General features: G+C 45.5%; 1 protein-coding gene across 1 annotated transcript; it reads right to left on the bottom strand.

Moving 5' to 3' along the window:
• Positions 1 to 44,744: 44,744 nt before the first annotated feature.
• Positions 44,745 to 47,385, bottom strand: LOC148138454 (putative G protein-coupled receptor 139). Its single transcript, XM_087981720.1, has 2 exons — positions 47,319 to 47,385; positions 44,745 to 45,646 (listed from the first exon to the last, which is right to left on the bottom strand). Exons 1-2 carry the CDS (start codon positions 47,383 to 47,385, stop codon positions 44,745 to 44,747), a joined length of 969 nt encoding a protein of 322 aa, XP_087837846.1.
• Positions 47,386 to 72,089: the final 24,704 nt, after the last annotated feature.

The following is a 72,089-nucleotide window of genomic DNA, read 5'->3' as shown; positions in this document are numbered from 1 at the left end:
TGTGTATAGGCCTTCACTGTGCATCAGGATTCTGCCAGTTGTGTACAGGTTATCACAGTGTATCAGGATCCTGCCAGCTATGTGCTGGGTTTCACAGTGTATCAGGATCCTGCCTGGTGTGTATAGGCCTTCACTGTGCATCAGGATCCTGCCAGTTGTGTACAAGGTTTCACAGTGTATCAGGATCCTGCCAGCTATGTGCTGCGTTTCACAGTGTATCAGGACCATGCCAGGTGTGTATCGGTTTTCACAGTGTATCCGGGTCCTGCCAGGTATGCTCAGGGTTTCACATTGTAACAGGATCCTGTTACACGGTTTCACTGTGGATCAGGACTCTGCCAGGGGTGTACAGGATTTCAGTGTGTGTCAGGATCCTGCCAGGGGTGTACAAGGAATCACAGTGGAACAGGATCCTGCCACGTTCGTACAGGGTTTCACAGTGCATCATGATCCTGCCAGGTGTATACGGGGCTTCACAGTCCATCAGGATCCTGCCAGGTGTATACGGGGTTTCACAGTGCATCAGGATCCTACCAGGTGTATACAGGGTTTCACAGTGCATCATGATCCTGCCAGGTGTATGCCGGTGTTCACAGTGTATCAGGATCCGGCCAGGTGTGCTCAAAGTTTCAGTGTGTATCAGGATCCTGCCAGGTTTGCACAGGGTTTCAGTGTGTATCCATAACTTGCCAGATGTGTACAGGGTATCACAGTCTATCAGAATCCGACTGGGTGCATACAGAGTTTGAGCGTGTATCAGCATTGTGATATGTCTGTACAGGTTTTGAGAGTGTATCAGGTTCCTGGCATGTGCGGAGTGTTTTACAATGTATCAGGTACGTGAAACATGTATACAGGGTTTCACAGTGTATCAGTTTCCTGCCAGGTGTGTACAAGATTTCACAGTGTATCAGAAATATGCCAGGTGTGTACAGGGTTTCACAGTGAATCAGGGCCCTGCCAGGAGTGTTCAGGGTTTCAGTGGCATCAGGATCCTGCCAGGTGTATACAGGGTTTCACAGTGTATCAGTATTCGGCCAGGTATGTACAGGATTTCACAGTGTATCAGGATCCTGCCAGATATATACATGGTTTCACAGTGTACCAGCATCCTGCCAGGTGTATACAGGGTTTCACAGTGTGTCAGGTCCCTGCGAGGTGTGTGCAGGGTTTCACAGTGTATCAGGATCATAGAACATAGAACATAGAAGAATACACCGCAGTACAGACCCTTCGGCCCTCGATGTTGCGCCGATCCAAGCCCACCTAACCTACACTAGCCCACTATCCTCCAAATCCCTATCCAATGCCCGCTTAAATGCCCATAATGAGGGAAAATCCACCACTGCTACTGGCAGGGCATTCCATGAACTCACGACTCGCTGAGTAAAGAACCTACCCCTAACATCTGTCCTATACCTACCCCCCCTTAATTTAAAACTATGCCCCCTTGTAATAGCTGACTCCATACGTGGAAAAATATTCTCACTGTCGACCCTATCTAAACCCCTAATCATCTTGTACACCTCTATCAAGTCACCCCTAAACCTTCTTTTCTCCAAAGAAAACAACCCCAAGTGCCTCAGCCTTTCCTCATACGATCTTTCTACCAAACCAGGCAACATCCTGGTAAACCTCCTCTGCACCCGTTCCAGTGCCTCCACATCCTTCTTGTAATATGGCAACCAAAACTGCACACAATACTCCAGATGCGGCCGCACCAGAGTCTTATACAACTGCAACATGACCTCAGTACTCAGGAACTCAATTCCTCTACCAATAAAAGCCAGTACGCCATATGCCTTCTTCACCGCACTATTTACTTGGGTGGCAACTTTCAAAGATCTGTGTACATGGACACCAAGATCCCTCTGCTCATCCACACTACCAAGTATCCGACCATTAGCCCAGTACCCCATCTTTTTATTACTCTTATCAAAGTGAATCACCTCACACTTAGCTACATTGATCCTGCCAGGTGTATACAGGGTTTTGCAGTGTATCAGTATCTGGCCAGGTGGGTACAGGGCTTCACAGTGTATCAGAATCCTACCAGGTGTATACAGGGTTTCTTAGCGTATCAATATCCGGCCAGGTGTGTACAGGATTTCACATTGTATCAGGATGCTGCCAGGTGTATACAGGGTTTCACGGTGCATTATTATCCTGCCAGGGTTTCACAGTGCATCAGGGCCCTGCCATGTGTATACAGTATTTCCCAGTGTATCAGCATCCTGTTAGGTGTGTGCAGGGTTTCACAGTGTATCAGGACCCTGCCAGGTATGTATAGGGTTTCACAGTGCATCAGGATCCTGCCAGTTGTGTTCAGGGTTTCACAGCGTACCAGGATCCTGCCTGTTATGTACGGGGTTTAACAGTGTATCAGAACCGTGCTCGGTGTATACAGAGTTTCACAGCGTTTCAGGATCCTGCTAGGTGTGTACAGGGTTTCATTGTGCATCAGGACTCTGACAGGGTGTACAAGATTTCCGAGTGTATCAGCATCCTGCCAGGGGTGTACAAGGAATCACAGTGGAACAAAATAGTGCCACGTGTGTACAGGGTTTCACAGCGCATCAGTATCAGGAATCTGCCAGGTGTGTATAGGCCTTCACAGTGCATCAGGATCCTTCCAGTTGTGTACAGGGTTTCACAGTGCATCAGGATCCTGCCAGTTGTGTATAGGGCTTCACAGTGTATCAGGACCCTGCCAGGTGTATATCGGGTTTCACAGTGTATCAGGACGCTGCCAGGTGTGTATAGGCTTTTACAGTGTATCCGGGTCCTGCCAAGTATGTACAGGGTTTCACATTGTATCAGGATCCTGCCAGGTGTGTACACGGTTTCACATTGTATCAGGATCCTGCCAGGTGTGTACACGTTTTCACAGTGGATCTGGACTCTGCCAAGGGTGGACAGGATTTCAGTGTGTATCAGCATCCTGCCAGGGGTGTACAAGGAATCACAGTGGAACAGGATCCTGCCATGTTCGTACAGGGTTTCACAGTGCATCATGATTCTGCCAGGTGTATACGGGGTTTCGCAGTGCATCAGGATCCTGCCAGGTGTATGCCAGGATTCACAGTGTAGCAGGAGCCTGCCAGGTGTGTTCAGGGGTGGGTATCAGGATCCTGCCAGGTGGTGTATAGGATTTCACACTGTATTGGGACCTTGCCAGGTGAGTACCAGTTTTCTCAATGTCTCAGGATTCTGCCAGGTGTGTACAGAGTTTCAGTGTGTATCAGGACCCTGCCAGATGTGTACAGAGTTTCACAATGTATGGGGACCATCCCCAGGTGTGTACAAGGTGTCACAGTGTCTCAGGATCCGGCCAGGAGTGTGCAGCGTTTAACAGTGTGTCAGGATCCTGCCAGGTGTATACCGGGTTTCACGGTGTATCAGGATCTTGCCAGGTGTCAATGGGGTTTCACAGTGTATCAGGATCCTTCCAGGTGTGTACAGAGTTTCACAGTGTATCAGGATAATGCCAGGTGTGTATAGGGTTTCACAGTGTATCAGCATCCTGCCAGGTGTGTTCAAGGTTTCACAGTGCAACAGGATCCTGCCAGGTGTGTATAGGGTTTCACAGTATATCAGCATCCTGCCAGGTGTGTATAGGGTTTCACAGTGTATCAGCATCCTGCCAGGTGTGTTCAAGGTTTCACAGTGTAACAGGATCCTGCCAGGTGTGTATTGGGTTTCACAGTGTATCGGGATCCTGCCAGGTGTGTATAGGGTTTCACAATGTATCAGGATCCTGCCAGATGTGTAAACGTTTTCACAGTGTATCAGGATCCTCTGGGGGTGTACAGGGTTTCAGAGTGTATCAATGACCTGCCATGTGCATACAGGGTTTCACAGTATGCCAGGATTCTGCCATTTGTGTACAGGGTTTCAGATTGCATCACAATCGTGCCAGTTGTGTACTGGTTTTCAGAGTGTATCAGCATACTGCTGTACGGGTAAAGAGTTTCACAGTGTATCAGGACCCTGCCAGGTTTGTGCAACATTTCACGGTGCATCTGGATCCTGCCCGGTGTGCACAGGGTTTCACGGTGCATCCGGATCCTGCCCGGTGTGCACAGGGTTTCACGGTGCATCCGGATCCTGCCAGGTGTGTCCAGCATTTCACAGTGCATCAGAATCCTGCTGGGTGTGTACAGGGTTTCACATTACATGTGGATACTGCCAGGCATGTACAGGGTTTCACAGTGTATCAGGACACTGCCAGCTGTGTACAGGGTTTCACAGTGTGTCAGGATTCTGCCAGTGTGTACAGGGTTTCATGTTGTATCAGGACCCTGCTAGGGGTGTACAGGATTCTCAGTGTATCAGCATGCTGCCAGGTGTTTACAGATTTTCAGTGTACCAGGACCCTGACAGGCGTGTACAGGGTTTCACAATGTATCAGGACCCTGTCAGGTGTATACAGGGTTTCACAATGTATCAGCACCCTGCCAGGTATGTACAGGGTTTCACAGTGCATCAGGACCCTGCCAGGTGTGCACAGGGCTTCACATTGTATCTGGACCCTGCCAGGTATGTACAGGGTTTCACATTGTATCTGGACCCTGCCAGGTGGGTACAGGGCTTCACATTGTATCTGGACCCTGCCAGGTATGTACAGGGTTTCACATTGTATCTGGACCCTGCCAGGTGGGTACAGGGTTTCACATTGTATCTGGACCCTGCCAGGTGTGTACAGGGTTTCACATTGTATCAAAATACTATCAGGTGAGTACATGGTTTCAGAGTGTCTCAGGATCCTTCCAGGTATGTACAGGGTTTCACAGTGCATCAGGGCCCTGCCAGGTGTGTCCAGGCTTTCACAATATATCAGGACCCTGCCAGGGGCGTACGGAGTTTCACAGTGTATCAGGACACTGCCAGGTGTATACAGGGTTACACAGTGTATCATGACCCTGCCAGGGGCATACGGAGTTTCACAGTGTATCAGGATCCTGTCAGGTGTGTACAGGGTTTCACAGCGTATCAAAATCCTACCAGGTGTGTACAGGATTTCAGAGTGTATCAGGATCCTTCAAGGTATTTACTAGGTTTTCCAGTGCATCAGGACGCTGCCAGGCATGTACAGGGACTTACAGTGTGTCAGGACTGTGTCAGGTATGTACAAGGTTTCAAACTGTATCACAATCGTGCCATGTTTCTACAGTCTTTCAGTATGTATCAGGATCCTGCCAGGTGTGTACGGAGTATCACAGTGAATCGGTATCCTGCCAAGTGTGTCCAGGGATTTCACGTGCATCTGGATCCTGCCAGCTGTGTACAACATTTCACAGTATATCACGATGCTGCCAGGTGTGTACAGGGTTTGAGTGTATCTGGATCCTGCCAGGTGTGTACAGGGTTTCACAGTGGAGCATGACGCTGCCATTTGTATACAGGGATTCATACAGCATCACAATCGTCCCAGGTGTGTACTGGGTTACAGTGTCGTTCAGTGTACTGCTGTATTTGTACAGCATTTCACTGTGTATCAGGATCCTGCAGGTATGTACAGGGCTTCACTGTGTACAAGCATCCTGCCAGGTGTGTACAGGGTTTAACAGCGTATCAGGACTCTGCCAGGTGTGTACAGGGTTTCTCAGTGTATCAACATCCTACCACGTGTGCACAGGGTTTCAGAGTCTATCAGGATCCTTCACGGTATGTACAAGGTTTCACAGTGCATCAGGACCCTGACAGGCGTGTATAGAGTTTTACAGTATGTCAGAACCGTGTCAGGTGTGTACATGGTTTCAAACTGTATCACAATCGTGCCATGTTTGTACAGTGTTTCAGTATGTATCAGGATCCTGCCAGGTGTGCACAGGGTTTCACAGTTTATCAGGATCCTGCCAGGTGTGTGCAGGGTTTCACAGTGTATCAGGACCCTGCCAGGTGTGTATAGGGTGTCACAGTGTATCCAGATCCTGCCAGGTGCACACAGGGTTTCACAGTGTATCAGGATACTGCCAGGTGTGTACAGGGTTTCACAGTGTATAAGGAGCCTGCCAGGTGTATGCAGGATTTCACAGTGTATCAGGATACTGCCAGGTGTGTACAGGGTTTCACAATGTATCAGGAGCCTGCCAGGTGTATCCAGGTTTTCACAGTGTATCAGGATCCTGCCAGGTGTGTACAGGTTTTCACAGTGCATCAGGATCCTGCCAGGTGTGTACAGGGTTTGAGTGTATCTGGATCCTGCCTGTTGAGTTCAAAATTTCACACTATAACAGGATTCTGCCAGGTGTGTTCAGGGTTTCAAAGTGTATCAGAGCCTGCCAGAGGCGTACAGGGTTTCACAGTGTATCAGGATCCTGCCCGGTGTGTGCAGGGTTTCACAGTGTATCAGGATCCTGCCCGGTGTGTGCAGGGTTTCACAGTGTATCAGGATACTGGTAGGTGTGTATATGGTTTCACAGTGTGTCAGGACCCTGTCAGGTGTGTACATGGTTTCAAACTGTATCACAATCGTGCCATGTTTGTACAGTGTTTCAGTATGTATCAGGATCCTGTCACGTGTGTACAGGGTTTCACAGTGTATCAAGACACTGCCAGATGTGTGTAGGGTTTCACATTGTATCTGGACACTGCCAGGTAGGTACAGGGTTTCACATTGAATCAGGATCCTTCCAGGGTTTGAGTGTATCTGGATCCTTCCTGTTGAGTTCAAAATTTCACACTGTAACAGGATCCTGCCAGGTATGTTCAGGGTTTAACAGTATATCAGAGCCTGCCCGGTGTGTGCAGGGTTTCACAGTGTATCAGGATCCTGCTAGGTGTGTATATGATTTCACAGTGTGTCAGGACCGTGTCAGGTGTGTACATGGTTTCAAACTGTATCACAATCGTGCCATGTTTGTACAGTGTTTCAGTATGTATCAGGATCCTGCCAGGTGTTTATAGGGTGTCACAGCGTATCCAGATACTGCCAGGTGTATACAGGGTTTTACAGTGTATCAGGATACTGCCAGGTGTGTACAGGGTTTCACAGTGTATCATGTCCCTGCCATTTGTGTACAGGGTTTCTGACTGCATCACAATCGTCCCAGGTGTCTACTGGGCTTCAGTATCGATCAGTGTACTACTGTATTTGTACAGAGTTGCAAAGTGCAGAAGAATCTGGCCAGATGTTTACAGGGTTTCAGAGTGTATCAGGATCCTGCCAGGTGTGTATAGGGTTTCACAGTGTATTAGGTTCCTGCCAGATATATACAGGGTTTGGCAGTGTATCAAGATCCTGCCAGTTGTGTATAGGGTTTCAGAGTGTATCAGGATCCTGTCAGGTGTGTACAGGGTTTCACAGTGTATCAGGACACTGCCAGATGTGTATAGGGTTTCACATTGTATCTGGACACTGCTAGGTGGGTACAGGGTTTCACATTGAATCAGGAGCCTGCCAGGTGTGTACAGGGTTTCAGAGTGTCTCAGGATCCTTCCAGGTATGTATAGGGTTTCACAGTGCATAAGGATCCTTCCTGGTATGTATAGGGTTTCACAGTGCATCAGGATCCTGCCAGGTGTGTACAGGGTTTCCTAGTGTGTCAGAACCGTGTCAGGTGTGTTCAGGGTTTCACAGTGTATCAGGATCCTGTCAGGTATGTACAAGGTGTCACGGTGTATCATCATCCTGCCAGGTTTATACAGTGTTTGACAGTGTAACAGGATCCTGTCAGGTGTGTACAGGGTTTCACAGTGTATTAAGACCCTGACAGGGGTGTACAGTGTTTCAGAGTGTCCCAGCGTCCTGCCAGGTGTGTGTAGGGTTCACATTTTATCAAGACACTGCCAGGGGCGGACAGGGTTTCAAGTGTATCAGGATTCTGCCCGGTGTGTACAGGGTGTCACAGTGTATCAGGATCCTGCCAGGTGTGTACATGGTTTCACAATATATCAGGGACCTGCCAGGTTGGTACAGGTTTTCACAGTGCATCAGGATCCTGCCAGGTGTATACAGGGTTTCACAGTATGTCAGGATTCTGCCATTTGTGTACAAGGTTTCAGACTGCATCACAATCGTGCCAGGTGCATACTGGTTTACAGAGTGTATCAGCATACTGCATTATGGGTGCAGTGCTTCACAGTGTATCAAGGCCCTGCCAGAGGCGTTTTGGGTTCCACAGTGTATTAGGAAACTGCCAGGTTTGTACACTGTTTCGCAGTGCACCAGGATCCTGACAGGTGTGTACAGGGTTTCACAGAGAATCAGGCCCCTGCCACGTATATACAGGTTTTCACAATGTAACTAACCCCTGCCAGCTGCCCCGTATTTATAGAAGAATACAGCGCAGTACAGGCCCTTGGGCCCTCGATGTTGCGCCGATCCAAGCCCACCTAAACTACACTAACCCACTATCCTCCATATACCTATCCAATGCCCTCTTAAATGCCCATAAAGAGGGAGAGTCCACCACTGTTACTGGCAGGGCATTCCATGAACTAACAACTCGCTGAGTGAAGAGAACACTGTATCAGGACATACCAGCTGTACAGAGTAGCACAATGAATCAGGTGTGCACAGCGTTTCACAGTATATCAGGATCCTGCCAGGACTGTACTGCGTTTGAGTGTATCTGGATCCTGCCAGTTGAGTTTAAAATTTCACACTGTTACAGGCACCTGCAAGGTGAGTACAGAGCTTAACAGTGTATCAGGATGCTGCCAGGTGTGTACAGGGTTTCACAGTTTATCATGTCCCTGCCATTTATGTACAGGGTTTCTGACTGCATCACAATCGTCCCAGGTTTGTACTGGGTTTCAGTATCGATCAGTGTACTACTGTATTTATACAGAGTTGCGCATTGTGGCAGAACCCTGCCAGATGTTTACAGGGTTTCAGAGTGTATCAGAATCCTGACAGGTGTGTACAGTGTTTCACATTGTATCAGAACCCTGCCAGGTGGGTACAGGGTTTTGCAGTGTATCAAAATCCTGCCAGGTGTGTACAGGGTTTCAGAGTGTATCCGGATCCTTCCAAGTATGTACAGGGTTTCACAGTGCATCAGGACACTTCCATTTGTGTACAGGGTTTCAGACTGCATCACAATTGTGCCATGTGCGTACTGGTTTACAGAGTGTATCAACATACTGCATTATGGGTACAGAATTTCACAGTGCATCAGGACCCTGCCAGGGGCGAACAAGGTTCCACAGTGTATCAGGATCAAGCCAGGTGTGCATTGGGTTTTTCAGTTTATCAGGACCGGCCAGGAGAGTACACGGTTTCATAGTGCATCAGGATTCTGCCAGGTGTGTACAGGGTTTCATAGAGAATCAGGCCCCAGCCAGGTGTGTACAGGGTTTCACAGTGTATCAGGATAATGCCAAATGTGTACACGTTTTCACAGTGTATCAGGTCACTGCAAGGTGTGTACAGGGTTTCACATTGTATCAGGACCCTACCAGGTGTGTGCAGGGTTTCACAGTGTAACAACATCCTACCAGGTGTGTATAGGGTTTCAAAGTGTATCAGGATCCTTCCAGGTAAGTACAGGGTTTCACAGTGCATCAGGACCCTGCGAGGTGTGTACCGGGTTTCATAGAGTATCAGGACTCTGCCAGGTGAGTACAGGGTTTCACGGTGTATTAGTACACTGCTTTGTGTTTACAGAGTTTCACAGTGTATCTGGATCCTGCCAGGTATGTACAGGCTTTCACAGTGTAATAGATCCTGCCAGTTGTACCCCGTATTTAACACTGTATCAGGACATACCAGGTGTGTACAGAGTATCACACTGAATCAGGTATGCACAGCGTTTCACAATATATCAGGATCCTGCCAGGAATGTATAGGGTTTGAGTGCATCTAAATTCAGCCAGTTAAGTTCAAAATTTCACACTGTAACAGGATCCTGCCAGGTGTGTACAGGGTTTCACAGTGTATCATGTCCCTGCCATTTGTGTGCAGGGTTTCTGACTGCATCACAATCGCCCCAGGTGTGTACTGGGTTTCAGTATCGATCAGTGTACTACTGTATTTGTTCAGAGCTGCGCAATGTAGCAAAATCCTGCCAGATGTTTACAGGGTTTCAGAGTGTATCAGTATCCTGTCAGGTGTATACAGGGTTTCACATTGTATCAGGATCCTGCCAGGTGTGTACAGGTTTTCACAGTGCATCAGGACCCTGCCAGGTGCGTATCGGGTTTCACAGTGTATCGGGATCCTTGCAGGTATGTACAGGGTTTCACAGTGTATCAGGATCCTGCCAGGTGTGTATAGGATTTCACAGTGTATCAGGATACTGCGAGGTATGTACACGGTTTCACAGTGTATCAGAATCCTGCCAGGTGTGTATAGGGTTTCACAGTGTATCAGGTCCCTGCCAGATATATACAGGGTTTGACAGTGTATCAGGACCCTGTCAGGAAAAAAATGCTTTTCACAGTGCATCAGGATCCTGCCAGTTGAGTTTAGGGTTTCACAGTGTATCAGGATCCTGCCAGGTGTACAGGGTTTCATAATGTATCATGATCCTGCGAGGTATACAGGGTTTCACAGTTTATCAGGATGCTGCTAGGTGTGTATAGGGTTTCACAGTGTATCAGGTCCCTGCCAGATATATACAGGGTTTGGCAGTGTATCAGGGCCCTGCCAGGTGTGTATCACTTTTCACAATGTATCTGGATCCTGCCAGATGTGTACAGGGTTTCACAGTGTATCAGGATCCTGCGAGGTGTGTACAGGGTTTCACAGTGTATCAGGACACTGCCAGATGTGTATAGCGTTTCACATTGTATCAGGACCTTGCCAGGTGTGTGTGGAGTTTCACAGTGTATCAAAATCCTACCAGGTGTGTACAGGGTTTCAGAGTGTCTCAGGATCCTTCCAGGTATGTATAGGGTTTCACAGTGCATCAGGACCCTGCCAGGTGTGTACAGGGTTTCCCAGTGTATCAGGACCGTGTCAAGTGTTGGAGGAAGAGCGCCTCATCTTCCGCCTTGGAACCTTCCAACCACAAGGGATGAACTCGGATTTCACCAGTTTCCTCATTTCCCCTACCCCCACCTTCTCTCAGTTAAATCCATAGAACTCAGCACCGCCTTCCTAACCTGCAATCTTCTTCCTGACCTCTCCGCCCACACCCCAGTCTGACCTATCACCCTCACCTTGACCTCTTTCCACCTATCGCATTTCCGACGCCCCTCCCCCAAGTCCCTCCTCCCTACCTTTTATCTTAGCCTGCTGGACAAACTTTCCTCATTCCTGAAGAAGGGCTTATGCCAGAAACGTCGATTCTCCTGTTCCCTGGGTGCTGCCTGACCTGCTGCGCTTTTCCAGCAACACATTTTCAGCTCTGATCTCCAGCATCTGCAGACCTCACTTTCTCCTGAGAGAAGGTGAGTCAGACGCAAAGTTAGCAATAAAGAGGTGATAATGACAGTGCCTTGAGAGATTATAGGGAGATTAGCAGCTGTGAATGACCAAGGCTAAAGCCAGTGCTATGTGACAAAATATGTGGAGGATGGGTGAAGAGGAGACAAAATGGAAAACAGGGGAGAAGGATAGCGAAGGGGGAAGAGGAGAGGAAAAAGGTGATGAGAGAGTGGGGAGCAAGAGAAAGAGAGACAATCAAGACATAAAAAATACAGAACATTTAAAAAATATTTTAAAAAGATAAATACAATAAAATAAAATTACGGAGAAGAATGAAAACAGAGGGGTCGAGATGGGATAATCATCTGAAGTTGTTGAATTCAATGTTGAGACCGGCAGGCTGTAACATGCCTAGTCAGAAGATGAAATGCTGTTCCTCCAGTTTGCGTTGAGCTTCACTGGAACATTGCGGCAGGTCAAGGACAGACATGTGGGCATGGGAGCAGGATTGTGTGTTGAAGTGGCAAACCACGGGAAGATCCGGGACCTGACTGTGTGCAGACCGAAGGTGCTCAGTAAAGCGATCACCCAGTCGGCATTTTGTCTCGCCGATATGGAGGAGACCACAATGGGAGCAACGAATGCAACAGACCAGATTGAAAGAGGTACAAGTGAAACGCTGCTTAATCTGAAATGAGTGTTTGGGTCCTTGGATGGTGAGCATGGAAGAGGTAAAGGGGCAGATGTTGCACCTTGTGCAATTGCATGGAGAGGTGCCGTGTGTGATGGGAGAGGTGTTAGGTGTGATGGAGGAGTGGACGAGGTTGACCCGGAGGGAATGATCTCTGCGGAATGCAGACACGGGGAGGGAAGGGAAGATGTGTTTAGTGGTGGTATCGTGTTGGATTTGGCAAAAATGGCGCAGGATTAGTCTTCACATGTGAAGGCTGGTGGGGTAAAAGGTGAGAACAAGAGGGACCTTATCCTTGTTCTGGGGGGGGGGGGGAGGGAGGGGGGGTGAGGGTCGTGGACTGCATGCTGTCGAGAGCCCTGTCAAGAACTGGAGGTGGGAAGCCATGGTTGGAGAACAATGAGCACATATTAAGAACACCACTTTGGAAAGTGGCCTCATTGTAACAAATGTGGTGTCGGCGAAGGAGCTGAGAGAAATGGATAGAGTCCTTACAGGATGTAGGGTGAGAAGAGCTGTAGTCCAGATAGCTGTGAGAGTCAGTGGGCTTGTAATGTATATTAGTGGATAGTCTATTGCCAGAAATGGATACAGAAAGGTCAAGGAAAGGAAGACAAGTGGACCAGATGAAGGTGATGGAGGAATGGAAACCACATACCCCAGACCCCAGGCACGATCGGTTAGCATGTCCGGCTGTTAATCGCAAGGTTGGTGTTTCGAGCCCACCCACGGTCGGGTTTTTCTCTTGTTGAATGCCCCACAGCGCCACTTTGTCGTGGACACTTTAATCATAATATGATCACTCTCATGCGGTATTTAAACTCCAAATCAAAGGTATAGCAATAGGTGCCCGCATGGGTCCCAGCTGTGCCTGCATTTTAGAGTCATAGAGATGTACAGCATGGAAACAGACCCTTTGGTCCAAACCGTCCATGCTGACCAGATATCCAAACCTAATCTAGTCCCACTGCCAACGCCCGGCCCATATCCCTCCTATCCATATACCCATTCAAATGCCTCTTAAATGATGCACATGTACCAGCCTCCACGACTTCCTCTGGCAGCTCATTCCATACACGTACCACCCTCTGCGTGAAAACGTTGCCCCTTAGGTCTTTTTTATATCTTTTCCCTCTCACCCTCTAGTTCTGAACTCCCCGACCCCATAGAAAAGACTTTGTCTATTTACCCTATCCACGCCCCTCATAATTTTGTAAACCTCTATAAGGTCACCCCTCAGCCTCCGACGCTCCAGGGAAAACAGCCCCAGCCTGTTCAGCCTCTCCCTATAGCTCAGATCCTCCAACCCTGACAACATCCTTGTAAATCTTTTCTGAATCCTTTCAAGTTTCACAACATCTTTCCGATAGGAGGGAGACCAGAAATGCACGCAATATTCCAACAGTGGCCTAGCCAATGTCCTGTACAGCCGCAACATGACCTCTCAACTCCTGTACTCAATACTCTTACCAATAAAGGAAAGCATACCAAACGACTTCTTCACTGTCCTATCTGCCTGCGACTCCACTCGCAAGGAGCTATGAACCTGCACTCCAAGATCTCTTTGTTCAGCATCAATCCCTCGGACCTTCCCATTATGTGTATAAGTCCTGCAAGGATTTGCTTTCCCAAAATGCAGCACTTCGCATTTATTTGAATTAAATTCCATCTGCCACTTCTCATCCCATTGGCCCATCTGGTCAAGATCCTGTTGAAATCTGAGGTAACCCTCTTCGCTGTCCACGACCCCTCCAATTTTGGTGTCATCTGCAAACTTACTAACTGTGCCTCGTTTGCTCACATCCAAATCATTTATGTAAATGACCAAAAGTAGAGGGCCCAGCACCAATCCTTGTGGCACTCCACTGGTCACAGGCCTCCAGTCTGAAAAGCAACCCTCCACCACCACCCTTTGTCTTCTGCCATTGAGCCAGTTCTGTATCCAAATGGCTAGTTCTCCCTGTATTCCATGAGATGTAACTTTGCTAATCAGTCTCCCATGGGGAACCTTGTCAAACGCCTTACTGAAGTCCATATAGATCACCTCTACCACTCTGCCCTCATCAATCTTCTTTGTTACTTCTTCAAAAATCTCAATCAAGTTTGTGAGACGTGATTTCCCATGCACAAAACCATGTTCACCATCCCTAATCAGTCCTTGTATTTCCAAATACATGTACATACTATCCCTCAAGATGCCCTCCAACAACTTGCCCACCACTGAGGTTAGGCTCACTGGTCTATAGTTCCCTGGCTTGTCTTTACCGCCCTTCTTAAACAGTGGCACCACGTTTGCCAACCTTCTTTCTTCAGGCACCTCACCTGTGACTATCGATGATACAATATCTAAGCGAGAGGGCCAGCAATCACTTCTCTAGCTTCCCACAGAGTTCTCGGGTACACCTGATCATGTCCTGGGGATTTATCCACTTTTAACCGTTTCAAGACATCCAGCAGTTCCTCCTCTGTTATCTGGACATTTTGCAAGATGTCACTATCTATTTCCCTACAGTCTATGCCTTTCATATACTTTTCCACAGTAAAAACTGATGCAAAATATTCATTCAGTATCTCCCCCATTTCTGTGGATCCGCACAAAGTCCGCCTTGCTGATCTTTCAGGGTCCCTATTCTCTCCCGAGTTACCCTTTTGTCCTTAATACTTTTGTAAAACAACTTTGGATTCTCCTTAATTCTATTTGCCAAAGCTATCTCATGTCTTGGGTTATGTGGAACAATATGTGATCCTTCTTCGACAACCGTGGCTTCCCACCTACAGTGGTTAGCAGGGCTCTCGACAGCATGCAGTTCATCTCCCGTGCCACGACCCTCACCCCTCCCTCCCCTCCCAGAACAAGGATAGGGTTCCTCTTGTTCTCACCTTTTACCCCACCAGCCTTCACATGCGAAGAATAATCCTCCGCCATTTTCGCCAAATCCAACACGATGCCACCACTAAACACATCTTCCCTTCCCTCCCCGTGTCTGCATTCTGCAGAGATCATTCCCTCCGGGTCAACCTCGTCCACTCCTCCATCATACCTAACACCTCTCCCATCACACACGGCACCTCTCCATCCAATTGCACAAGGTGCAACACCTGCCCCTTTACCTCTTCCATGCTCACCATCCAAGGACCCAAACACTCATTTCAGATTAAGCAGCGTTTCACTTGTACCTCTTTCAACCTGGTCTGTTGCATTTATTGCTCCCAGTGTGGTCTTCTCTATATTGGAGAGGTAAAACTCCGACTGGGAGATCACTTTGCTGAGCACCTTCGGGCTGCACACAGTCAGGTCCAGGATTTTCCCGTGGCTTGCCACTTCAACACACAATCCTGCTCCCATGCCCACATGTCTGTCCTGGGCCTGCTGCAATGTTCCAATGAAGCTCTATTCAAACTGAAGGAACAGCATCTCATCTTCCGACTAGGCACGTTACAGCCTGCCAGTCTCAACATTGAATTCAACAACTTCAGATGATTATCCCATCTCCACCCTCCTGTTTTCATTCTTCTCCGTAATTTTATTTTATTGTATTTATCTTTTTAAATATTATTTGTTCACTGTTCTGTATCTCGTATTTTTTGATTGTCTCCCTTTCTCTCGCTTCCCACTCTTTCATCACCTTTTTCCTCACCTCTTCCCCCTTTGCTACCTCCTCTCCTGTTTTCCATTTTGCCTCTGCTTCGCCCATCCCCCCCAACCCCCCACTTATTTTGTCACATAGCACTGCCTTTAGCCTTGGTCATCACAACTCCTAATCTCCCTATAATCTCTCTATGCGCTGCCATTATCACCTCTTTATTGCTACGTTTGCTTCTGGAACCATGACTCACCTTCTCTCTGCCTCGTATAAATTCCTCCCGATTGCTCGTTTTTTTTAGCTTTGACAAAGGGTCATAGAACATAGAACATAGAAAATTACAGCGCAGTACAGGCCCTTTGGCCCTCGATGTTGCGCCGATCCAAGCCCACCTAACCTACACTTGCCCACTATCCTCCATATGCCTATCCAATGCCCGTTTAAATGCCCATAAAGAGGGAGAGTCCACCACTGTTACTGGCAGGGCATTCCGTGAACTCACGACTCGCTGAGTAAAGAATCTACCCCTAACATCTGTCCTATACCTACCACCCCTTAATTTAAAACTATGCCCCCTCGTAATAGCTGACTCCATACGTGGAAAAAGGTTCTCATGGTCAACCCTATCTAAACCCCTAATCATCTTGTACAAGTCAGTTAGACTCGAAACGTCAGCTCTTTTCTCTCCTTACAGATGCTGCCAGATTTGCTGAGATTTTCCAGCATTTTCTCTTTTTTGGTTTCAGATTCCAGCATCCGCAGTAATTTGCTTTTATCCAGTGTTTAACTCGCTGCCACCTCTCTTCCAGGAATTCCTACCCTGAAGAAGTACTGATCTTCTCTCCGACAGGATTTTCGTTTGTCTCTCTCCCCCTGTCCACATTCACTGCCTTCCTTTTCTCTCTCAATGTTAGACAAGGTATTTACTACGACATAGCTTCCACAGCCATATTTCCTTCCTCAGTGGCTGTCTTCTCCTCGGACTTACTCCACGTGGATTTCAACACAAATTTTACCCTGATTGCAGCCTCCAGGATTACAGGTACTTGCACGATGTACAACATTTTTCCAACTGCTGTTCTCTCCGCATCCTAAAAGCCACACTCAGGGCCATGCGCGGCCATATCAAAGCACTCGACACCTCTCTCCAACAGCACTGACTTCCTCTCTCTCAAAGCTGCCCTGGTCTACAGTTTCATAGAACATAGAACATAGAACATAGAAGAATACAGCGCAGTACAGGCCCTTGGGCCCTCGATGTTGCGCCGATCCAAGCCCACCTAAACTACACTAACCCACTATCCTCCATATACCTATCCAATGCCCTCTTAAATGCCCATAAAGAGGGAGAGTCCACCACTGTTACTGGCAGGGCATTCCATGAACTAACGACTCGCTGAGTGAAGAACCTACCCCTAACATCAGTCCTATATCTACTCCCCCTTAATTTAAAGCTATGCCCCCTTGTAATACCCGACTCAATACGCGGGAAAAGGTTCATACTGTCGACCCTATCTAACCCCCTAATCATCTTGTACACCTCAATCAAGTCACCCCTAAACCTTCTTTTCTCTAGTGAAAACAGCCCCAAGTGCCTCAGTCTTTCCTCATACGATTTTCCTTCCATACCAGGCAACATCCTGGTAAACCTCCTCTGCACCCGTTCCAATGCCTCCACATCCTTCCTATAGTATGGCGACCAAAACTGCACACAATATTCCAGATGCGGCCGTACCAGAGTCTTATACAACTGCATCATGACCTCAGGACTCCGGAACTCAATTCCTCTACCAATAAAAGCCAGTACGCCATATGCCTTCCTCACCGCACTATTTACCTGGGTGGCAACTTTCAGAGATCTGTGTACATGGACACCAAGATCCCTCTGCTCATCCACACTACCAAGTATCCGACCATTAGCCCAGTACCCCATCTTTTTGTTATTCTTCCCAAAGTGAATCACCTCGCACTTAGCTACATTGAATTCCATCTGCCACCTTTCTGCCCAGCTCTGCAGCTTCTCTATATCCTGCTGTAACCTGCCACATGCTTCCTCACTGTCAACAACTCCTCCGACTTTCGTGTCATCCGCAAACTTGCTCACCCAACCTTCTAACCCCTCTTCCAGGTCATTTATAAAAATGACAAACAGCAATGGTCCCAAAACAGATCCTTGCGGAACACCGCTAGTGACGGCACTCCATGAAGAAACTTTGCCATCAACTACTACCCTCTGTCTTCTTCCATCCAGCCAATTCCTAATCCAAACCTCCAACTCACCCTCAATGCCATATCTCCGTATTTTCTGCAGTAGCCTACCATGGGGAACCTTATCAAACGCCTTACTAAAATCCATATATACCACATCTACCGCTTTCCCCTCATCAACCTCCTTCGTCACCTTTTCAAAGAATTCAATAAGGTTTGTGAGGCACGACTTGCCCTTCACAAAACCATGCTGACTATCCTTGATCACATTATTCCTATCTAGATGTGCATAAATCCTATCCCTTACAATTCTCTCTAAGACTTTGCCCACAACAGAAGTGAGACTCACCGGCCTATAGTTACTAGGGCTATCCCTACTCCCCTTTTTGAACAAGGGAACCACATTTGCTATCCTCCAGTCTTCTGGGACTACTCCTGTAGACAAAGAGGACATAAAAATCAAGGCCAATGGCTCTGCAATCTCCTCCCTTGCTTCCCAGAGAATCCTAGGATAAATGCCATCAGGCCCAGGGGACTTATCTATTTTCACCTTTTCCAGGATTTCCAACACCTCTTCTCTACATACCTCAAAGCCATCCATTCTACTTATTTGTGCCTCAGTATTCTCATCGACAACAATGCCCTGTTCCTGAGTGAATACTGAAGAAAAGTATTCATTCAGTGTCTCCCCAATCTCTTCCGCCTCCACACGCAACTTCCCCCTACTATCCTTGACTGGACCTATTCCTACCCTAGTCATTCTTTTATTCCTAACATACCTATAGAAAGCCTTAGGGTTTTCCCTAATCCTATCTACTAAGGACCTTTCATGTCCCCTCCTTGCTGCTTTTAGCTCTCTCTTCAGGTCCTTCCTGGCTACCCTATAACTCTCAATCGCCCCAATTGAACCTTCACGTCTCATCTTGAGATAGGCCGCCCTCTTCCATTTAACAAGGGATTCCAATTCCTTATTAAACCACGGCTCCCTCGCACGACCCTTTCCTACCTGCCTGACCGGTACATAATTATCAAGGACACTCAATAGTTGCCCCTTGAACAAGTTCCACATATCATTTACACTCTTGCCTTGGAGTCTACTTTTCCAAGCCACACATCCTAAGTCATGCCTCACCGCATCATAATTTCCCTTACCCCAGCTATAATTCTTGCCCTGTAGTACACACTTATCCCTCTCCATCACGAGTGTAAAAATCACCGAATTATGGTCACTATCCCCAAAGTGCTCACCTACCTCTAATTCTAACACCTGGCCTGGTTCGTTACCCAGAACCAAATCCAGTATGGCCTCACCTCTTGTTGGCCTGTCTACATATTGTGTCAGGAAACTCTCCTGCACACATTGAACAAACACTGACCCATCTAACGAACTTGAGCTATAGCTTTCCCAATCAATATCAGGAAAGTTAAAGTCCCCCATAACAACCACCCTATTACTGTCACTCATCTCCTGAATCACCTTCCCAATCCTTTCTTCAATGATTCTAGGACTATTAGGAGGCCTGTAAAAGACTCCTAACAGGGTGACCTCGCCTTTCCTATTCCTAACCTCAGCCCAAACTACCTCAGATGGCAAGTCCTCATCCATCGTCCTTTCCACCGCTGTAATACTATCTTTGACAAGCAATGCCACACCTCCCCCTCTTTTACCCCCACCTCTAAACCTACTAAAACATTTAAATCCCGGAACCTGCAACAGCCAATCCTGTCCCTGTTCTAGCCATGTCTCCGTAATAGCCACAACATCGAAGTCCCAGGTACCAACCAACGCTGCAAGTTCACCTACCTTATTTCGTATACTTCTTGCATTGAAGTATACACACTTCAAGCCACTTCCCTGTTTACAGGCACCCTCCTTGGAAATTGATGCCATGTTCCTCACCTCCCTACACTCCAGGCCCTGCACCCTGAAGCTACAATCTGGGTTCCCATGCCCCTGCCGAGTTAGTTTAAACCCCCCCCAAGAGCACTAGCAAACCTCCCCCCAAGGATACTGGTTCCCCTCAGGTTCAGGTGTAGAACATCCTGTTTATAGAGGTCCCACCGTCCCCAGAAAGAACCCCAGTTATCCAAAAACTGGAACCCCTCCCTCCTGCACCATCCCTGAAGCCACGCATTTAATTGTTCTCTCTCCCTATTCCTCGAATCTCTATCACGTGGCACGGGTAACAAACCAGAGACAACAACTCTGTTTGTTCTAACTCCAAGCTTCCAACCTAGCTCCCTGAAAGCCTGTCTAACATCCTCAGCACTCCTCCTACCTATGTCGTTGGTGCCAATGTGGACCACGACTTCGGGTTGCTCCCCCTCCCCCTCCAGGACCCGGAAAACACGATCAGAGACATCACGTACCCTTGCACCTGGGAGGCAACATACCAAACGTGAGTCTCTCTCGTTCCCACAAAACCGCCTATCTGTGCCACGAACTATCGAGTCCCCAATTACTACTGCTCTGCTCTTCTTCACCCTTCCCTTCTGAGTAACGGGGACAGGCTCCGTGCCAGAGACCTGAGCCCCGTTACTTACCCCTGGTAAGTCATCCCCCCCACAAGTATCCAAAACGGTATACTTGTTCTTGAGGGGAATGGCCGCAGGAGGTCCCTGCACTGGCTGCTTCCTCCCAGTCCCCCTCACTGTAACCCATCTATCTGCCATCTTTGGAGTTACTACTTCCCTATAACTCTGATCTATGACCCCCTCTGCCTCCCGAATGATCCGAAGTTCATCCAACTCCAGCTCCAGTTCCCTAACACGGTCTTGGAGGAGCTGGAGATGGGTGCACTTCCTGCAAGTGTAATCGGCAGGGACGTCGATGGCATCCCTCACCTCATACATGTTGCAGGAGGAACATTGCACTGCCTTCACTGCCATCCCTCTAAAGCTAACTGTTTAAACAAAAACTGTGTCTAAATAATACAAGCAAAATTCAGCACTTACCTGCTTGCCACGCTTACCTCCTTCACGCTTTTAAAGGGGGAAAAAACTAACCCAGCTAAGCTTACACTAACTGCTTCCGGGTCTCGGCTGCCCCTCTGCTTGCCGTCACTTCCTCTGCTGCTCCCGCTCTTTCTGTGAAGGAGAGAGAAAACAAAACACCGATGCCCGCTACAGGTAAGTAATTTTGAAAAAAACTCTTACCTTAGCTGTAGTCTCCCGGGTTCACCTCAACTCGGCCGCTGCTCCCACTCAAAAAAAAAAAAAAAAAAAAAAAAAAAAAAAAAAAAAAAAAAAAAAAAAAAAAAAAAAAAAAAAAAAATGAAATACCCCTTGAAAAGCAGGCATAGCTAGGACCCATCCGGGTAACCATTGCTATACCTTTGATTTGGAGAAAATGGGATGAGTTGAATGTGATGTTGTTGAGAGGGATAACAAGTTAAGCCAGGCGAAGTAGAGTGGTGGTGGATAGAGATTTCATTTCATCCTTCGATGCCTTAACTCCAAACTTTTGCTGTTTCTTGCAGATGTTAAGGAACGCAAGTTTCAATTTCTCATCCACGCCCCTGCCCACCCTCCACCTTCCAACAGTCCCAATCCATCGAACTCCATCTCTTCCCTTGCCGTGTGTTCACAATAGCCTCTGACCTTCTCCTCTCTGAGGCTGAGTGTGCTGCTCACAGCAAAGGACTCAACTTTGTAGCCTTACGTCCCCACCTCAGTAAATTCCGGGCTCGACATGATGCTTGAAAGCTCTTCGCTTCTGTCTTGAAAACAGGCCCGAACAATCTCTATCCACCACCACTCTACTTCGCCTGGCTTAACTTGTTATCCCTCTCAACAACATCACATTCAACTCATCCCATTTTCTCCAAATCAAAGGTATAGCAATGGTTACCCGGATGGGTCCTAGCTATGCCTGCTTTTCAAGGGGTATGTGGAACATTTCTTGTTCCAGGCCTACCCGATTCCCCTCCCACAACTGTTTTATTGGTACATCGATGACTATTTCGGTGCGGCTTCATGCTCTCATCCTGACCTGGAAAAATTCCTTTATGCACGCCCAGACTCTCTCCAGCACTGCACGCTGCCCGCGAAGGGGGAACGAGACTGTCACGCATCTCCTTCTGGAATATGCCGACGCAGAAGAAGTCTGGAGAGGAACATAATGGTGTTTGTTGAGGTTTGACCTGAGCTGCGCCGTGACGTGAGACTCTGTTCTCTACGGTCTGTTCCCTGGGACGCATACCAAGATGAACATCAACTGTGCCTGGAGGATCATCAACTCAGTAAAGGACAGTCTCTATGCGGTCCGAAACCTGTTGATCTTCCAGCTGAAGGTCTTGACCCCGACTGAGTGTTGCAGACTGGCACATTCCAAGATCCAGGACTATGTGTTGAGGGACGCACTGAAGCTTGGGGCAGCTGCCACCAAGGCGCGGTGGGGAAAGACTACCGTGTAACATCTGCCTGTCTAAGAAGAACAGGGGAGAAAGTGAGGACTGCAGATGCTGGAGATCAGAGCTGAAAATGTGGTGCTGGAAAAGCGCAGCAGGTCAGGCAGCATCCAAGGAGCAGGAGAATCGACGTTTCGGGCACAAGCCCTTCTTCAGGAAACGTCGATTCTCCTGTTCCTTGGATGCTGCCTGGCTGCTGCGCTTTTCCAGCAACACATTTTCAGCTAAGAAGAACAGGGGGCCCACCCAGTCATTTGGGCTGCGCTGATGCCTCAGCAGAACACCTGGACAGTAAATGTACAGACTTGTATATCGGAAAAATACATTTCAATGTCTGTATGTAGAGCAATGTAATGTTTGCACAAGAATGGCATGACCAATTGTAAAGAGATCCAAATTATTTTATGAATAAAGTATATTTTTGAAAAAAAAAGTGCCTTAGAGTCCAGCCCCTTGACTGATCACTGTTGGAAGAATGATAAACTGCCTGGCTTATGTCTGCAATAAATAATCAGGCAAGACAGGACCACTGTGAAACATTAGGTTCTGGTTGAAGCATCAAAGTGCAAAACTGCCAAGGTAAAGCAGAGATATTGCGCCAGTCCCTGAGCAGGAAATGTGTCAGGCACTAGAAAGTCTATGTTTCGAGTCTGACTGATCCTTTGTCAAAGCTAAAAAAAAAGGCTGACAGTTTCATGATAGCTGCCTAGTCGTTTCCAGATTTTCTAATCAGAGTAAACGATCCGTTTATCCAGGTGGCTTCATCTCATCTTTTCTGTGACCATGTTTGATAGTGAATGTAGATGACCAGCAATTTATCAATCAGATGTGCTGGGGCTGAGTGTACATACCTAACAAACCGGTAGTTTGTCTCTGTCAGTGTCAATGAGATTGCAACTGTACACAGAGAATGGTGCAGCACAGAGGGAGGCACAGCAGCCTCTCATTGTCTGCATCAGCTGTCTGCCTGTATGGGCTCCTTCCCTCGTCCCACTCGCCATGCTTTTCCCCACACATGCCCTGCAAATCTCTCTGCAGATAATTATTTGATTCTCTCCTGAAAACAAACTGAATGTTAACAATGCTAACAATTCCGCCTCTCCACAAGGCAAACCAAGACAAACAATTGAAACAGGTTCTAATTCTGATCGAGTACTATCACTGTCTGGAAATATTAGGTGACTGTTCTGAATAGAAATCCTTAGACTAATCCATCCGTCTTGTATTATGTGAACTCTGATCTCCAAACCATTAAACTCTGCCAACCCCGCCAACTGAAATGAACAGAACCATGGTCGACCTGACGTTCGATCAAGTGAACAGCCACAAATGATTTGGCTTTGACTCCAAATATTCTAATTGCAATTTGGTACCTTAGAATTCCAAATCAAGATTCATAGAGTCATGGAGTTGTACAACACGAAAATAGACTCTTTGTTTAAGTGGCTGGCATCCATCAGATAACTTCGATAAATCTAGTCCCACTTGCCAACATTTGGCCAATATCCCTCTGAGGTAAAAACAATTACTGCAGATGCTGGAAACCAGACTCTGGATTAGTGGTGCTGGAAGAGCACAGCAGTTCAGGCAGCATCCAAGGAGCTTCGAAATCGACGTTTCGGGCAAAAGCCCTTCATCATTCCTGATGAAGGGCTTTTGCCCGAAACGTCAATTTCGAAGCTCCTTGGATGCTGCCTGAACTGCTGTGCTCTTCCAGCACCACGAATCCAATATCCATTTGAATCCTTCCTATTCATATGCCCATCCAGATGCTTTTCAAATGTTGTAATTGTACCCTCCTCCACCACCTCCTCTGGCAACTCATTCCATACACACACCATCTTCTGCATGAAACAAAGTTGCCCCTCAGGTCCCTTATAAATCTATCCTCTCTCAAATTAAACCTGTGGCCTTTTCTTTTGGACTCCCCGACCCTGGGGAAAAATGCCCCTTATGATTTTATAAACGGCTATAATGTCACCCCTCAGCCTCCAACAACCCATACGGAACATTGTCACCCACCTTGCTGAAGTCCATGTAGACAACGTCTGCTGCTCTGCCTTCGTCAATCCTCTTTGCCACCTCTTCAAAAAACCTCAATCAAGTTAATGAGAGATGATTTCCCACACAAAAAGCGATGTTAACTATTCCTAATCAGTCCTTGCTTTTCCAAGTGCACGTGAATCATGATCCTCAACATACCATCCAATAGCTTACTTATCACTGACATCAGGCTCACCAGAACTATATTGTTCTTATAGTGCAGACAGCACATTACTAAAAAAAAGTTTAGCATTATCTTTGCAATTAGAATGCAAAATCTAAAATGCAAAATAAATCAAAGAACTTCCAAGCTTGCTCTACTCCTCATAGTATTAATGAAAATTGTCCAGTTCAGTTTATGGTCAAGTCTTGCTTCATTGATATTGATGGCAGTGGGTTAATGGGAATGCACCTGTATAGCAAGTGGGATCATTTGGATTATTTCTTACTGGGGATGCTCACTGCCAGGCAGAGTTATGTCTTTTATACCCCTTGCCACTTTTCACCCCAAGCCTGAACTTCTTTGAATGTTGTCATGGATTGCTTCAGTGTCTGAGTAGCTGAAAATTATGTTTCACGTGAAGCAACCGATTAGGTACACCCACACTTCAGGTCTCATGGTAAATAGAAAATGATTGACCAAACCAAGCGTTGGCCGTAGTGAGGTGTTCGAGATGATTGTGAGAATCCCCATGGAAAAGTTATACTGCTGAGATGATAGGCTTGTGGTCACTAGAAACATTTCCCTTTGTGGTATGGATAGCTCTAACCAGTGGAGAATGTATTCCTTGATTCACAGGCGCTCACTCAGCTATATTAGACCAAATGCTGCAAAGAGCTTTCACTCTCTCTCGCCTTTCCTGTTCAGTTTCTTTGTCCATGCTCTGATTACAGTTGAGTAGAGTAGAATAGAGTAAATTTTATTTGTCATTTCTACCATATACAACTGTTCCAGTGTTCCTCCAGTACAAAGGGTGCTGCATGGACAGCACAAACTACACAAACTACACGGCACAAGTAATGCAAAACACACAAGTTACTGTGTAACAGAAGAATTATGGATAATAGACATTTTTCTAGCATCAATATGTAAGCATTTCAGACTGGAAAGAGTCCAATCATTAAGGAGCCTAATGGCTTGGGGAAGGAAACTGCTGCACAGTCTGGCTGTGAGAGATCATACGTCTAGGTATATTCTGTCAGATGGCAGGTGGGAGAAGAGCTTGAATGAGGGGTGTGTGAGGTCTTCCACAGTGCTCTTACCCTTTCAGATGCAGCTTGTGGTGTAAATGTCTGTAATGAGGGAAGAGAGACGCCAATGATCCTTTCAGACTTCATTGAGTTCTGGACCTCTGTTGATACAGTGGACTCGAACTGAGGATGTATTTAGTCAGTTCTTGCGAAATATTTACCTCTTGATATTTACTTCTTAACTCTCCCAATGTTGCAGCAAACTTGGAACAGCTTGATTCGCCTCTGGCCTGATTTTGCAGGACAAACAGTTCTTGATTTTCGGAAGCGTCTCTGACATTAACATAGGTTTTGAATTGATTGTTATTGATTTTATTGTCAAAACAATCCAAAACCCACTTTATGTTTGTAATGGTGTAGGAAATCAAGACACTCGGTTCACTGTGCTTACGAAATCATTCATTCCTGTTATGACTGAATACAGAAAGACAAATCCAAACGAAGTAGTGCAAGAAAGAGAGGAAAGGCAGACAGGCTCCCGAATCATTTTATATCGTTACTAGTTGAGCAGAACAACCTAAATAGGGAGGGACAGGTAAATGAGTGAAATAGCTATCAGAGTTTTAAAATTAATTTGTACTATACTTTATTACATACAAATGTATACAATAAACGAATATTAATTTATATAAAAGCCGACTCTCAGTTCTTTTACTGAATATAAGGACTTAAATACATTGTGTGACAGGCACATCAATGGAGACATGGCTGAAAGGAGATCAGCACTGGGAGCGAAATATCCAGGGATATCCAACCTATCAAAAAGGCAGATGGGCAGAAGGAATGGGGTTGCTTTGTTAGTAAACAATGAAATTAAGTCAATAGTGGTAAACGAAGTACAGTTGGATGATGTAGAATCTGTGTGGACAGAGTTGAGGAAACACAAATGTTAAAAAAAATATAACGGGAGTTACCGACACGCATCCAAACAGTAATCAGGATTTGGGACATAAGATACACCAAGAGATAGAAAACGCGTGTAAGAAAGGTGAGGTTACAGTGATCATAGGCAATTTCAATATGCAGATGGATTAGAAAAAAAACAGGTGGTCATGGATTGCAAGAAAAGGAATTTATGGAAAACGTACGAGATGGCTTCCTGGAGCAGCTTGTGGTGGAGCACACGAGGGGACAATTAATATTGGATTTAGTGTTGTGCAATGAGGAAGACTTGATAAGGGAGCTTACGGAGAAGGGACTCTGAGGAGGCATTGACCATAATATGATTGGATTTACTCTGCAGTTTAAGAGGGAGAAGTCGGAATCAAATGTAACTGCATTACAGTTGAATAAAGACAACTATAGAGGCATGAGGGAGAAGCTGACCGGAATGGACTGGGAGAGGAGCCTAGCAGGACACACAGTGGAACAGCAATGGCAGGAGTTTCTGAGAGTCATTTGAGAAACACAGCAACAATTCATGCCAAGGAAAAAGAAGCATACTGAAAGGAAGATGACGTAACCTGGCTGACCAGGGAAGTCAGCGACAGGAGAAAAGCAAAAGAGAAAACATGAAATGTGGCAAATGGTAATAGGAAGCCAGAGGGCAACAGACCAACAGAGGGCAATGCAGAAAGAAATAAGGAGGGACAAGATTAAATATGAGGGTAAGCCAGCCGGTAATATTACAAAAGATTGCAAGGATTTCTTCAGATATATAAAGGGCAGAAGAGAGACATAGAACATAGAGCATTACAGTGCAATACAGGCCCTATGGCCCTCGATGTTGTGCCGACCTGTCATACCAATCTGAAGCCCATCTAACCTAAAGTATTCCATGTACGACCATATGCCTGTCCAATGACGACTTAAATGTACTTAAAGTTGGCGAATCTACTACCGTTGCAGGCAAAGCAATCCATACCCTTACTACTCTCTGACTAAAGAAACTACCTCTGACATCTATCCTACATCTATCACCACTCAATTTAAAGTTATGCCCCCTTGTGCTCGCCGTCACCATTCCTGGAAAAAGGCTCTCTCTCTACACCATATCTAACCCTCTGATAATTTTATATGTCTCTATTAAGTCACCTCTCAACCTTCAAACGAAAACAGCCTCATGTCCCTCAGCCTTTCCTCGTAAGGCCTTCCCTCCATACCAGACAACATCCTAGTAAGTCTCCTCTGCGCCCTTTCCAAAGCTTCCAAATCCTTCTTATAATGCGGTGACCAGAACTGTACACAATACTCCAAGTGCGGCCACACTAGAGTTTTGTACAGCTGTAGCATAAACTTATGGTCCCAGAACTCGATCCCTCTATTAATAAAGGCCAAAAACACTGTATGCCTTCTTAACAACCCTGTCAACCTGGGTGGCAACTTTCAAGGATCTGGACACCGAACTCTCTCTGCTCATCTACACTAACAAGAATCTTACCATTAGCCCTGTACTTTGCATTCTGGTTACTCAGACCAAGTGAATCACCTCACACTTGTCTGCATTAAACTCCATTTGCCAAGTCTCTGTCCAGCTCTGCAACCTATCTATGTCTCTCTGTAACCTGCATCATCCTTCGTCGCTTTCCACAACTCCACCGACATTAGTGTTGTCTGAAAATTTACTAACCCACCCTTCTACGCCCTCATCCAGGTCGTTTATAAAAATGACGAACAGTAGTGGACCCAACACCGACCCTTGTGGTACACCATTGGTAACTGGACTCCAGGGTGAACATTTCCCATCAACCACCACCCTCTGTCTTCTTTCAGCAAGCCAATTACTGATCCAAACTGCTACATCTCCCACAATCCCATTCCTCCGCATTTTGTATAATAGCCTGCCGTGGGGAATCTTATCGAATGCCTTGCTGAAATCCAAATACACCACATCAACCGGTTTACTCTCATCTACCTGTTTGGTCACCTTCTCAAAGAACTCAATAAAGTTTGTGAGGCACGACCTAACCTTCACAAAACCGTGCTGTCTATCCCTAATCAAATTATTATTTTCTAGATGATTATAAATTCTATCTCTTATAACTTTTTCCAATAGTTTACCAACAACTGAAGTAAGGCTGTCTGGTCTATAATTACCAGGATTGTCTCTGCTTCCCTTCCTGAACAGGGGAACCACATTTGCTCTCCTCCAGTCTTCTGGCACTATTCCTGTAGACAATGATGATTTAAAGCTCAATGCGAAAGTCTCGACAATTTCCTCTCTGGCTTCCCAGAGGATCTTAGGATAAATCCCATCCGGCCCAGGGGACTTATCTATTTTCACACTCGGCAGGATTTCTAATACCTCTTCCTTTTGAACCTCAACCACACCTAGTCTAGTAGCCTGTATCTCAGCAATCTCCTCCACAACATTGACGTTTTTTAGATTGAATAATGTTGAAAAATATTCATTTAGTGCTTCCCCTATCTCCTCTGACTCCACACACAACTTCCCACTACTATCCTTGATTGGCCCTAATCTTACTCTTGTCATTCTTTTATTCCTTAAATACCTATAGAAAGCCTTGGGGTTTACCCTGATCCTATCCACCAACAACTTCTCATGTCTCCTTCGGGCTTTTTGGAGCTCTCGCTTTAGGTCTTTCCTGGCTACCTTGTAACCCTCAAGCGTCCTAACTGAGCCTTCACATCTCATCCTAACACAAGCCTTCTTCTTCCTCTTGACCAGTGATTCCACTTCCTTCGTAAACCACGGCTCTCGCGCTCTACAGCTTCCTCTCTTCCTGACAGGTACATACTTATCTAGGACACACAGTAGCTTTTCCTTGAATAAGCTCCACATTTCTCATGTGCCTATCCCCTGCAGTCTCCTTCTCCTTCCCATGCTTCCTAAATCTTGCCTAATCGCATCATAAATTACCTTTCCCACAGCTGTAACTCTTGCCCAGTGGTATACACCTATCCCTTTCTATCACTAAAGTAAACATAACAGAATTGTGTTCGCTATGACCAAAGTGTTCACCTACTTCCAAGTCTAACACCTGGCCGGGCTCATTACCCAGTACCAAATCTAATGTGGCTTCGGCCCTTGTTGACCTGTCTCCATACTGTGTCAGGAAGCACTCCTGCACACACTGGACAAAAACTGACCTATCCATAGTACTCGTACTATCGTGTTCCCGGTCAATATTTGAAAAATTGAAGTTCCCCATGACAACTAATCTGTCTCTCTCACTCCTATCGAGAATCATCTTTGCTGTCCTTTCCTCTACATCTCTGGAACTAATTGGATGCCTATAGAAAACTCCCAACAGGGTGACCTCTCCTTTCCTGTTTCTAACTTCAGCCCATACTACCTCAGCTGACGAGTTCCCAAACGTCCTTTCTGCAACTGTAATACTGCCCTTGACCAATAATACCACACACCCCCTCTTTTATCATCTTCTCTGTTCTTACTGAAACATCTAAATCCTGGAACCTGCAACAACCATTCCTGTCCCTGCTCTAACCATGTCTCCGAAATGGCCACAAAATCGAAGTCACAAGTGGACACTGGGCCCCTGGCAAAATTACCTGGAGAAATTGTAGTGGGGAACACGGAAATGGCAGTGGAACGGAATAAGTACTTTGTGTCAGTCTTCATGGGGAAGACACGAATCATATCCCAAAAATTCAAGAGAGTCAGGGGAAGAGATGAATATGGGAATCATCACCAAGGAGAAGTTGCTGGAAAGATTGAAAGTTCTGAATGTCGATAAATCACCAGTACCAGAGGGGCTACAGCCCAGAGTTCTGAAAGAGGAAGCTGAAGTGCTAATAGAGGTTTTAGCAGTGATCTTTCAGGTATCACTGAACTCAGGGAGGATCTCGAGGGACTGGAAAATTCCTTACTTTGAAACAGCAGGTGGTATATTATGAACGGGTTCTGTATGTGAGAGAGTGATGCAGAGTGAGAAGAGGAGAGGGGAGAGTATTAAATATTTATGTTTGAGCGATAGAGAGTAAGTGCAGCAGAGGGTACATTGCTAAAGATTTGTGTGTATGAGTGCAGCACAGGGGAAATTAGTAAAATGCCTGTGTGAGAGAGACAACACGATACACAGTACATCGAGGGATGGGGAGACACAGTTAAGTTAAGATTTATGTGTGACACAGAGAACGTATAGCAGAGGGCACTTCATTAAAGATTTGTGAGAGTGAGACAGTGAGACGGGCAAAGTCCAGCAGGGGAGACATAATGAAATATTATTGTCTGAACGAGTGTGTGATAGAGAGAAAATGAAGCAGAGAGGATATTATTATACATTTGTGTGTGTGTGTGCGTGTGAGTGAGAGAGAGAGAGAGAGAGAGTGGGAGAGACAATAAAATACTGACAGAGTGCAGAGGAGGGTTGCACTTTGTTCAAGATTTGTATGTCATCCATGTATGGGGAGGCTTTGACCTGCAGGCCCTTGCTGCCTGGAAAGGTTCCCCTCTCGGACCCACATCCTTCCTCAATGACTCAGCAAAAGGCTCGAGAGAGCACAAAGACAAGGCAGAAGAGAGTGGGCAGTGCTGCCTGACTCTGGATCTGATCGGGAAAGCTTTCTGATTCCCACCCTTTGATTTAGACTGCGCTAACGATGTTGGTGGAGAGCAGTCGGATCTAATTACAAATTCCTTCCCCCCAACCTATTTAGAGATCACACCCCACATGGAGGAGTGCAATATCCTGTCATAGACATTCCCCTGGCTCAGGCTGATGAGGCCATCTCTCAGGTCCTGCCTGGTACAGGTTTGATTTGGGTGAATCACCAATCGAAGAGCAGTTCGCCAGTTGGTGATAATATATGAATATCTCTCTTGTATAACAAAAAGTTGCCCCCCATGATTTAACAAAGCATAAATGTAGGCATGTGTCAGATGCTACAGGTTGAATGCCAGTATCTACAAACATGGGGTGCAGTGGCATACCCTGAGATGTTAATGCCATGTGTCCAAGATACATGTGTGGAAGAGCAAGCATTGAGCTGATGTCGCTGATACTCACTTATTTTTGTGTTGAAAGTTCTCAGCCCTTCATTGCTTTTTGGCAGGGGGTAGAATAGGAACATATACATTAAATGAGGTGAGATAAATAATAATGAGTCTGAATGAGCACCTTGCCATTTACTCATAACAATCTCATCTGAGCCTGCAGGATTTGCTAGGTGAATTTGACCTGTAGATCTCAACGACAAGAAAGGCCTCATTTGACATCTAACAATTCTTCCACATTATTCACTATCATTGACGTATTTTGCCAGTGTACTGTTGTGAGGAGGAAGAGAGTTCCTTTGGCTAGGGAGATGTTAAAAAAAAAGCAGTCAACAATGCCCAAATAATTTTCTCATGGTTTATTGAGTTTGCAAAGAAGCATCAGTTTAGGCATGTCACATCAGTTAATTAGATAAACAAAGTATACAACAGTGATATTTGGTATCAGTGACTGATACCAGAGGACACACAGACAGACGGCACAAAATGTTTTAATCTTTTTAAAGTGGTGAGGTTGCATTCTGCTCTCTCATGGAGATGATAGCGAACTCTTCCCGTGATCTTCCTCCTCTTCTTCTGGTCCATCTTTCATCTGCCTGATGAGGACTGCTCAATGACGACTGCTCTCTGGGGACAGACTAATGAGATCTGCTATCGACGAGATCTGCTTGCTGAGAAGTACCCTCAGAACTTCTCTCAGCCCCAACACATTATTCAATCATATTTCCAGGGGCATGTCGTTTATACTATGTCAACCAATTGTCTGAATTCTTTTGGCCAGTGGTCATGGGGCAGCTGCATTGGAACTACTGGAAATAGCAGTTTATAATCCTTGGGATGCAGGTGTTTGTGGGATGGAAAGCGAGGAACAAAGGGATCTTGTCAGCGTTGTGGGAGGGAAGAGAATGGATGGTGAAGGCAGAGGTGTGGGAAATGGGTGGGACATGGCTAAGGACCATGTCTATCCCAGTAAGTGCCTGAAATGTTTTGTCTCAAGTGAGAATTCCACCAGTCTTCACTTTCTACCCACCAGCATCTTTGATTTGATTATTGTCACATATACCTAGATACAGTGAAAAGTTCTATTTTCCTGCAGTACAGGCAGATTATAGTCTACAACGTGCATTAGGTAATTCAACAAAGCAAACAATACAATGTTACAGCTGCAGAGAGAAGGTGCACAGAGAGCGAGATCCATATTAAAATTAATTTCAATGGTCCATTCAGAAGTATAATAATACATCTAATAATCTTCAGATCATTCAGGTGGGTGGAGGGGGTTATTGAGGCTTTACATGGAGGTAGTCACACCGCAGGTACAACAAAGAGGCAGGTGGATTAGTCAGGGGATGGAAAGGGAACCAGCAGACAGTGCAGGGATCCCCTGCAGCAATTCCCATCAAAGGGTATATTGTTCTGGATAGTGTTGGGGTCGGGGGAGGGTGGTGAAAGGACTTACCAGGGGTACGTCATGGAGTACAGGTCTCTGGCACAGAGTCTGTCCTTGTTGCTCAGAAAGGAAGTTTTGGGGGAGATGATGAGCAGAGAATTAGTCACCAGGGACACCCGAGTTAGGGGATCATAAAGGAGGTTCTGTGGGAGTGAGAGAGACTCACAGTTTGGGTGTTGCCTCCCAGGTGCCAAAGTTCGTGATGTCTCAGGTCATGTTTCAGGATCCTTGGATGGAGGTAGCAGCTCCAAGTTGTGGTCCACTTAGGCACTAATGACATAGTTAGGAAAAGGGATTTGGATTTAACACAGAAATTCAGGGAACTAGGTTGGAAGCTTAGAGCAAGAACAAACAGTTGTTATATCTGCTTTGTTACCCATGCCACATGCTGGCGAGGCGAGGAATAGGGAGAGACAGGAGTTGAACACGTGGCTGCACGGATGGTGCAGTGGTTAAGAGTTTCGGATAACTGGAGAACTGGGGCTCGTTGTGGGTTAGGTGGGACCTCTACAAACAGGATGGTCTACACGTGAACCAGAGGGCCCCAATATCCTGGAGCGGGTGCTCTTTGGGCGGGTTTAAACTAATTCAACAGGGGGATGGGAACCTAAATTGTCGTTCCAGTGTCCAGGATATTGAGGTCAGAAATATGGTTTCAAGGTTGCGAGAGTGCACCAGCAAGCAGGAAGTTGGTATGAAATGTGTTTACTTCTGGAGCTTCTGGAATAAAGCGAATGAACTTGCAGCATGGATTGGTACCTGGGACTTCAATGTTGTGGCTATTTCAGAGACATGGATAGAGCAGGGACAGGAATAGTTTTTGCAGGTTCCAGGATTTAGATGTTTCAGTAAGAACAGAGAAGATGGCAAAAAAGGGGGAGGTGTGGCATTGTTAGTCAAGGGCGGTATTACTGTGACAGAAAGGATGTTTGAAGACTCGTCTACTGAGGTAGTATGGACTGAGATTAGAAATAGGAAAGGAGAAGTAACCCTTTTGGAAGTTTTCAATCGGCCTCTGGGTTAGTTCCAGAGGGAGAGGAAAGGATTGCAAATCTTATTCTGGAACTGAGCAAAAGTAACAGGGGAAGTTTTATGGGTTGAAAAACGGCGCTTGAGGGTTACAATCTAGCCAGGAAACACCTCAAAAGAGAACTAAGAAGAGCCATGAGGGGACATGAGAAGTTGTTGGCTGATAGGATCAAGGAAAATCCTAAAGCTTTTGATAGGTATAATCAAGAATAAATTACTAGAGATAGATTAAAGTCAAACAAGAACGGTCATGGGAAGTTATGCGTGGAATCTGAGGAGATAGGAAAAGTGCTAAACGAATATCTTTTGTCAGTATTCACACTGGAAAGAGACAATGTTGTCAAGGGAAATACTGAGATGTAGGCTATTGGACGAGACAGGATTGAGGTTCACAAGGAGGAGGTGTTAGCAATTCTGGAAAGTGTGAAAATAGATAAGTCCCCTCGGCCAGATGGGATTTATCCTAGGATTCTCTGGGACGCAAGGGAGGATATTGCAGAGCCTTTGACTTTGATCGTTATGTCGTCATAATCTACAGGAATAGCGCCAGAAGACTGGGCGATAGCAAATGTTGTCCCCTTGTCAAGAAGGGGAGTAGAGACAACCCTGGTAATTAAGGAGAAGTGAGCCTTACTTCAATTGTGGGTAAAATGTTGGGAAGGGTTATAAAGAGATAAAATTTATAATCATCTAGAAAGAAATACGTTGATTAGGGGTAGTCACACGGTTTTGTGAAGGGTGCATCGTGCCTCACAAACCTTACTGAGGTCTTTGAAATGGTGTCTAGATTAGAATGGTGCTGGAAAAGCACAGCAGGTCAGCCAGCATCCGAGGAGCAAGATAATTGATGTTTCAGGCAAACACCCTTCATCAGGAACCTGCTCCTCGAATGCTGCCTGACCTGTTGTGCTTTTCTAGCATCACTCTAATCTAGACTCTGGTTTCCAGCATCTGCAGACCTCGTTTTTACCTCTTTGAAATGCTGACCAAACAGGTGGATGCGGGTAAAGCGGTTGATGCGATGTACATGGAGTTCAGTAACGTGTCTGATAAGGTTCACCACAGTAGTCTATTGCACAAAGTACAAAGACATGGGATTGAGGGTGATTTAGCAGTTTGGATCAGAAATTGGCTCGCTGAAAGAGACAGAGAGTGATGGTTGTTGGGAATGTTCATCCTGGAGTTCAGTTGCTGGTGGTGTACCGCAAGGATCTGTTTTGGGTCCACTGACGTTTGTCATTTCATAAATGAACGAGATGAGGGCGTAGAAGGATGGGTTAATAAGTTTACAGATGACAGTAAGGTCGGTGGAGTTGTGAATAGTGCCGAAGGATGTTGCAGGTTACAGAGGGACATAGACAAGCTGCAGAGCTGGGCTGAGAGGTGGCAAATAGAGTTTAATGTGGAAAGGTGTGAGATGATTCACTTTGGAATGAGCAACAGGAATAAAGAGTACTGGGCTAATGGTAAGTTTTTGGCAATGTAGATGAGCCAAGAGACCTCAGTGTTCAGGTATATAGATCCCTGAAAGTTGTCACCCAGGTGGATAGGGTTGTTAAGGCATACGGTGTGTTAGCCTTTATTGATAGAGGGATTGAGTTTCTGAGCCACGAGGTTATGCTGCAGAGGTACAAAATTCTGGTGCAGCCTCTCTTGAGTATTGCGTACACTTATGGTCACCACATTATAGGAAGGATGTGGAAACTTTGGAAAGTGTTCAGAGGAATTTACTAGGATGTTGCCTGGTATGGAGGGAAGGTCTTGTGAGGAAAGACCAATTCGTCCATGCCACCCAGATATTCTAGATTAATCTTGATCCATTTGTCAGCGCTTGGCTCATATCCCTCTAAACGCTTCCTATTCGTTTAGCCACCTAAATGCCTTTTACTTGTTGTAATTATACCAGCCTTCCTCTGGCAGCTCAATCCATACATGTACCACCTTTTGCATGAAAACACTGCCCCTTAGGACCCCATTAAATATTTATCCTCTCACCCTAAACCTACATCCTCTGGTTCCAGACTCTCCACCCAAGGGAAAAGCCCTTTTCTATCCATGCCAGTCATGATTTTATAAATCTTATAAAGGTCACCTTTCAGCCACTGCCACTGCAGGGGAAACAGCCCCAGCCTATTCAGTGCCTACAGGTGAACCTCTCCAACCCTGGCAACAGCCTTATAAATGTCTTTTCTGAACTCTTCCAAGTTCACAACATTCCTCCTTTAGGAGGGAGGCAACAATTGCCCACAATATACCAATGCCCTGTACAGCTGCAACATGCAACCTATAACCTCTGACAATCGATGCTCTGACCAATATAATAAAGCATACCAAATGCCTTCTTCACTAACCTATCTACCTGTGACGAGAAAGTGAGGTCTGCAGATGCTGGAGATCAGAGCTGAAAATGTGTTGCTTGAACAGTGCAGCAGGTCAGGCAGCATCCAAGAAACAGGAGAATCGACGTTTCGGGCATAAGCCCTTCCTGATGAAGGGCTTATGCCCGAAACGTCGATTCTCCTGTTTCTTGGATGCTGCCTGACCTGCTGCGCTGTTCAAGCAACACATTTTCAGTATCTACCTGTGACTCCAATTTCAAGGAACTATGAACTTGGACTCCAAGGTCTCTGTTCAGCAACTTTTCCCAAGACCGGGCTATTAAGTAATGCGCCACCACCTACTCTTCCGGCAGTCAGCCCTGCCCCAGCTCAGGGCAACACTCTCCAAGACCTTCAAAGAACCTCTGTTGTTCTTCATACTGAGAATAGATCCACACACTCCCACACCTGTGTGGATGACACCTCCTACTAGTCCTCCTGCAAAAACGTGATCCGTATTCCCAATTGCTCAACCTCAGCCATATCTGTTCCCAGGAAATAACAGTTACACTCTAGGACATCCCAGATGGCCTCCTATGTCAATGACTGCAATTTCCCCTCCCACATGATCAACAATGCCCTCCAGCACATCTACTCCACTTCCTGCACCTCCACCCTTGAACACCACCCATCCAATAAGGACTTAAATCCACCCCCGTCCTTACTTTCCACCCCAATAATCTCCAGGTCCAGTGCATTATCCTCCGCCACCTACAATCAGACCCCAACACCAGAGATATATCTCCCTCCTATCCCTATCTGTGTTCTGCAGAAACCATTCCCTCCATGACTCCCTCATTAGGTCCACGCACCCGCCTCCTCCTCCCCACTCCCCCAAACACACCTGGCACCACCTTCCCTTGCCATTGCAAACACCATAAAATCTGCACTCAAACGTCCCCCCTCGTCTCTGTCCAAGGCCGTAATGGACCTTTTCAGAACCGGCAGAGATTTTCCTGCACATCCAAACACCTCATCTACTGTGTCCGTTACTCTTGATGAGGTCCCCTCTACATCGAACAAAGAATGAATAAAATTTACAGCCCAGGAACAGGCCCTTCGGCCCTACAAGCCCGAGCCGATCCAAATGTACGGTCTAAACCTCAGTCAATTCCTAAGCATCTGTATCCCTCTGTTCCCCACCTACTCATGCATTTGTTCAGAAGCATCTTAAATGAATCTACCGTGCCTGCCTCTACCACCTCTGCTGGCAACGCGTTCCAAATTCCCTCCACCCTCTGTATGAAGCACTTTCCACATGTATCCCCCTTAAATTTTCCACCTCTCACCTTGAAAGCGTGACCTCGCGTCATTGTATCCTTCACCCTGGGAAAACGCTTGTCTCTCTCTCTCCCCTGTCTATACCCTTCATGATTTTGTAAACCTCAACCAGGTCCCCCCTCAATCTCGTTTATCAGAATGAAAATAAATCTAACCTACTCAACTTTTCTTCATAGCTAGCACCTTCCATACCAGGCAACATCCTCGTAAACCTTCTCTGCACCCTCTCCAAATCGTCCACCTTCTTTTGGTAATGTGGCGACCAGAAGTGTACACAGTATTCTAAATGCGGACGAACCAATGTCTTGTACAATTTTAACATGACTTGCCAGCTATTTTTCTCAATACTCCGTCCAATGAAGACAAGAATACTATATACCACTCTATCCACCTGTGCAGCAATCTTCAGGGTACGATGGACCTGCACTCCCAGATCTCTGTGGCCATCAACATTTCCCAAGGCTCTTCCGTTCATTGTATAATTGGCTCTCGAATTAATCTTGCCGAAATGCATCACCTCACATTTGTGTGGATTGAAAACCATTTGCCACTTTTCCACCCAACTCTCCAGTCTATCTATATTGTCCTGTATTCTCTGGCAGTCCCTTATGCTTTCTGCTACTCCACCAATCTTCGAGTCATCTGCAAACTTGCTGATCATACCAAAAGTGCCCGCTTCATGATCATTTATGTATATTACAAACAACAGTGGCCCCAACACTGACTGCTCTGGAACACCACTGGTCACCTTTGTCCATTTCGAGAAACGCCCTTCAACTACTACAGTCTCCTGTTGCACAATCAGTTCTTTATCCACCTAGCTAGAACACCCTGCACACTACGTGACTTCACATTCTCCATTAGTCTACCATGTGGAACCTTATCAAATGCCTTACTAAAGTCCATGTGTATGACAACAACAGCCCTTCCTTCATCTATCAACTTGGTCACTTCCTTGAAGAATTCTATTAAGTTGGTAAGGCACGATCTTCCCCGCACAAAACCATGTTGCCTATCATTGATAAGCCCATTCTTTTCTAAATATAAATAGATCCTATCCCTTCGTATGTTCTCTAGCAACTTTCCCATCCCTAACGTCAAGCTAACTGGTCTGTAGTTACCTAGAGTATCCCTACTACCCTTCTTGGACATGTATAAACATGAGCAACCCTCCAGTCCTCCGGCACCTCACCTGTATTTAAGGATGCCACAAAGATATCTGTCAGGACACCAGCTATTTCCTCTCTCGCCTACCTCAGCAACCTGGGATACATTCCATCCAGTCCTGGGACTAATCAAATTTATATTTCTAATCCCAACATTCATCATATTGGGGAGATGGGACGCCAATTCGTGGAACATTTCAGGGAATATCTCTGGGACATGCACCAAATAACTCCCTCCTCCCATGCTGCCAAGGACATGCAAGTTCAGGGCCTCCTCCACTGTCAAATCAAAGCCATCCAATGGCTGAAGGAAGAAAGCCTCATCTTCTGTCTTTGGACCCTTCAAACACAAAGCGTCAATGCCAATTTAATGAGTTATCTTATCTCCCCTCCTCCCAATGCATCCCCGATCCAGCCCTTGGTACTGCCCTCTTAAAATGTCCTACTTGTCCATCTTCCTTCCCACCTATCCACTCCTATCTCTAATCAAAATATGGCATTCTAAGTAATTATAAATCCTGTCTCTCAGAATCCTCTCCAATAATTTGCCCACCACAAAGTAATCTGGTCTGTAATTCCCAGTAGTATTCCCATTACCTATGTCAAACAAGGAAATAACATTTGCCACCTTAAAACCATGTCCTTACAAACTTGTTTGTCATTCTCCCACTGACGACTGCAAGGTCAAAAGTACAATCACAATAAGGGTGATCATCCCTTTCTTGTTTCTCAGTTCCATCCAAATAACCTCCATAGATGTGTTTCCAGTAATATCCTCCCAAAGTACAGCCGTAATGGTGTCCCTTATCAAAAACACCACTGCCCCTCCTTTCTTCCCGCCCCCTTTCTATTCCTTAATTTAGCATTTGTATCCTGGAACATTAAGCTGCCAATCCTGTCCAGCCCTGATCCATGTTTCTGTAATTGCTATGATGCCCCAGTCCTATGTTTATAACCATGTCCTGAGTTCATCTGCCTTTCCCATTAGGCCTCTTGCATTGAAATACATGCAGGTAAATTCATAAGTCCTACCTCATTCTCTGCTTTGTTTCTGCCTTCCCTGACTGTTTGACTTTTACCTTTTCCAAACTGCACCAGTCTCAGACAGATCCCTATCCCCAGTCTCACCTTCACCTTACTAGTTTAAATCCTCCTGAGCAGCTCTAACAAATCCCCCTGCCTGTATATTAGTCTCCTTCCAATGCAGGTGCAACCCCTCCTTCTTCTACATGTCACTCCTACCCCAGAAGAGATTCCAATGATCTAAAAATGTGAATCCTTCTCCCCTGCACCAGTTCCTCAGCCACATATTCATCTACTGTATTCTCCTATTCATTCCCTCACTAGCTCATCACACTGGGAGTAATCCAGATATTACTACCATTAAGGACCTCCTTTTTAAATTCCTGCCAAACTTTCTATATCCTCCCTTCAGAATATCATCCTTTTTTCCTTCCTATGCCATTAGCTCCAACGTGTACAATGTCCTCCTGCTGTTCCAATTCCATTTTGGGAATATTCTGTACTCAGATATCCTTGATCATGGCATCAGGGAGGCAGTATGAAGCTCAACAATGTTAAAGACTCAGCATCTTATGCAATGTCCTTACCCCAGAGCCCAGGCCCTTGCCATGACACGGGCTGCTTCAGGTACAGCCTTCTCCACGATCAGTTTTTCTTTCTCCCTGCCTCCAGTTCTTTCTCTGTCTGACTGCTCTTCTCTCTCTTCCTGAGCTCCAGCTCCACCTACTGCAGGAGTGACAGCCCTCACCCCACTATCTATACCTTTTCTAGTTACTATCAATTCTGATGAAGGAGCACTGGGTCGGAAAAAGTAACTCCACAGATCCCACTAAACCGGCCGCCGAGTTTCTCCAGCGATTTCTCTTTGCGTCCACATTCACCACTAAATGACCTTCCCTGGCAGGGTCCTCATTCCTTATTGGCTGGGACCGTGTGATTGTCAGACTCTTTGCTGAAGCCCGCCCTGAGGTTTCACGTGGAGCCGCAACACGTGGCCGTTTAACCGCCTCTGCGCGAGCTCGCGGGGGGGGGGGGGGGAGGGGGCGGGGCGGTGAGCAGCTTGTAATTGCGTCATCGTTTAAATTGGTCACCGCGAGGCGTGACCATGGCGCTATCTCTGTGGAACACAGTGAGAGGGTTTTCTTAAAATCCTTCCAGTGAAGCTGAGAAAATAGTTTCGGTATGAGTCATTAAACAGTTAACGTGCAGATATACTGAAGAGGAAGTCACGTATGTTTGACCTGGGGAAGGACAGAGAGAGCGCAATCAAAACGAATGAGAGATGAATCACACAGCGTGGAAACAGCCCCTTTGACCCAACCCCATTCGGACTGACCGGATTACCGAAACTGAACCAGGACCATTTGGCTGTGTTTGGTCCATATCCCTCCAAACTTTTTTCTGTGAATCACCCCGTCCAAGTGGTATTGGCAATCGGGTTAGCGGGAACCCAGGACAGGATGAGACACACACGAGGATTCTGAGTGAAGTGAGAGCAGAAAGTGTGGGGTCCATTGGCCCGAAAATTACAATCTCCCCTGGACTGGGAGGAGATGTCAGGAGACTGGAGGATTGACATTACAATCTCCCCTGGACTGGGAGGAGGTGCCAGTAGACTGGAGGATTGACATTACAGTCTCCCCTGGACTGGGAGGAGGTGTCAGTAGACTGGAGAATTGACATTATAGTCTCCCCTGGACAGGGAGGAGGTGCCAGTAGACTGGAGGATTGACATTATAGTCTCCCCTGGACTGGGAGGAGGTGTCAGGAGACTGGAGGATTGACATTATAGTATCCCCTGGACTGGGAGGAGGTGTCAGGAGACTGGAGGATTGACATTACAGTCTTCCCTGGACTGAGAGGAGGTGTCAGTAGACTGGAGAATTGACATTATAGTCTCCCCTGGACTGGGAGGAGGTGCCAGTAGACTGGAGGATTGACATTATAGTCTCCCCTGGACTGGGAGGAGGTGTCAGGAGACTGGAGGATTGACATTATAGTATCCCCTGGACTAGGAGGAGGTGTCAGGAGACTGGAGGATTGACATTACAGTCTTTCCTGGACTGAGAGGAGGTCTCAGGAGACTGGAGGATTGACACTACAGTCTTCCCTGGACTGAGAGGAGGTGTCAGTAGACTAGAGGATTGACATTATAGTCTCCCCTGGACTGGGAGGAGGTGTCAAGAGACTGGAGGATTGACATTACAGTTTCCCCTGGACTGGAAGGAGGTGTCAGGAGACTGAAGGATTGACCGAGATCGATTCAAGCATGGCCCGGTTTGACGAATCGATCATCTCTCGGAGTTTCACGAACTCCGTGATCAGGCTCTGCTCTGTCGGTGCATCCCCCAGGGTGGTCGCCGAGGCCGATGACATGGCCATAGGTGTGTCTGTTGATGTAGGGTGTGTCCCTTCCTGATGCGATCCTCGTGGTCCTTTTCCCTTAGTCATCTCTTAAACTGCACCAAACTGCTCAGAACTGTTACTAAATGATTCTAAGGTTTGGGAGATAATTATTTCCAACAAATTAAAGAGTGAATGGAGGGTGAGTGCTCCACGTTGTCTGGGTTCTGATGCAGAGCTCAACAAACCAGACTTAGTCAGTCACCGCCATCTTGATACCCCCTCGAGCTATTTTATTTTAATGCATTGGATGAGGGCATCACTCACTCGGCCAGCATTGTTTGCTCTTCCTGTGCGCAGTTATGAGCCAACAACATTCCTGTGGGTCTGGAGATACGTGTAGGTCAGTCCAGGTAAAGATGGCAGTTTCTGTCCCTAAATGACATGAACAAACGAATGAAGAACAGAGAGCGAGAAAAGGAGAGCGAGGGGGAGAGATAAAAGGACAGAGAGAGAGAGAGAAAGGGAAAGACTTGGAGAGAGAGAGAGGGGGAGACAGAAAAGGCCACTGTGCGTGTTTGTGTATGTGAGAGAGAGAAAGAGGGAGAGAGAGAGAGGAAGAGACAGAGGACAGAGAGAGAGAGGGAAGGTCAAAAAGGAAGGGGGGGAGAGAGGGAAGAACAGAGAGTGAGGGATTGGCAGGGAGATAAAATGAGGCAGAGACAGGAGTTAAGACATGGAGAGACAGAAGTGGTAATACTGCTGCACTCCCCACACCACTGCACAAGCCGGAGAGTTTTTTTTTTTGGTGAAAATATATGTCTGGAAGTCGCTCACATTGCACATATATTTCACTCTTCAAAGAATGTCTTTGGAGAGACAAAACAATTTTGTCCAATCACTTGTGTTATTGTACCTGACAAATGAGCAGAAGGAGATGAACATGCCTAGTGCTGATTCTATCCTCTTTGAAGCTTTTTTTCAATTAAAAATGTGAGAGTATGTCAGAAAACATAGTAAGCTGCAGAAAGTACAATTAAATTCACACTGTCTCCTCATGAAATGGTCCAATCAGAGATGTCTGAATGCAGCTGTAGTGGAAATACTCCACTTACTGCATATAATGTCGGAATACTGCTCAAAGATGCATTATTTCCAAATTACGGAGGGACCATGGCATTTATCCACTGAGCCTGTTCCACACTGAAGGGTCTCAGTTCAATTGCAAGCCTCATCACAGCAGCCGTGTGTGTGTGTGTGTCCGTCCGTCCTTATATGTGTGTTTCTGTGTTTGTGTTTCTCCGAGGGAGTGTAAGTTTCTGTGTCTGTGTTTCTGTGTGTGTACGGGTATATTTCTGTGTGTGTGTGCATGTATGTGTTTCTCTGAGTGTGCATATGTTTTGTGTCTGTGTCTGTGTGTCAGTTTCTGTCTGCGTGCGTGTGCGTTTTTGTGTCTATGCGTCTGTGTCTGTATTTCTATGTCTCTGCGTCAGTTTGCGTGTGTGTTTCTGTGTCTGTGTTTCTCTGAGTGCGTGTTTCTGTGTATGTGTCTCTCTGTGTCTGTGTTTCTGTATGTCTTGATAGTGCTGTCAGTTTTTAATGCTGCTGTGAGCTCCTATCCTCCGTCTCTCCCCCTCGGACTAAATCTTGTTAGTACACAGTATCCTGAGACAGGGAATTCCAGGATTTTGACTAATCGCCAGTGAATGACCAGTGACATATTTCCAAGGCAGGACAGTGAGTGGCTTGGAGGGGAACATGTATCTGCTGCCCTTGTCCTATTAGATGCAAGTGGTCACTGGTTTAGATGGTGGCGTGGAAGAAGTTGGCCATTTGTCACATTAGCATGGGGACTGTTGAATTGTTACTGAGCAGTGAAACCATACTTAATGGTCATTTTCTGATTAACTGTTCAATTTAATTTCCTGAGAGCCCTGTGAGGGATATCATTTTGATTGGTACTTACAGAAGGTTGCAAGCTGATAGGAACTACCCGATAGGAAATACTATTTCCATGGACAATTGATTTGGATTGTGCTATGATGGGGTATCCAAAGGTTCCAAGCTCAGTTCTCTCCCTTCACAGGGATAAAGACTCTCTGTCAGGGGTGTGATGGAATACTCCCAAGTTGGTTGGATGAAGGGGCAGCTCCATCAACATTCAAGAAACTGGACACCATCCAGGACAATGCAGTCACTTGATTGGCCACACATCAACAAGAGTACACTTCTATCATCAGCGACGCTCGGTCGCAATAATGTGTACCATGTGATATACAAGATGCACTGCAGACATTTCACCAAAGATCTCCAGACCAACAACTATGTCCATCTGAAAGGACAAGGACAGCAGATACATGGGAACACCAGCCCCTGCACGTTCCCCTCCAAGCCACTCACCATCCTGACTTGGAAATATGTCACTGATCATTCACTGTCGCTGGGTCAGATTCCTGGAATTCCCTTCTGAAGGACAATGTGTGTCAACCAAAAGCACGGGGACTGCAGCAGTTCAAGAAGGCAGCTCACCATCACATTCTCAATGCGCAACATGGACATGTAATAAATACTGACCCAGCCAGCGACACCCACATTGAAAATCATTTCAAGGTCTGGAAATAATCAGACCCTCCTGTCGGCTTCATTGAGGAGTTTCATTTATTCATAACGCAAGGAGATCGTGTAACCAGATACTTTACTGTGTAACTGATCTTCGCTCTGAACCCAGACAATGTTGCTGTATAAATAAATGTGTTTGTGCAACAACTTAAGAGCTGTAGCATGTAACCAACTTTCCTGAAGTGATACTGAAAAGGTGAGTAATCGACAGTATTGATTCCTTGAATGACATAATATAAGAAATCTACAACAGCGATTAACCACAGAAGGATGAAGCTCCCAGAGATGGTGAAGAGCAAAATCACAGCCTTCCTTCTGCTCTCCATCTCAGTGTCTCTGTGAATCTCTCCTTTGCTCTCACCCTTCAGCCTCTTCCGGACTCGGCTGGTCACTAAAATGTGTCTGACTGTCAGAGCATTGAGCAACAGAATTAAAGTGAATGGCAGTAAAGGGGTCAAAACTGTATCAAACCAATCTAATGCCACCCACCAAGTCTCTGTATGGTAACTTAATTTTGTTATACAGTGGAATGGAACATTGTTGATTATCCTCACAGGCTCATATTGAAAATAGAAGGGGATGTTTTTCAAACAGAGCAGGGTGCAGGTTGTTGTTAGAACCACAGTTGCAGTTTTCTCAGTGCAATATTTTGTTTTCAACTTCTGACAACAAATGGTCACAAATCGATCAAAGGAGAAAGTTATGGTGAACCAGACAGAGCAATCTGTGGCTGCATGTATCAGGACTGCAGTAACACTACACACTGGAGTGATGTCCAAGAAACATAGTGGGTAATAAGAGAAGCGAAATCTCCACAATATGACATCAGTAAAAATGACCATCAGATCGGCAGCTGCCATAACCACCAGGTAGCGAGTAGTGCAAGGGGAAACGCCACAGTTTCTCTGGTAAAGGATTGCAATTGCCATCAAATTAACTGTGAAAGGCAAATGAGAAAAGATGCAGCAAATTAGATCAGATTCCCTCTAGTGTGGAAACAGGTCATTTGGCCCAACAAGTCCACACTGACCCTCCAAAGTGTAACCCACCCAGACCCATTTCCCTCTGACTAATGCACCTAATACGATGGGCTATCTAGCATGGCCAATTCACTTGACCTGCACAGAGAAAGCCCACGCTGACATGGGAAGAATGTATAACTGCACACAAACAGTCACCCAAAGCTGGAATCGAACCTGGGTCCGTGGCGCTATGAGGCTGCAGTGCTTGTCACTGAGCCACCATGTCAACCTAACTACTGATTAGAAATTCCCCAACCTAATTCAGAAAGTTAGATTTTATCAGCAAAAATCGCCGCACTATGGGAGAGGAAGTAGTTCAGCGTTGAGTGAGAATGAAATTTCAGACTTTCACACTCACCCCAGATTGCCATCCAGTCCAATCACTTCAAGGATTATGGAGTTTTGACAGAGACTGAGCTCACGGTCCCTCCTAGGGGAGCAGAATAAAGTCTGTGATTTTGTTTGGCTGCAAGGTCACTATTCTTACAGTTGTCACCTCCAAATCTGGCAGGTTCGGAACCCCATCAGAAACCTTGCTCCCTCCTCAGTCATTGGACTGTCGATTGGACTGTTGATAACACAATATCTCCCCTTCTCTTTGAATCAGGTCATCCCCTGCTCTTAGCATTGGACCAAATCCTAATCGAAGCCACATTAGGGCCAGGGGACAGGTCTTCAGAACGTGCACAAGATTTCAAACAATGCTACTCCATGCAGTCTAATAGAATATGCAGCTGTCCCTTAATGACAATGTGTGAATGTAAGGATGCTGTGATACTTATACTGCAAATCAACACATCGATTTGTTTCTGTATACATGGACCAGAAGGGCAATCTGCCAAGACGTGAATCTCCTGGCAACAGAAAGCGAGAGGAGAGAGTTTCTAGATGGGATGGGAGTTAGATTGAGCTTTAGAAATCAAAACACGGTGCATATTCCTCATTTAATTTGTTTCCCCATAAAAATGTTACTTCAGACTTAAACGTAACAACTGCAGTTTGTGGAATAGAACTCCAATAGTCTCCCACCTTTTGAGTGGATAAACACTAACTAACATTTCTCCTGAACACCCTGGCTCCTATTATCAGACTATGCTCCTTATTCTGGAATCTGCAACCTGTGAAAATAATTCATCTTTTCCTCTCTTTCTCTTAATATCTTGTAAGACGTCACTCAGATGATCCCTCAACCATAAAAAGTCTCCCAAAAAAAGGCCGCATTTGTGTAACAAAAACTGAAAAGCTCAGCAGGACTGGCAGCGTCTATGGGAGAGACAGCAGAGTTACCGTCTCGGGTCTAGTGACCCTTCTTCAGAACTAACTTGCCTGATCTCTCCTCATACCGTCACACTGCATGAAACCGGAACAGATGACAGAACACTGATACCAGAGAATGCTGCAGCAGCAGTGATGGCGGGAGTCTCTGTCAGTGGAGAATTGTACCGAGAATGCTGCTCAGTGAATCGCTGTCACTGTTCCCGTGTCTGGATAAGGCTGACCAGCCAGTGAGCTGGAGACATTATTGTTCAAAAGATAAAACCAGAGAGCAGATCAGCAGCAGATGAAAACAAGTTCATAATGCCATACCAGGGATGCCAATAATAGCAAGGATGGTGTAGAACACCCTCTCCACGTGTTGCATTGGTCGGTGCATTTTTCCGTGCGAGGTGACCTGTCCATTCAAATAGTTGACAAACGCCTTGTTTGAGACTCTGAGCTGATGCATTCCCAGAGTCGCTGTCTTATTCTGTGTGGAAGCTCCTTGGGGAGATCGAGGTGACAGCATCGCTCAGCTTTGTTGCTGTTTTTCAAATTTCTGCCATTGAACAAAGTAATTACAATAACACATTTAATCCCGATAATGAAGGAGTGTTGCTGCTCATTACATCGAAACAAAATAACAAAAACAGGATCTCGAATCTGCCAGCAATAACATTGTCCACTCAAACACCATGGGCCCCATCCCGAGCTCACAAAATATTTCAACCGATGCCTCATCAGAAAAGTTTATTCCAGTTTGAAAGTATGTCTCAGAGCTGTCCTACTGCACTCTAGGGTTGGAGCAGCCTTTTTTAAACAAGAACATTTCACTCACTGATTGATATGGGAATTGTCTCACACACTGGATGTGTGCATTGCTGCTGAGGTCAGCATTTATTCCCCATTCCCTATTTGCCCAGGATGTAGAGTCACATGAAGGACCAGGAGAGGAGAACACGCTGCCTTTCCTGAGGGAAATGGACTTAGTGAACACGTTGGGCTTCCAACAATGGAGACATCACTGAGCTCTCTCTTAACATCACTATCCAACCTGATGCATCACTGACCACTCTGACATTACTGGCAATGGCCTTCCAGATACATCACTGACCTCTCTGACCTTTCTGAGACTCCTCAACCACATACATCACTCTAACGTTGCAGCGAAAGCAGCTAACAAGGCAGGCAAATGGAACTTTGATCGTTATTACGAAAGGAACAGAGTATAACATTTGGGAAGTGCAGCTGAAAGGGTACAAGGCATTAGTGTAACCTCAGCTGGAGCATTGCAAACAATGAGGCAAAAGTGAGGACTGCAGATGCTGGATATTAGAGTCTAGATGAGAGTGGTGCTGGAAAAGCACAGCAGGTCAGGCAGCATCCAAGGAGCAGGGAAATTGACGTTTAGGGCAAAAGCCCTTCATCAATGATTGATGATCAATACCACCCTAATCTAGACGCCCCATTGCAAACAATGTGTGTCTCCTTACCTGAGAAGTGATAAAATTGTATTGGAGGCTGTTCAGAGGAAGGTAATGAGATAAATCCAAAGATGAAGATGTTGTCTCATTCCTCTTTCAAACAAGTTTGACAACATGCCGAACGTCCTTCATGAATGTGCCCACGTGTTACACAATACTTAAATGGTCATATCAGTCCAAACACAAGCTGATGCCAATATAAACAGTCCCTTCTGTATTATGAAACTGTTACAATACCCTTTAATTATGGATAGACTACGTCTAATTCTATTTGGCCCCTGAAGCTTACAATACTTCCCAAGTCTCTCTCTCAAACCCTCTCTCCCTCCCTCCCTGTCTGTCTGGCTCTCTCTCTCTCTGCCTCTGGGTCTGTTCTCTCTCTCTCCCCCCTCTCTCTCTCACACACACCCTCTCTCTCTCCCCCTCTCTCTCTACCTCCCTCTCCATCTCTGGGTCTATGAAGCTGCTCTCTCTTTCTCTCTCTCCCCGCCCCCGTCTCTCTCTCTCTCTCTACCCCACGCCCTCTCTCTCCCCTCTCTCTCTCCCTCTGTCTCTCTCTCTCTCTCTCCCTCGCTGAGTCTATGAAGCTGCTCTCTTCCTCTCTCTCTCTCTCTTCCACCCCCCTCCCCGCCCACACTCTCTGGATGGTCAGCTGGTCTCTACATCTTGCTGTGTTGGTCTCCTGGTGATGCCTTCAGAAAATTCAAGAAACAGATCTGCAAATAACGCCTGTTTGTGTACATTTTTGGATGGTTTTCTGGAACTTTGTATAGTTCTGGCCAATCAGTAGATTTGGATAATATTTTGAAACATTGTCAATCATTTGGATGGCTTGTTACTGTTTGTTTCTTTGTGTAGCAGGACCCGGTGCCTTTCTGTCTGGGTCCTCCTCTGTTCGATGGTTAAGTTTTTGGGGATGTGGCTGTCCAGGATAACTGTTACCTTTCACATTATACTAGCGTCATTACCACCTGGCTGCTGTGTTCGCACTGCGCCTGGTGTGTGGGTTTTGTGACTGGAAAGTTTTACTGGGCCAATATATCCAGCATTCCTTGCTGTTTGGCTAAATTGACCATCTATCCGGATTTTAGCAGCCAGTAGGCCGCTACCTGTTCCCGTTTTCGAATGGAGAGAGGTTGAGGAAATGACGTTCAAACGTAATTATAAAACTTGGTTCTGTTTATTGTCGGGCCAGCCAGCTGTTTGCACAAAAGCTGTTCAGTATATTGGTCAAGCTTATCATCATTCATCTGAGAAGGGATATCATACAATCATAGAAATTAACTACAGAATCCCTTCAGTGTGTGGAGACAGGCCATTCAGCCCATCAATTGCACACTGACCTTCTGAAGAGATTCTGGTTAATTGTCTTGTAATGACCCTCCAGTATGGTCACTAAGTGATGTCTTGCCTGATTCTCCACTGGCTATCCCATGGTCTCCTATTGATTGTCTTTGTTCAGTCCTTCGAGGGGATCAGTTAACTTGTTGAGTCAGGATCCTGAGTTTATTTTCCAAATTAACCAAGTCAAGTGTATTGACCACTGGCACTCCCGCCCCGTGTGCTGTGGCCAGATCATTAAGGAGTTCCCTTCTCTTTTCTCTGTTAACTGCTGGTCTGGTTTTTCCCTCATATTTCCCTGTCTCTCATCACATTTCCTGTGGGTCAGGTGGGAACGTAATTATTTTAATGGGGAAGGACCCCACTCTGGTAACTGTGTCCCTTATGTTAAGATTATGGTTGGTATTAGTCGGTGGTGAATGTTATTGAACAGGATTTTCTCTGTGAGTTTAACAACTAGTTCATTCCGAGGGCCTGGTGTGTGTGGGACAAGCTGTGGGAGGAGCCTTCAATCCTGGTTTTTAATTTTGTTCCCGAGGAATTCTACCCAGTGGGGCTTCCCGGAGACATCGCTGTCTGAACTCTGACCTCTTATCCGGGCTGTGTGCTAGCCATCCCACTGCCATATACACATTCTTACGGAAACCCCACCAAATCGCCTGTGATCCCTGTGCTCCTGTAACACAATGTGGGAATCCCATGGGGTTTCCTGTGCACCACGAGCTGACGGTTCCACCTGAATCCCATTGATTCCACAGGGTGGACCCAGGGGCTCCCAATGACACACACTGCGGTACTTAGTGGGTCACACCACAGGGATCCTGAGTATATCCTTCTCTAATTGGCCCATGCTACATCTTTCCATACAGTCATTATAAAGTTCATCCATAATACATAATAAACACTCCAGAAGTTCACATCGCTGCCTTGGGGTTGCCGCTCCGGTGTACTTCCTAAACGGAGAACAAGAGTACTTTCTGTAAATATCTTGATCTAATATCTGACACCGTGTTCTACATAGCGTTACAAAATTCTCAAATTATCTAATTGCCACCCATTCCAGCCCCACTCCCCTCTCCCACCCAGGGTGTTAATGGATGTTTCCCAGAGCCAAATGCTGTTCCTGATTGGCTTCCACGTGGAAGCTTGTGCCCTCATGTTGCTGGATAGCTTTAAAGTTATTTCCATTACGAAGTTGGCCCTGTCATCCTCAATGTATAAGCCACTGGCTGTTTCCACTCCAGCTGTTGCTGCCAGGAATGGTACCCTGGGTGTTGACCCCCTTTTTCAGCCTTCCTGTTGCCAGGGAGGAAAATATGGTACCCAACATCCAGAATGAAACAGCTGGTTTGGCCATAGTTAGTTTACAGATTGGGTTTGGGGTTCATTTGTAGGAATTCACTCCTTCTGGGGCAGTAGTATGCATAGTGGGGGGACTCTGTCTGGACTCCTTGTTGTATACCTGCCCCTCTAGGTTGAAGTGAGGGCTAATAGAAGTCCATGATGCTTAACTCCCTCTCCCATACAGCGATTGACTTGCAAATAAACCCCAGGCTCATTACAGGAATTATCATTGCGGTTGAATCCCAGACATATGTACTTCCCTCTTTCTCATACCTGCGAGATAAGGGATCAGATGTAATTTCTCATCTCTAAGGAAGGTGAGAGTCAGGTCACCGAAAACGGAGACAAATTGGACCCAGGGTATCGGGTGAAGGTGATGGGGTGTTCTCTTTGTTGTCTGCAGTTATTGTTAAAACACGGGATAAACTCACCTGCTAAATTTAAAACCAGCAACACAGAAAAGATTTATCCTGTTCAGCAATCTGTAATAAATTGAATGGTTTGACTTTCCAAAGTGCAACACCCCACATTTATATCTTTGAATTGCATTTGCCAATCCTCAGACAACTTCCCTGAATTTTTTGATAACCTTCCTCGCTATCAATGACACTTCCTAATTTTGTATCATCTGCAAATTTACTCGTCATGCCTTGTACATTCACATCCATATCATGTAAGTAAATGACGAATAACAAAGGTCCCAGCACCGACCCCTATGCCTCACCATGAGCCATAGGACACCAGTCTGAGAAACGACTTTCGACAATTACCCTCTACTTGCTACCATTGAGTCAATTTTGAATCCAATCAGCTCGCTCTCCTTGTATGCCATGTGACCTAACATTCACGACTAGCCTGCCATGTGGGGCCGTGTCAAAGGCGTTCCCAAACTCCATATAGACAACATCCACTACCCTACCCTCATCTATTCTCTTGGTGGGCAATTTTAAATTGGAACCATGCAATGGCCAGGAATCGAACCCGGAACAACTGCTTGGAAATATCTATGTTCAAAGCACTATGCTAGCATTGTACATTGATGGGCCTCTGAGTGTTCATGGATTAAGCAGGTGAAGATGGTTAGACCAAGGATATTTCCTGAGGAGTTCTTGCAGAAATATCCTGAAGGTGAAATTGCTGAAATGAACATTAACAGCTGTCTTCTTTCTTGCTAGTTATTACGGCCACCGGCAGAGAGTTTTCTCTGGATTCTCGTTGACTGTGGTTTTTCCTTGGCCTCCAATAGTGCCTTGATGTTCAGTGGACTTCCTCTCCCTTATCCTCGGAATTCTACTTCTTTGAACCAAGGCTGCAATCAATGGCCTTTGTGGCACCCAAACTGGCCATCAGTGAGCAGGTTATTGCTGACCAGGTATTGCTTGATAGCCCTGTTAATGACACCTTCCTTCCCATTTCCATGTCAGAGAATGGACAAATAAAACGTTAATTTTCAACATCAGAGTTAACCTCATTTTTCTGTGTAAAACATGCCTACGTAATTTTTCACATTCTCAGTCCATGCCAGTGCTGTTGCTGCATCAGAAAACTTTGGCTCGGCAGGCAACAACGTTTCGATATTTAAGTTGTCAGGATCCACAACCTTTTCAGTATCCAGTGCCTCCTGTTATTCCGTAATATCAGAGAAAGTGAATTGGGTTGGCTGGAGACTGGGATCTGTGAACATGGGGACCTCAGGCGGAGGCTGAAATGGATCAACCACTTGGTATTTTTGGTTGAGGATTGTTGCAAATGCTTCAGCTTTATCTTTTGCACTGATGTCCTGGACTCCCCCATAACTGAGGGTTTAGTTGTTAGAGAGCAGTCTTCTCATGCAGTGGTTTAATTGTCCACCATCTTTTTGAGTAAATGTGCCAAAGCGTAGATCTGCCGAACTTAGATGTGATGCAAAAACAAACAATTACTGGTAGAACACAGCAGGTCTGGCAGCATCAGTGGGAAGAAATCAGAGTCTCATTGGTTGTGGGATCACTTAGCTCTGTCCGCCACCTATTCCCGACAGATGTCCTCCTTTTTTGTAGCTTGACCAAATTGTAACGTCATGTATTGGTTTTCAGTTCTGCTGCTTGCATGTGCTTTACTCTTCATTGAACCAGTCTGAAGACGTCTTATTCAGATACTCAACCAGATGCCTTTTCAATGTTGTAATTGTACCAGCTTCCAACATAGAGCCTTGGGTCATACAGCAAGGAAAGAGACCCTTCGATGCATGCTGAACCAAGCTGAACTAAACTTGTCCCACCCATCTGCTTCTGACCCATTTCCCTCTAAACCCTTTTTATTCACGTATCCATCCAAATGTCTTTGTTCCACACATACATCACCCGCTGCATGAAGGAATTGACCCTCAGGTCGCTTTGAAATCTTTTCTCTCTCACTTTAAACCCCTGCCCTCCAGCTTTGTACTTTGTTACTATGGAGAAGAGCTTGGCTGTTCTCCCTATCCTTGCCCCTCGTGATTTTATGAACCTCTTTGAATGCTTCCCTCAGCCTCTGATACACTAGAGTAAAAAAAAAACTCAGGCTATCGAACCTCTCCCTATAACTCATGCCTTCCTGTCAGATATGTCGGGCAGATAGTCTATGATTATCTATGCAAGGTAAATTTCTGAAGCTGCAGATGGCCCACTGAACTTCATGGACACCTCGTCATACGTTTGCTGATCTGTTTGAAGCCTGCCCCATTTCACACAGAGACTGTGTCACACGAAATGATAGTGTCTATAAAATGTGGGGCCGGCAGATTAGTTACAATGCCTTTTGTACTGTCCTAGCTCAGTCAGCAGGTGGTGCTTCTGAGCCTCTCTTGGTGATGGACACTGAAGCCTCCCACACAGAATCCCTTTTCTGTCCTTTCCACCTTCAATGTCGTGTTCAAACAGGGAAATTCGAAGCGTAAGGCAATGTTGCTGTGTTTAACCTGATGCCATTAAGCTTGATGGGGACAGTCATCAATGCTGAGCACTTCCAGGGACCCCGCCCCCCCGACTGTATCCCACGCGTCTGTTCCCTCTGCTGGCTTTGTCCTGCCAATGGGACAGGACCTTCCCTGAGATGATCAGCGTGTTGACTGGGACATTGGCTGCAAAGTGGGATTCCGTGAGCGTGGCTATGTTGGATTGTTGCTGAATTAGTCTGTGAGAAATATACTGCAGGTCAGGTTTAAATTTTACACAATAAAGAGTTAACCTCTCTTTATTTCTTTGAATCTTAAAATCAAACCAGACTAATTTTTTTTTCAGTTGAAGATTATTCACTTCAATAATCAGAATCCACACCAAATTATTGCTAAACTTAGTTACTGTAGTAATCAGCTGATTATTGCTAAGTTCAATAACCGCAGTAAATAGCTGATTCATGGTCTGATGAATAAACACATGATCTTTGCACGACCATATCCATCAAAAATACGATTGAAATGACCGGAATCTAACTATAGTCTTGCTGAACCACACTGACACATCCACTAAAGAGTGAGCAGCTCCTAAATATCTCCAGCTAGCTCCCAAATTGGATCTGGACAGTTGTTGAAGTGTTTCCCCCAACAGACAATTTAGACTCGTCTTTGAACAAGGGAGAAGCGCATGGAACAGATTGGCCAATGGACTTGGACAATGCTCAGTGTAATTTTCACCATTTATATAAATGAGCTCCAATGACCATGTCTCGTAAGTTCGTCCATGTTGATGACATCTAGTGTGGCACATAAGCTTCATAATCCTCCTCTTTGAAGCAGATCCTTATTGACGGTGTGAGAAAAGTGATGGATCACATGGCACCTTACAGTGAATCCCTCATCAACAATATCCAGTGCATGTCAGCTCCACAATTCCAGTGTCCAAACAGAACTCTGCATCTACATTGATGGTCAGCATGATCCCAACTAACATTGTTGTGCGTGACTCAAACTTGAAATTTTATGAAGATGTTTTCAATATTGTATTGATCATTGATAACGGAGTGTCATTATTGAAGATCATAAATCCTTTGATCATAGCCACTTGATTGTCCAAAGAATAAATCTACCCAGACATCTAATGAAAAAACTGCACCCAAATGATGAGTCTGGTTCTCGATTCCAGGATCAAATTATTATTTAGCCCAAGCACTTTGAAAATATTCAATTATTTTTCCCTCGAATGCGAATATTTCACACCGAAGTGTTTTCATGACAATAATATCACTATGTTTCCAAATATTCCAGATACGAGGGCATATCACATGGGTTCTACCTATCTCATATGTGAGTAATCTGGGATATGAATCTCAGTGTCCGTGTGATGCTATTACAGAGGCCGTGCCTCTGAAAGACTGACAGATTGTCCCAAACAGCATATCGCTTCACAACAATCAAAGTACTGTCTGCACCCAACCAGCTTACACTCTCAAAACCTCAAACCCAGTGTCCATAATTAGTCATTATTGGACAACATGTTTAAAGGGCATCATTGGCTGGGCCAGCATTCATTACTTATCTCTAGTAGCTGTTGAGAATGTATTGGTGAGCTGCTTTCTTCAAATGTAGTTGTCTGTGTGCTGCTCATAGACTTACAATACCCTTATGAAGGGCTGTCAAATAGACAGGCAGGAGGGTAGAAGATTAGAGTGGAGCTGGAAAAGCTCAGCAGGTCAGGCAGCGTCTGAGGAGCAGGAAAATCGACGTTTCGGGCAGGAACCCTTCATCAGGAAGACCAGAATTTCCTGTTGAAGGGCTCCTGCCTGTCAAGTCGATATTCCTGCTCATTGGATGCTGCCTGACCTGCTGTGCTTTTACAGCACCACTCCAATCTTGACTCTAATCTGCAGCATCTGCAGTCTTCACTTTTGCCTCGGAGGCTGGAGGAACACAGCAAGCCAGGCAGCATCAGGAGGTGGAGAAGTCGATGTTTCAGGTAAAACTCTTCTTCAGGACTGGGCTAGCAGGTGATGGAGATGTCAACATTTTTGTTTGTCTCTCATGAATGATTGTGACGCAGAGATATTTGCAAAATGGTGATATATTTCCAAATCAGAATGATGATTGTCTTGGAAGAGAATCTATCATGCGTGGTGATCCCATGTATCTACTGCTCATGTCCTTCTAGATGATTGTGCGTTGGGAAGGAATTTGTTTGAGGAACTTTCGTGAATTTCTGAGATGCATCCAGTAATTGGTACATATTGCTGCTACTGAGAGTCAGTGATGGAAATAGGATGGTTGTGGTGACCATCAAGTGAACCGTCTTATCACGGATAGTGTCAAGCTTCTTGAGTGTTGTTGAAGCCTGATTCATCTCGGCAAATGGGGAATGTTCCACCGCACTCCTGACTTGGATCTTGCAGTTGGTGGACAGATGGAAGTCCGGAAGTGAGTTATTGGCTGCAGTATTCCGAGCTTCTGCCCTTCCTTGTCACCACTGTATTTTAATTCATAGTCCAGTTCGATTTCTCGTCAATGCTAATCTCGAGATGGTGATAGTTGAGAAATCAGCAACGGGAACCCCATTGAATATCAAAGGACGATTATTTGACTCGCTGTTGTTCGAGTTGATCATTGTCTGGCATTTATGTGCCATGTATGCTATTTGCCACTTTTCATCCCAAGCCTGCATATTATCCAGGTCTCATTACATTTGGATAAGGAGTGCTTCAGCAAATGCTGCTTAACACAGTGTAATCATTAGATAATATCCCTATATCTCACCCTATGATGGAGGGAAGTCCATTGATAAAATTACTGGAGATGGTCAGACCTCAGACACGCCTTTGAGGAACCCCTGCAGAGATGCCCTGCAGCTGTGATGACTGATGTCAATTAACCACAACTTTCTTCTTTTCTGCCAGGGAAGACTCCACCCACTGGAGAGTTTCCCCCGATTTCCATTGCCTCCAGTTTTGCTCAGGCTCCTTGAAGCCACACCAGGCCAAACAGTCAGCCTCACCCTACCTCTGAAATTCAGCTTTTTCTGTCCATGTTTGGACTAAGGCTGGAATGAGGTGAGGAGCTGAGTGGTGCCACTGAGCAGTTTGTTGGTATGTAGGTGCTGTTTCATAGCACTGTTGATGAAGCTTTCCTTCACATTGTCACGATCGATATCATATTAATGGGGTGGGAATTCGCCGGATTGGCTTTGTCCTGTTATTTATGCACAGCACATACCTGGACACATTTCCACTCTCTCAGATAGATGTCAGTGCTATAGCTCAGCAGGAACTGTTTGCCCAAGGGTACAGCATGTTCTGGAGCACATGTCATTTGTCCCATTGCTGGGATGTCGTCAAGGCCCCAACCTTTACCCACTAGAGGAGACGAGGATGGATCAACACATAAGCATTTCTGTCTGAGGAGTTTCGTGAATTGGTTTAGCCTTATCTTTGGATTGATTTACTGGGCTTTCCCATTGTTCAATGTTGCAGAGATATGTGGAGCCTGCTCCTGTAATGAATTATTTAATTGTTCCCCAATCATTCATGACTGGATGTGACAGGATTGCAGGGCTTCGATCTAATATGTTGGTTGTATGATTTCGTAATTCAGTTTGTCACATCCTGCTCACATGTGTGGTGAATATGTTAGTGAAGACCACAGCTTGCACGTCATTGTGAAGCAAGTCGAGAATGGTGACAGCATTCTATGTGCATCCACATTTGAGGAAGATATTCCATAATCCCTCATGGTCCACAGAGTCTAAGGTTCAAAGATTGAAGAAGGCCATGTACAAACGTTGCTGCCGTTCCCTGCTCTCTGCTTGGATTTGTCACACATTGACCATCCTGGCCATTCTGCCTCTTGAATGGCAGAAGCTGCACTGAGACTTAGGAGGAGCTCTTAAGCCACTAGGAGGAGGGAGTGAGGAGGATTCTTCCGATGAACTTTCCCATGGTGGACAGTGAGGAAGTCTCTCTGTACGGTCAGACCAATCGCCTTTCTTGACAATGTTCACGGTATTAACGGCTCTTAGACCTCCCAGGGTGCTCCCTTCATTCCAGACAAGGATGGTGAGCTGGATGCATGTCAAGAATGACTGTCCGCCACATTTTAGTCCTTCACTGGGGATTCCATCTGTGCTGGTGGTTTTGTTGTTCTGTTGTTGGACGTGTTTTTGCCATCAGTGTGGGTTGGATGTTTGCTGAGATGGCGATGGAGACTTTGTGCCAGGAACACTTGTGCTGAAGGCTGTGAACTGGTGGAGAAAGCCCTCGAAGTGCTCTCTCCAGCGAGTGCCAACTGCTACTTGGTCTTTGATGAGGGACTCTCTGTGTTTGGCTCTGAGTGGGGTCACACCCTGGGTACTCGGGCTGTAGATGGCTTTGTTTGAGCTGAAGAAGCTGCACATATTGTGTCTGTCAGTGAGTCACTGACTCTCCTGCTGACTTTCTCCACCCACCATCTATTCTTTAGGTCACTGCTTCGTTGTTTCACCTCGGCATTCAGTTGCGTCTCCACTTGTTTCCTTTAGCTGGAGTTATGGTGGAGCTGCCAGTTCAGGAATACCTCATGTTTGCGATCTCGGAGATCCTGGATCTCCTGCTTATTCTCACTGAGCCAGTCCTGGGGTTTCCTAGTGGAGAGTTCGAGGATCTCACACAGCTGCTGACTGGGGAGGGGTTTAGGGTGGACCAGATGCTGTGGGCACTCTGTGACTCAGGTACCTTGGTCATCATCAGGTTGGCTGTGAGGCACTGCTTGAGAAACACTTCCTTCAATAGGATAGCGGTATTTCAAGGCTGGTGTGGAATGAGTCTTTTGTCTCCTCCATTGCGTTTATAATCAGCGCAGAGGCACTGACGGCTGTGAGATACTGTTTCTTGCCCAGGGTGTGTCAGAGGGTCATGTGGAGCTCATTTACCCCACAGGGGGATTTGTTAGTACATCTGATTGGATTGTTTGTTCTGGTGAAGTCAATCCCCTAGAGATAGTGTTCTGCATTTGCTTATTCCAAAGAAGATGTAACCTCCACCTTGTTCTTTAAGTTACCTTTCTCCTGCCAGCCATATCCCAAAAACGGCGGTGATGTCAATGTTGTGCTGCTGGGCGATGACAACAGTGTATCATTCAGGTCTATTGTTGTTCGAGTAATCCATCAGGTTCCTAATTTTCTAGCTCCCTTATTCATTTGTGGATGGGACAGGGTTGGGATGGAAGCTGCCTGTTCCAACCACCACACTGTCCCAAAGGAGGGAGGTCTGGAGCCAATGGTAGGGAAAATCCGAGAGAAGTGAAGACCAGGCTCTGCTTTAGGATGTTGTTGGATTTCTTTGAACAAGGACTAGACTAGAGAGTGCTTCTGTTATCTGAAATTTGTTTGGGGAACAAATAGCCTGTGGTGAAACTGACCAACCAATTTTTCCTTTTTGCTGAAATGCTATCTTCTGAGTTCAATGACAAGTCTATTTGTCTGTATCAAGGAGTGTCTGAAAAGTCTTCCCAACACTCTAATTTCTGTGCATCTTGAGTCTGCCAAGATCATGCAATGAACTCTATGTATCATGGACATTGCCTGTAAGATCCAAAACACAAAATTCGAATTGATATCAACACTCCATATATGGTCTTTTATTTTTCACTCCAAGAACAAAGAAATCCATTGGACAACATTGCTTTGTTCTACTTCAGAAAGATACCAACTGCTGATATTTTATTTTATTGTGCGTGTGTGCATGTGTCTGAGATCATGTAAAGAGATGTCTATTTATGCTTCTTTGTTACTGATGTTTATGTTAATCAAAGATTACATCTTCATTAAATAAGTTGTACTTTGATTAAAAAATGACTTGCGTTTATTAAAAAAAAAGTCTGGTTTATACATCTTTTTATGTCAGCCTGACACAGATCAGATGTTTAATTCGTCAAGTGCACAGTCTCCCAATTTTGCACCCCTGCCATGGCCCCTATCTAATGGCCCTTCCTTGTGCTTCTTCACCACCCTGAACTACATCCCCCTATAGTTCTTCCATTACGCACCCACCCATTATCAAAGTCACTGAATCTCCATACATGCTTCTCCCTGTTGGAGAGTTCCAGTAAACCAGAAGTGGAAAAATAAATAAAAGGAGCTGCCCAGAATATTGCTCCAGAGGAAAGTGAGAACCTGCAGGAGATGTCACATTGCACATTCAGCAGAAGAGATAGAAAGAATGAAGGTTTGTGGATGTGGTGCAAATCAAGGAGCTGCTTTATTCTGGAGAGTGTCAGTCCTCTTGAGTGTTGTTGGAGGTGCACTCATCCAAGTAAATGGAGAGTCTTCCATCATGCTCTCACCTTGTAGATGATGGCCAGGCTCTGGGAGACGGAGTGTCAGGAGGTCTGTTACTCTCTGCAGGATTCCGAGTGCCTGAACTGCTCTTGGAGCCACAATATTTGTATCAGTGCACTTATTCAGTTTCTAGTCAATGGTAACTGTCAGGTCGTTGATAAGAAGGAATGTAATATAGACAATGCCATTAAAACACAGTGATTAAGAGCGAGATTCTCTCTTTCTAGACACGGACATTGTACTCATATGGTGTGAACATTATTTGCCACTTATCAGCCCAAGCTTAGATATTGTCCAGGTCTTTCTCCATTTGGACATGGACTGCTTCAGGAATTGAGGAGTCCTTGGAAGTAGAGTCACAGGTAAATAGGATAGTGAAGAAGGTGTTTGGTATCCTTTCCTTTATTGGTCAGAGCATTGAGTATAGGAATTGTGAGGTCATATTGTGTCTGTATAACACATTGAACATAGAACATAGAACAGTACAGCACAGAACAGACCCTTCAGCCCACGATGTTGTGCCGACCATTGATCCTCATGTATGCACCCTCAAATTTCTGTGACCATATGCATGTCCAGGAGTCTCTTAAATGTTCTCAATGACCATGCCTCCACAACTGCTGCTGGCAACGCATTCCATGCTCTCACAACTCTCTGTGTAAAGAACCCACCTCTGACATCCCCTCTATACTTTCCTCCAACCAGCCTAAAACTATGACCCCTCGTGTTAGTCATTTCTGCCCTGGGAAATAGTCTCTGGCTATCGACTCTATCTATGCCTCTCATTATCTTGTATACCTCAATTAGGTCCCCTCTCCTCCTCCTTTTCTCCAAAGAAAAAGGTCCGAGCTCAGTCAACCTCTCTTCATAAGACAAGCCGTCCAGTACAGGCAGCATCCTGGTAAACCTCCTCTAAACCCTCTCCAAAGCATCCACATCTTTCCTATAATAGTGCGACCAGAACTGGATGCAGTATTCCAAGTGCGGTCTAACCAAAGTTTTATAGAGCTGCAACAAGATCTCATGATTCTTACACTCAATCCCCCTGTTAATGAAAGCCAAAACACCATATGCTTTCTTACCAACCCTGTCCACTTGGGAGGCCATTTTAAGGGATCTATGTACGTGCACCCCAAGATCCCTCTGTTCCTCCACATTGCCAAGAATCCTATCCTTATTCCTGTACTCAGCTTTCAAATTCGACCTTCCAAAATGAATCACCTCGCATTTATCCAGGTTGAACTCCACCTGTCACCTCTCAGCCCATCTCTGCATCCTGTCAATGTCCTGCTGCAGCATACACCAGCCCTCTAAACTGTCAACGAAACCTCTAACCTTTGTGCCGTGTGCAAACTTGCTGAGCCATCCTTCAATCCCCTCATCCACGTCATTAATAAAAATTTCAAACAGTAGAGGCCCAAGGACAGAGCCCCGTGGAACACCACTCACCACTGACTTCCAGGCAGAGTATTTTCCTTCTACTACCACTCGCTGTCTTCTGTATCCAGACAGCTAAGTTCCCCTGTCTCCCATTCCTCCTGACCTTCTGAATGTGTCTACCATGGGGAACCTTATAAAATGCCTTGCTGAAGTCCATATACACCACATCCACAGCTCGACCCTCATCAACATTTCTAGTCACATCCTCAAAGAATTCGATAAGGTTTGTGAGACATGACCTGCCCCTCACAAAGCCGTGTTGACTGCATTTAATCAAGCCCATGCTCTTCCAGATGGTCATAAATCGTATCCCTCAGAATCCTTTCTAATACCTTACAGACGACAGACGTGAGACTTACTGGTCTGTAATTGCCGGGCTTTTCCCTATTTCCTTTCTTGAAGAGAAGAATTACATTTGCCTCTCTCCAGTCCTCGGGTACGACTCCAGTGGTGAGCGAGGTTGCAAAGATCTTTGCAAGTGGCGAAGCAATTGCATTTCTCATTTCCCAAAGTAGCCGAGGACAAATCTGGTCCGGGCCTGCTGACTGGTCAATCTTAATGTTTGACAAAATTTTCAGCACATCAGCTTCCTCTATCTCTATCCATTCCAGCATGCACACCTGCTCTTCAACGGTTTCATTCACTACAAAGTTCGTTTCTTTCGCAAAGACAGAAGCAAAAAACTCATTTAGGGCTTTCCCTACCTCCTCAGACTCCACACACAAATTCCCTATGCTATCCCTGATCAGCCCTACTCTTTCTTTGACCATTCTCTTATTCCTCACATAAGTGTAAAATGCCTTTGTGTTCTCCCTAATCCGTTCTGCCAAGCCTTTCTCGTGCCCCCTCCTGGCTCTCTTCAGACCATTTTTGAGCTGCTTCCTCGCCTGCCTGTAATCCTCTAGAGCTGAGCTTGACCCTAGCTTCCTCCACCTTATGTAAGCTACCTTTTACCTTTTGACGAGAAGCTCCACCACTCTCGTCAACCAAGGTTCCTTTATCTTATCACTTCTTGCCTGTCTCAGAAGGACATATTTATTCATCACTTGCAATAACTGTTCCTTAAACAGTCTTTACCATGAAACTATTGCTCCCAATCCATTCTTCCTAACTCATGTATAATCGCATCGTAGTTTCCTCTTCCCCAATTAAATATTCTTCCATTTTGCCTAATCCTCTCCTTCCCCATAGCATTGTAGAATTTGAGACAGTTGTGGTCACTATCTCCAAAATGCTCTCCCACCACAAGATCTGATACCTGCCCCGGCTCGTTTCCGAGCATCAAGTCTAGAATGGCCTCTCCCCTCGTCGGCGTGTCAACGTACTGAGTTAGGAAACCCTCCTGAACACACCTTACAAAAACAGCTCCATTCAAAATCTTCTGCTCGAAGGAGGTTCCAATCAATATTGGGAAAGTTAATGTCACCCATTACAACAACCCTACTATGTCCACACTTTTCCAAAATCTGCCGACCTTTGCTTTCTTCCATCTCCCTGCTGCTATTGGGGGGACTGTAGTAAACCCCTAACCAGGTGACTGCTCCCTTGCTGTTCCTAATTTCCACCCATACAGACTTGGTGGGCAGATCTTCCTCGACAATGGAAGCTTCTGTAGTTGTGATACTCTCTCTGATTAGTAGTGCTACACCTCCTCCTCTTTTCCCCCCCCTCCCTATTCTTTTTAAATACTCTAAACCCTGGAACATGCAGCAGACATTCCTGCCGCTGAGAAACGCACGTTTCTGTTATGGCCACAACAACATAGCATCAGGTACTGAACCATGCTCTAAGTTCATTACTTTTATTCCTGATACTCCTTGCGTTAAAGCAAACACACTTTAACTGATCCCTTGGTTCATTCCCAAGAAAATCCTTCCCACTAGCTCTTGCTGTTGCCTCATCTGCATCAACTCTCACCTCTGGTATACAGCTCAGGTTCCCACCCCCCTGCCATACCAGTTTAAACCCTCTCGAACTACTCGAGCAAACCTTCCACCCAGGACATTGGTCCCCTTCCAGTTCAGATGCAACCCATCCTTCTTGTACAGGTCCAACCTTCCCTAGAAGGCATCCCAATTATCTACATATCTGAAGCCCTCCCTCCCACACCAGCTGCGCAGCCACATGTTAAGCTGTGCCCGCTCCCTGTTCCTTGCCTCGGTATCTCGTGGCACCGGTAGTAAACTAGAGAACACTACTCTGTTCGTCCTGCTTTGCAGCTTCCATCCTAACTCCCTGAAATCACCTTTTATATCCTCGATCCTTTTCCTGGCAATATCATTACTGCCAACATGTAATACGATTTCTGGCTGTTCGCCTTCCCCTTTTAGAACCTTATACATCCGATTGGAGACGTCCCTGACCTTGGCACCAGTGAGGCAACATACCTTCCGGGAATCCCGATCCTGACCACAAAATCTCCTGTCGATTTCCCTAATTATCGAGTCCCCTATCACGAGTACTTTTCTATTCTGCCCCCTTCTCTTCTTTGCCACAGTTTCAGGCTCAGTGCCAGAGAACTGACTGCTATGGCTTTCCTCTGGTAGGTCACTCCTCCGCCCCCCCCCCCCCCCCCCCAGCAGTATACAAAACGCTATACTTATTGCTGAGGGGAATGTCCACAGGGGATGTCTGCACTGTCTGTTTGGGCCCTTTCCTCCCCCTAACTGTAACCCATCTATCCTTGCCGTGAACCTTAGGAGTGAACAACTCCCTGTGACTCCTCTCAATTACCCCCTCAGCCTCTCGAAAGATCCGTAGTTCATCCAGCTCCAGCTCCAATTCCCTAACACGGTTTTCAAGGAGCTGGAGTTGGGTGCACTTCCCGCAGATGTAGCCAGCGGAGACATGTGTCATGTCTCCCATCTGCCACATTCTGCAGGAGGAGCAAGCAACTGCCCTAGCATCCATACCCGACTTATCTGAACACCCACTCAGTACTAAAGTACAAAGCTTAGTTCAAGTTGCTATAAAATTAATAACAAACTTATATTCAATAGAGGAAGTTTAGAATGAACCTTACCTTATTGGCTAGGTTAGAGTAGGAGGGCGGGTGAGATACACTACAGTTGTAGAGTTTCGGGTTTAGCCGCCTTGCTGATATATATGATCACTGCTTTCCTTCCCGGCTGTCCCACTGGTCCTCGTCACTTCCTCCGCTGCTCCTGCTCCTTCTGTGAAAGGGAAAACACCGCTGTCCGCTTCCGGTAAGTAATTTTAAAAAACTGCCTTACCTTAGCTGCAGTCTTTCGGGTTCGTCTTACCTCCGCTGCTCAAAATGGTCAGGCCACTTTTGGAATATTTCTTGCAATTCTTGTCTCCTTCCTATCAGTAGGATGTTGTGAAACCTGAAAGGGTTCGGAAAGTATTTACAAGGATGTTACCAGGGTTAGAGGATTTGAGCTACAGGGAGAAGCTTAATAGGCTGGGGCTGCTTTTCCTGGAGTGCCAGAGGCTGAGGGGTGACGTAATAGAAGTTTATAAAATCATGAGGGGCTTGGACAGGATAAATCGTCAAGGTATTTTCCCTGGGGTGGAAGGAGTGCAGGACTAGAAGACATAGGTTTAGTGTGAGAGCGGAAAGATATAAAAGGGACCTAAGGGGCAAGATTTCATGCAGTGGTTGGTGCGTGTATGAAATGAGCTGCCAGAAGATTTGGTGGAGACTGATACAATTACAACATTTAACAAGCATCTGGATGGGTATATGAATAGGAAGGCTTGAGAGGGATATGGATCAGGTGATGGCAAATGGGACTACATTGGGTTAGGATATCTGGTCGGCATGGACGGATTGGACCGAAGGGTCTGTTTCCATGCTGTACATCTCTATACTCTATGACTCACAATTGTGCTGTACGTTTTAGTGAGTGTTCATTAGTGAGTATCCTACTTGATGGAACAAAGATGATTCATGAAGCAACTGAAGATGGTTGGGCCAACGACACCACCCTGAGGAAGGGTAAGGCTCCTTGATGCCATATTCAGTCAAATGTGAGCTTTGTGTCAAAGTTAGTCACTCTCCCCTCACCTCTGGAAAGCCTCTCTTTTTCCATGTCTGCACCAAAACGTTTTATGAGGTCAGAAACCAACTGGCCCTGGCTGAAACCTTACTGATCGCTTTGGAAGATGTCCTAACTTTGTAATTATTGCTTCATAGTGATCCTTTACATCACTTTGGTAACCCTAGAGAGTAGACAAATAAGGTGGTAAATGGCTAGGTTGAGGGTTTCCTGCTATTGATACTTAGAGTCTTAGAGATATACAGCACAGAAACAGACCCTTCAGTCCAAGATATCCAAGCCGAATCTAGTCCCATTTGCCAGCACTTGGCCAACATATCTGTCTAACCCATTCCAATTCATATATCCATTCAGATGCCTGTTGAATATACCAGCCTCCACCAGTTCCCCTGGCAGCTCAGTCCATGCACTCACCAAACTCTGCATGAAAAGGCTGTCCCTTCGATCTTTTTAAATTCTTTCCCCACTCACCCTAAACCTTTGCCTTCTAGTTGTGGACTCCCCCACCCCAGGAAAATACTTTGTCTATTTACCCTACCAATGTCCCTCATGATTTTATAAACCTCTATAAGGTCACCCCTCAGCCTCTTTGGTCAGCAACACTCCCTAGCACCTTAGCATTAAGTGCATAAGTCCTGCTATGATTTTCTGTTCCAAAATACAGCACCTCACATTTCTCTAAATTAAGCTCCATCTGCCACTCCTCAGTCTATTGATCTATCTGATCACGATCCCATTGTACTCTGAGGTAATCATCTTCGCTGTCCACTAAACCTTCAATTTTGGTGTCACCTGCAAACTTACTAACTATACCGCCTATTTTCAAATCCAAATCATTTGTATAAATGACGAAAAGTAGTGGACTGAGCACCAATCTCTGTGGCACACCGCTGGTCACAGGACTCTAGTCTGAAAACAGCCCTGCACCATCACCCTCTGTCTTCTGCCATCGAGCCAGCTCTGCATCCAAATGGCTAGTTCTCCCTATATTCCATGCGATCTAACCTGGTTAACCAGTCTCCCATGGGGAACCTTGTTGAACTCCTTACTGAAGTCCTTATCGATCACATCTACCGCTCTGCCCTCATCAATCCTCTTTGTGACTTCTTCGGAAAACTCAATTACGTTTGTGAGACATGATTTCCCACGCACAAAGCCATTTGAACTACCCCTAATCAGACCTTGACTTTCTAAATACATGTAAATCCCATCCCTCAGGATTCCCTCCAACAACTTGCCTACCTTGGGAAATTTGCCCCATTGTCAGAAGAATACCAGTACTGTAGCTATCCTGGAACAGCTTGACTCAGAGCAGCATTGTGAAATTGAGTAAGGAAAGGGTTTACCAGGCAATAATTATACACGTGCACCAATAAGGTTTCATTGTATCAGATCAAACATGGGCCAGGGCATCTCCTATTGATTCCCAATAACTTTCATCCCCAACATGCCTCCCTGCTGACACATCCCTAAATCCCACTTAGAGGAAGTATTGGGGGAGAAAAGGCGAAAACCTCGCACAGGAATCTTTCTTTCTATCCCTCACATGATCTCTGACTCTCCGATGTATTGCTCTGACTATTTTGCTGAGAAAAAATCAAGATCATTGTGGAACAGTTTCATCCTCAGACTACCTGCAAACAGTTTCTGTCTGTATCCTCCAAAATCTGCTATGATTACCTACCCTATTCACTGCCTCCCTGTTTAATTTGCATGTCCTCAGAACCCATGTGTCGTGTTTATAGAGAGATCAGAACTCATAGAATATATGAGTTCCCTGATTGGGGTTGTTAATCTGGTACAAGCAGGGAGCCCTGGCTGACAGATAAAATAAAATGAGTGTCACATATCCTGACAGTCTGAGAGCTGGCTCTGAGGGAATTGGAGCGGTGTCAGAGACTTGCCTCGTGTAAAGAAAGGGTGACTTGATGATGGGATATCTGCGTCTGTGCAGTTGTTTCACCAAGTTCAGTAACGTTCTGAATATAAGATGCTACCTGTGAGTCTCAGCTGCCAGGAACACAGGTTGGGACATTGTGTTCGTGATGTTTGTAATTTTCAGTCTGTTATTTTCGAAGGATAAATCCTGCGATGCCAGTGCCACTGATCTTAACTTTCTATTGTAATTTATCACAGCACTCAACAGGAATAAGGTAAGGAATATCAAAGATCTTTCAAATATAGAGAAAGTCTAAAATGAAGAGGCTGAATCTTTCTTATATCATGTCCCTATTCCCCTAGAAGCAGCAGAAGCATGGTGTTCCAGTCTCTGTTCAGATCAGATAATTTTTCCCATCGAGATGTTGAACTTGGAATGATTTAAACTATCTGATCTACACTGCTCCCATTTCGTGTACTTTTTATTTCTTGTATGACTCTGGAATCTCAATCTTCATGAAATCTCAACTGAACTGTGCTCTGGTGAATATTTCCAGGATTTTAACAGAGGGTCACAGAAGGAATCACCCTCGTTCCAGAGAGCTGTTCAATCATAGAGAGAGAGAGACAGCTGGTGGTAAGTTTAACCTAAAGGTCACCTCGCCTCTCTATATCTCACATGAGTCATACAACCAATTGTGTTAACTGATTCTGACGTATGACATTATGATTGAGGGAGTGGCAATTATACAGTCACTAAGGATAGTGAGGCCTCGGACACAATCTTGAGGAACTCCAGCAGTGAAGTCCTGGAGCTTAAATGGCTGGCCTCCAACAAACACACCAGTCAAATGTAGCTCAGACCAGGTACAGACAGTAGTTTTCTTTCCCTAAAGGACATTAGTGAAACAATGGGCATTTACAACAATTGACAATGGTTTCATGGTCAGTATTAGAATCATAATTCCAATTATTTATTCAACCCAGAATCCCGTGTGGAGGTTGGTAATGCAGATGTTGGAGATTAGCGTCAAGATTAGAGTGGTGCTGGTGAAGTGCAGCCCGTCAGGCAACATCAAAGTAGCAGGAAAATTGACATTTTGGGAAAAGGCCATTCATCAGGAATGCAGAAAAATCGACCCTTCGGGCGAAAACCCTTCATCAGAACGAAGGGCTTTTGCCCAAAATGGCAAATTTCCTGCTCCTCGGATGCTGCCTGACCTGCTGTGCTTTTCCAGCACCACTCTAATCATGATAAGGTTGACCTGAGTCCATCATAATACTTTGGAAGTATCTGAATATTTAAAACCCAAAAGTGATACTTTTGTTCCAATAACAAAAATAAGGGCATTGAGTTTTGTTATTTATCATTGAGTGCAATAATTAATTTGTCATTATTTAGTTTCTAGAAAACGGTTGTGTCGACAAAGTGGGGATGAAAATTTCTTAAATTGGATTGACTGTGAACAATTGTGAGACCATCCAGTTTGCTTCTGATTGAGATGAGTTCGTGTATTTGCTCAGTGGGAAGCCTGAAGGAATCATGGATGAACCCAGTGAACTGTTTTCCCGTGCAAAGGAAGGTATTAAGTAGAAAGGTTGAAGAATAATTTACGTGTGTGAGGTATATATGGTGTTTGTGTGCTTGCATGCGTGCGTGTGTGTGTGTGTGTGCGCCTGTGTGTGCCTGTGTGTGTAAAATCCCTCAGACTTCTTCCACATTATGAGTGTTTTGTTAAAAATTCTTTCTTTCACTTGGTCTATAAGGTCGTTGGAATGTCTTGATCTTCCTGCTGCTCTGGTTTCCTCCAAAATGCAAAAATGTGCAGGTTAGGTGAATTGACCAAGCTGAATTGCCCATAGTGTTCAGATATGAGTAGGCCAGATGCATTTGTCGGGGGAAGGTGGAGAGCAATGGGATGGAGGAGTGGGTCTGGATGGGTTGCTCTTTGGAGGGTTGGGGTGGACATTTTGGGCTGAAGGGCCTGTTTCCACACGGTAATGATTCTATTCTATACTGTATGTTTGGCGAGCTTAAAATTGGACGATTCCTGAGGTCTTCAGGAGTTGTAACCAAGGAGATGATGGTGGAAATTATGAGTACTGTGACCAACCTTTAATTCCTCTTCAGCTACTCGGGATGTGTCAGAAAACTTCAGCACAACTGATGTGTTTCCACTTTTCAAGAAGAGTGATGGAGATTGACCTGGAAATACAGATCAGTGATTCCCAGTACATGTGAATCTATTCGAGAAAATTATGAAGGTTGAAATTAATCTCCATTTTGAGAGGCAAGGCTTGATTCGTCAGCATAGCTTTGTCAGAGGGCCAAAATGCCTCACAGATCTGGTGGAATTTTTCAAATGGTTGACCACATTTGTCGATGAGGGTAGGGAAACTCATGCAGTTTATATGGTTTTCAGCAAAGCCTTTGACAAGGCCCCAGTGGGAGATTGATAACTCAGGGAAAAGTACATCGCATCCAGAATTAATTAGCAAATTAGTTCCAAAATTGGCTCAGTCAGAGGAGGCAGATGGTGTTGACAGATGGCTGTTTATGTAATTGGAGGTTGGTGTCCAGTAGTATACCACTGGGCTGAATGATGGGTCCCTTATTGTTTATGATATTCATAAAAGATAATGAAGAGTGTGCCTGTTTGTGTGTGTGTGTGTGAGAGAGAGAGAGAGAGAGAGAGAATGTGTGTGCATCTGATTGTGCCTGTGTGTTGTAGGGGGTGAGGATGGTTGGGGAGGATAAGTCAGTTTGCAATGACACAAATATTGACCAGGTGTTTGGCAGTGAGGAAAATATTCTTAGGTTACAAATAGAAATAGACAAATTGGTCAAATGGGCGGATCAATGGCAGATAGAATTTAACCCTCATAAACCTAGGGATGATATACTTTGCCATAGGTTGCAAAACAAGGCAGCACTCAATGAATGGTGCAACACTAGGAAGGGCAAAGGAACGAAAAGATCTTGAGGAGCTTGTTAATAGATCTATAAAGGACTGACAGGTTAATAGAGCAGTTAAGAAGGTGTATGGGGTATGCACCTTTACCATTCAAGACACAGATGATAATAGCAGGGTCCTGTTGGAGCAATTAAGGTGATTGGAGGAAAGTTTCGGGGAGATGCCAGAGGTAGGTATCTTACACAGCGAGTAGTGAGCACATGGAATCCATTGCCAGTAGTGGTAGTAGAGTCAGGTACATTAGGCACATTTAAGCGACTCTTGAGTTGACACATGTGTGATAGTAATATGTATTTTAGTTTGATTTTCGATTAGGATAAAAGGTCAACACAACATCGAGTGGTGAAGGGACTCTACTGTTCTGTGTTCTATTGTATGCAATTCTGGTCACTGCACCATAGAAAGGATGCAATTGCATTGATGGAGATCAAAAGACGTTCACCAGAACGTTGCTTATTCCGTAGCAATTTGGCTGTGAAGGGGGAGGCTGGATAAGCACAGGTTGCTTTCTTTAGATCAGAGATGGGAGAATCTATGAGGGGCATGGACAGAATAAACAGAAAACAGTTGTTCCCCTTTAGTTGAAGGGTCAATAACACGGTGGTATAATTTTAAGCTGAGAGGCAGAAGCTTTAGAGGGGACACGAGGGAAACTCCCCTCAACTAGAGGGTGGTACGGACCTGCAATTGAAATGCAAAACCTCAGAAAAGAACTTGGATGTACACATGAAATGTCATTAAATTCAAGGTTATGGGCCGAAAGCTGGAAAGTGGGGATGCTGTAGATTTAGTGTCATTTTGCTGGGTCAAACACAGTGGGCCGAAGGGTGTCTTCTGTTCGATGTGATTCTCATTCTAGAATTCTGAATTTCCGGTTCTGAATTAGTTTATTTCATTCTTGTATTTGATTTGAGAAACTTTGTATAAGTTCCAGCTGTTGTTGTGGTCAGTATCAGCTTCAAGTTCAGTATTAGAGTGCGCATTCACAGATAGAATTTCACAAATGAGTTGGAAAACTGAATTAACAAGGATAGTAGTAGGATAACAGTGTGCAGCAGAGGAGCTCTTAAGGAGCTCAACAACATGATGTATTGAATAACTGAATAACCTCAGCAAAATGACAGTCATCACTGAAACGGATATCGAAAAATATTTTGAATTTGATGGGACTGATAGTGAGTGAAATAATGCAAGTCTGGTTGTTTGAAGACAAATTGCAATGAACATTTCAGACCAAATAAGATCAGATTAATCCAGTCCTTGGGGTATTCAAATACAAATGTAAATCTGAGTGATATCACTGCATTAAAATAAACTTGTTGTCATTCAAAAAACGACTTTAAAGATAATGAAAGCATCATAA

Source organism: Chiloscyllium plagiosum, unplaced genomic scaffold (assembly GCF_037043375.1).
Source record: "Chiloscyllium plagiosum isolate Xiang-an unplaced genomic scaffold, Cpla_swu_hap1 HiC_scaffold_40, whole genome shotgun sequence".
Classification (NCBI taxonomy): Eukaryota; Metazoa; Chordata; class Chondrichthyes; order Orectolobiformes; family Hemiscylliidae; genus Chiloscyllium; species Chiloscyllium plagiosum.
This window is presented reverse-complemented; position numbering and strand designations above follow the sequence as displayed.

Bases quoted from the DNA above. Each gene is read 5' to 3' on its own strand.
- LOC148138454 (XM_087981720.1), bottom strand. From the start codon at position 47,385: ATGCACCGACCAATGCAACACGTGGAGAGGGTGTTCTACACCATCCTT. The intron at 45,647-47,318 runs GTATGGCATTAT...TGCCTTTCACAG, and splicing joins TGCTATTATTGGCATCCCTG to TTAATTTGATGGCAATTGCA.